This window comes from Ambystoma mexicanum, chromosome 14, assembly GCF_040938575.1.
Source record: "Ambystoma mexicanum isolate Mex_15411 chromosome 14, UKY_AmexF1_1, whole genome shotgun sequence".
In the NCBI taxonomy this organism is placed as follows: Eukaryota; Metazoa; Chordata; class Amphibia; order Caudata; family Ambystomatidae; genus Ambystoma; species Ambystoma mexicanum.
In genome coordinates, this window is record NC_090940.1 from 488,349,400 (window position 1) to 488,421,488 (window position 72,089).

Below are 72,089 nucleotides of genomic sequence, written 5' to 3' on the forward strand. Positions count from 1 at the left end.
CAAACATTATGCCCCATGGCCACAACCCCACAAGCAAATATTGTGCCACATATCCAGCGCCCCCAAACTTTGCCCCATGGCCATCACCCCCAACCCAACACTATGCCCTGCACACCCCTAATCAGAGTGATAAATGGACTGCATCCGCGCAACTGCCTTTTCACAAAAACAGTGAGCTAAATGGCACTGGCATCAACAAATTAAATTGTCTGCATCCCGGTTTCACTACTAACTAAAGTGTGTGATCGCAGGTAAATCATTTAATCGCACTGTGCCTTATCTGCAACTCTGTAAGTGATTCACTTCATAGCTTATGTTACCATATCATGCTTTTATTAAAAAAAAAATCCTAATCACTATAGAGTTGCTGCATGTGTTATAATAGAGCAATTAATTGATTTATTGATTGATATTTTATTTCTATTGCGCTCAAACACAAGTGTTTCATTAAGGTATTTTTCACAAGAAAGTTATTTGGCACTTGGCTTACCTACGGTGACCTATTCTAAAGTTACTTCCATTGTACCTCCAAGTACCAAAAAACTGATGATGCTTCTTGCAACATCCTTTCCTGTGAAGTCTCTTCTTTTGGTGGAATCCACTGGCTTGTGTAAAGTGCCATCTGTCACTAATGTTACCAAAAGAAGTTGATGGTGGAGTAGAGGGGGGGGGGGGTTGCGTGCGAAAGAGGCCGCATTAATGGAATCTCACAAAATGCATTGAGGGACGGGGTAGCAGGACTTTTTTTGCGCCTCGCCCCAACCCACTCTTGCAATGCTGGATGCTCCCCTACACACCCCTCAAAACCCAAGCATACAAACAATGAAAAAGAATGCAAGGGCGCCCCCACTTACTGACGCTGGGGATGCCATCACAGGTACTGGAAGATGTGCTTGTGCCTGCTCAACATGCTGCAGCTGGCATGGCAAAGCTGAAATGCCTTTCCGGCAACAAGCCATGCAACGCCAACTGCAGTGCTTGCCTCATAACGGTCATAAAGTAAATGTAGTCCACCATTAGAGGGACAATGTTTTCCTGGCTCGGCAAGTCGAAAAAGACTTTCCTAATGGCCGTTACTGCTTGTGGGCCGCTATCCATTAGGAAAGTCTCTCATCCTGGCAGGCCGGGAAAAGCAACCGATCGGGCCGCACGTGTCCCACGGGCAGTATGTTGTGCACCCCTGGTGTAGATAATTTCTTGCACCATTTTGAATAGCCTTTCTTCAAGTTGGAGTGAATTGTTACCTTTAAGGACTTGTAATACTGTCCAAGTGAACTCTTCGTGCCTATGATTCATCATAGTGAAATGCTTCACCAGTGGTGCTTTCTCTGTTTTGTTGAGCAAACAACTACGGTGTTTAATGATCCGTGTTTTTATTTTTCTGTTGGTTTTGCCCACGTATGGTAGGCCGCATGGACATCTGATGAGGTAAATGACGTGATCGGTGTTACAATTACAGACATTCGTCTGTTGCCATTTTTTGTTTGTCCCTATGTCTATCTCCTTGCTATTGCTGGTCAGTTTGCACACTCCACAGTTTCCACATGGATGGTGTCCAATGGTGGGTTCTGTAAGGATATTTGGCGTGTTACAGCACAGAGTACAGCACTACTGCACAGGTAGCATTTTTTTTTTGATGCAGCACCACCACATGGGTGTGGTGCATTGCTATATGTGTTGCCAGAGTAACATGGACATATAAGTAAAGACAGGCTATTCAGTCAAAAACGATTTTTACATATAAGATGCAAATCTATTTTTACAGTTAAAAGCACACATGTGCACATTCGAAAATGCACACTATTTTTCACCTGAAATGCCTGTTGCAAGAGACAGATTTGAAAATTAATAACTAACCTTATTAATAGCTAACCTGACTAATAAAACTTCATTTAACATAACCCACTAATAAAAATGTGTCTCCACTGCAGAATTAGGCCTACTCTGAAAGTGAACTTTTAAACGCACATTCATTTTTTTTCTCTGCTGCCCTGTCCACATAACTACAGGAAGCAAAGAGCTCGAAGGAACAGGAAATCAGTTTGTTACAATTTTTACTGTAGAAATGAGCCATTGTGTAGTGAGGGAGGAGATGACATGATTGATTCTGATTGGAGCAGCGTCATAGCAAGTATCATGCTAGAGGCTGTGATTAGAGTTTTGCTGGGGAAGCTTGAAGTGAGGGGGAGAACAATCGAGATCTTGCAGAGCTGGGAGAAGGACCTGTTTCCTGGCTGAAGCATTCCTGCTGCAAAAGCTGAGAATTCCAGGCAATAACCCCGGTTTGAGAACGGCAGACGCTTGTTTTCACTGGGGTTAATCTTCAAGGGAGCCAAATTCAGAAAGAGAATAGCCGGAGAAAACTCATGCTGAACAGATAAGGTAATTACAGAAGTGTGGGAGCTGTGCGAAAGTGTGCGAAACTGTTCAGTCAGTGTATTCGAGGGAGTCCCAGTCCCTTATCAGCATATTTAATGTTACCAATTGAATATATTCTCGCAGTTCTCTGTTCATTTTATCACAAATAATGTTGTACCATTTCATTTATTTCTGTAAAAAAGGGTTAAACTGTGTTTAAAGGAAATTTCTATAATACAAAAATATCTGAAAACAGATAGCTAGTGTGTATTATTTCTCTCTTTCATTTTGCATGGGAAAAGGTTTAAACGTGGGTAGATTTTTAAACAGTGCAATTGTCATTTTAAAACAGATGTGTGCATGATTATATTCAGTATGGACAGTTGTGAGTGACTGTTTGTAGCATAGCTTGTTGGAGGTACATGAGCCAACGGGAAGAGAGACTCTCTGGACATAGTCCCATACCGTATATAAGGTAGTGGAAATTACCACAAAAATACCACAATAGCCCATGGTGGCACACAACACTAACACTGAAAATGTGGTATCCCTAAAATGTAGGCCTGAGGTCTCTCTAGTGATCAAGAACAATCTAGATAAAAAACAAGGGATGTTGGATATTGGGGCCACAAATCAACCACTATACCAACCAACCACGCAAATTATCGCGCACATTATCTAAATAGGTCTGAATTCTGAAATAATGCAATGTATTATTGTTATGTGTGATCCAATATGAATACAGAGAGTGATTATTGCTAAAGGTATTTTGGCGGTAAGAAAATACAGCAAAGCCCCAAATATCCACAAAATACCCTACATATTTATGGTGCGTTGCAGGCCGGGAAAGTGATCATAGAGTACCTACTGGGCGTGGCAAGCGTGTCTCACACTGCCATTTGCACATTAAAGGGAGCCCATTTTATAATAGCAGTGTGCCACTAAAAACGAATTTCAGAATGTCACAAAGGGAAACCACATTTTCAAACCTGGTGCAATATTTAGAGGCAAAGTTGTTTGCACATGGGACGTGGTCGTCGAACAGCACCTTAGAATGGCGTGACCGCATTCAGGGTGAGGTGCAGAAAGAAAAACTAGACAATATTTTTGCAGAAGGCAGCATAATTCAGGTCTGCCTTACAAGATTATTGAATGCAGCCGATAAAAGTGCAGAGAAAGACTGTTTAATACGGCTATGCGGCAAGATATGGTTTATTTTGAATAAGTCCTTGCGAATGCAGGAGAATGATACCCAGCTAATTAACAGGTTAAAGACTGAATTAGATGGGGCAAGTAAAAATCGGGAAATGTTAAGAGCAGAATTGGATGTATGTCAAAAAGACATGCAATTAAAATGCAGAGACTTTGATGCTCAGTTATCCAAAAGCAAGAAACAATTTGAGGATAGTGAGCAAGAATTGGTACACTTAAAAGCCTTAGTGGACCACATTAGACAGGATAAAGATGAGGTTGTTTCAGAAATGCAGATTTTACAAAAAGAACATTGTGAAAAAGAATGTGATCTCCAGAGTGCAGAACAAGAAATGATTAAAATGATTCAAGAAAGAGACAAGAGAAATAAAGAGTTCAATGAATGCCAAATGCAAATGTGCGACATGCAGGAGGTGATTAATAAGATGAGTGATTAAAACAGCTATTTGCAAAATGAAGCAAACAGACTCCTTAAAAAGTGTAAGGACTTAGAACAGCAAATGTGCATTCCCAGGTCCCAGGAGAGGCGGCAGGGTACCACATTCAATGGAGTGGAGGTGAATTCTAGCTCTGCCCAAAGAGCTAGTGCTCCAGTGACTGGGCCGGTGACTGAACTTGGTTGCAGCGCCCTTGGGGGATTTGATACTCCCATTGGGGGCAGCCACCAATCTCATACACCTGAAAACAGGATTGAATCACAAAATAGTGCAATTCCATGCATTGCAACAAGTAGTCCCATAAAAATAAGGAAATCCATTAAAGCCCTGATCAAACCATTTAAAAAAGGAGGTGAATGCTGCATTGAGGATCACTTAGAAGCTGTGCATGACATTTTTAAAGCACTCCAGATACCTAAGGAACAGTACAGACAATATTTTCATTTAACTTTAGATGCCCCCACGGCCAGCATCATAAGGGGATTAAATGAATAGCAGAATATGACCTGGTTGGAGTTTGAAAAAGAAATTAGGCGTCATTTTTCTCCTTTTCAGTCATTGCAGGAGGCAAAGAAAGTTGATTACACAATTACTGCTGGACCTAAAACATCCCCTCGCCAATTTTTACAAGACTTAAAAAGAGCATTTTCTCGCTTTGATGTATCTTTTGACCCAAATTCCAATGAGTTGAAAACTGCATACTTCTATGGGCTACAGAAAGACATCATATCCCAATTGGTCCGTGAATTTGACCGTGACAAGTCCCTTGAATGGATTGTACATCAAAGCACAAAACTATATGAGGTACTCTATTGTCAGGGTAGAGAAAGTGATAAAATGAAAGATACTAGACCTAAATCTAAAGAACCCTCAGCCACAGTAATGGAAATCAGGTCAGCCAAAATGTCCCTTGAGTCTGCTCAAAGCCAAGGTAAAAATAATGTGACACCTGAACAAAGGGGTAATCAACAAAGATCGCCATTTCCTGTACCAATGTTCCAATCACATGATCCTAGTAAAAGAGAGAGCTACATCAGCCCTAGGTATTTAGGGGACAGACCCCGGGTAGGATATAGGCCTGATATGGCAGGTATGAACAATAACCAGAGACAAAATCAAGATCAAAGAAATGATGGTCCCTACCAGTCATTGGGGACACAGAGCAGATTTGATCCCAACACCATGATATATGGTAATCAGGATAGACCCCGATATGTGGATCGATTTACTGATAATGGAAATCAACATAGGGGCCAGTACCCACAATCTGAGAGACAGGACATGAGGCAAAACGTGAACTACAATCCACGTCAGTACAATGATTCCCCACAAGGGGACTATAATCAAAGAATGGGTGCAACCCGCTCCCCACCACAAATGAATCAAGAGTTCAGAAACCATCCCAACCGACATCAATCACCTGAGAGGTATCAGAATAGATCCAATCAGGGGGAAAACAACCAATATCGACCTAGGCCACAGAAAGAGGATCCTAGAGAGATGGAAAGGTTCCAGTGCCTTGAAGCCCAAGTGAAAATGTTAGCTGAGCAAATAGGAAAGCTCTATACAGCGCAAAAACAACCTTCCAAAGAGGGGGCTGATGGCCATAGCAATGACCGGGGGGCTTCCGAAAAGTGACTAAGTACTTATGACACCTGCAGTGCCAAAAAGACAGATTGCTCTGACATAATTTTGCATAACGACTCTGAGATGCCTAATGGATTAAAAATGAAAGTGCCAGTAAATGAACTTGTGACAGAAAGTGCAAATACTTCTAAAAAAGAGGTAAGGTTTAACCTAGAGCTAAATAAAACAGTAAAGATTTGCACAAATGAAAAAGAAACATTAGGAATTCCAAAAGAACAAAGGGACATATTTAAGAAAAATGACTCATGCATGGGGAATACCAGTGAACAGGGAGTAAGTGGGGATGCTATAGCTCCTTACCTGGGCAAGCAAAACAATGACCAAACACAGACAGAAAAAGGAAATACTCAAAAGGAGGGTACAAGTCAATCACCTGAAGAATTCTTTGAGCCACATATTTTTGAAGAGGCTGAAAGGGCTGGTATCACACTAAATGATCACAAATGCACAGAATTAAAAAATGACAAATTGCTGAATGGTGTTGTTACACATGTTCATTTGGAAGGTTGTAATGTGGTCTCTGATGTTACCCAGATGGATGGGCGAACAGTGGCCACACTCCAAAAAACCTCTGATTATGGAGAAATGAATAAAGTCTCTCGCGCAGAAATGGGTAAAAAGGAGAGAAAAATGTCTTTCCATTTACCAATGTGCTTAGCCAAAAGTGAAAAAGTCCTGACAAAGGTGAGCCCTGAAATCAGTAAGAATTCACACTTCTTATGTGTATTAGAGGAAGTTGAGGACAGATATTATGCACCCATCTCTGTAGAAGAAAAATGCCACACCTTTGCTATGATTGACACTGGCGCACAGGCCACAATTATGTCCAAGGAGCTGGTAAAGAGTATCAATGAAGGGAGACCCCCACAGAGTCAGATCACAGTGAAGGAAAATCAAGGTCCAGTGCATAACTTTAATGGGGAGGAAGTGCCCATCATAGGTGTAACTGAGGTTGACATAAAAATAGGAAAGCACAGAATGAAACAAGAGGTATTGATCACATCTATTTGTGAAATTCCATTTCTGATGGGGACAGATTGCCTGACAATATTGTCTCCTCTCATAGATGGGGTGAATAGAGTGGTGTGGTCCTTAACCAAAAAACCATTGAGGCCTAAGAAACTAAAATTACAAAACAGCAATATTAATGAATATCACACCGTTGCCAAAACAAATGATGCTGTGGAGGTATATCTCCAGAATAGCTGCATACCTAGTGTCACTGTTATATTTATGTGTCAAGACAAAATGCAGAGCGACAATGAAAAACTACCTGTACAAATATACTTGGACCCAAGGAAAAATTGGCAGACTGCCATAGATGAGCACACATTACATTTTTATTTAAAAGAGAAAACATGCAAACAGAATATTGCTCTTAAAACAGATTCAGAAAAACACATTACCACTCTGGCAGAAATACACATGGAAGATGAGCAACCATGGGTTCATGTTGGTATAAATGACTATTTTAAAACAATAAAAGCCACTTTAGCGCTTGGACATGAAAGGAGTTTCATTAATGAGAAATTGTTGCAAAAAATAATGGAGAGGGAAGAAATCCTGAAATTTAGGATTAAAAACCAATATGTTTCTGGGTTGGACAGTCCAGACTTTGAAAACCGAATTGCAGGCAGATGCATGCTTAAAATTAGCATTGGGCAGACAACAATTTACCATAATGTATGGATAGTGAGTGGAGCACAAAATGAATTTTACATGGGCAATGACATCATGCACAGAATGTGTATGGTGTTAGATTTCCTTAATCAAAAAATATGGTCACGCCTAGGTGGTCCGGCACCTGAATTTGAAGACAAAAGAAGGGCTTTTCATTGTGCACAACTGGTTCCTTATGCAATCGAATTACAAATGAGGAAAGATACTATTATTCCTGCATTTACAAAACAGTTTGCAATAACACTGAAATGCAAAAATGGACAGCAGATGAAAGGCTCTGATGCATTTGTATGCCTGAATGAATCCATAAAACAGCAATGCCTGAATTATGATTACATTCCATTGGTAGACATTGGTGAAGGATCTGTAAAAATTATGGTAAATAATAAAGGTTGTCAGGATATTCAATTAGAGGAAAACTCCCCATTAGGAATGGCCATACAAAAATCACATTATACGGCAGATTTAAATAACATGGTGATTGGAAATATCCCTGAAAAGTATGTAGATGCCAAGGGTGAGTTGCCAGAACACCTGGACTCTCAGTCCAATGGAATATTTAAAATTCATTCTGTGTATCCTTATGATTCAAATGAGACAGTGTGTTGCCATCAAGAGGATTGCATAATATTTAATTTAAATGAAAATGAAACAGAAAATCAGCCCATTGAAGTGGAAGCTGATATGCCAAAATATTTAAAAGTGGCAGCTTTACAAAAAGACACAGCCACACAGTTAGAGGAAAGCACTGAGATTCCCTTACCAGAAGATTTTCCAGAATTTTCCAAAATGATAGAAGAGCAGATCTCCTTAACGGATGCGTGTGAAAGCAATGAGCATAGGGACAATCTGAGGGAGATATTTATGGAGTTTAAGGATGTATTTGCAAAAAATGCTTATGATTGTGGTTTAACTGATTTACATGTGGCCACACTACCAGAAGGGTGTAGCAGAAATCCAGTGTTTGTATGCCAGTATAGACTACCGCTGGCATGTTTAGAATCATTGGCAGAGATTATAAAAAATTTGGAATCGCGGGGAATCATCAGGCCCATTCATAGCACATCCAATACACCTATTTTAGGTGTGTTAAAGCCAAATGGTCAATGGCGGCTATGTGCAGACTTGAGAGAGTTAAATAAAAGAGTACCAGTATCTATATGGCCACTGCCATTCATTGATCAGGGCCTAGCTCAGGTACATGGTTCAAATGTATTTACCACATTAGATCTCACCTCTGGATATTGGTGCGTGCCATTGGCAGAGGAGATACAACATTTATTTTCCTTTACATTTGACAGGACTCAATACGCCTGGCTTAGAGCTCCGTTCGGGTACATCAATAGTGGGAGTGAATTTGGCATATTTTTGAGAAAGGCCATGCCGGATGCAGCGGAAAGAGGAACAATAGTTTACGTGGACGATGTCCTGATAAAAAATGAAAGCCTGAAAAGCCATTTTGATGAAATAAGACATGTACTTGGCCAATTGCAGAAAGCAGGCGCCAAAGTATCTTTGCAAAAAGCACAATGGTGCAAGAAAAAAGTGAACTTTCTATGGCATGAAGTGACTGAACATGGGCTAAATCCACAAAAGAAGAAAATAGAGGCCATACAAAGATTAAAAGATCCTAAAAATGTGAAAGGAGTAAAAGGTTTATTAGGGATGACAGGCTATAACAGAAAGTTCATTTAAAATTATGCAGAAATCACTCAACCATTGACTAAACTGCTTAAACTGAATACTCCCTGGAAATGTGAAAAAGAGCAGTCTGATGCAGTGGCTAAATTAAAGGAATGTCTTGTAAAGGCACCATGTTTAGCTTACCCCATAAAGGACAGGGATTTCTTTATAGAAATGGGTTTTTCTGAACATTGTATGTCAGCAGTGTTATCACAAAAACACGATTTGAATCACAAAACCATTGCCTATGCAAGTAAGGCATTTTCCCAAGTTGAAATGAAATTTAATGAATGTGAAAAGGCCCTATTAACCACTGTGTGGGCGCTACAACATTTCCGCCCCATTGTTTAGGGAGAAAAGGTGATTATTGAAATAAATCATCAACCTTTGCAATTTTTAGAGAGTAAAAGAATTAGATCAGGTAATCTAGCGCAGTCCAGAATCACGTCATGGACGCTGGCATTACAAGGTTTTCTTGTAGAAGTGAGATATGGACAAAATAAAAAGAACCCAATTGCTCAAGGGTTAGCTGACTTACATGACTGCGCAGCTGAACAAATACCAAATGAAATGGAAGTGGAAACTAGTTTGCAGGAATTTGAACAATCACCACACAAAGCTTTTGATGAAAAAACATGCAAGGATTTGCCAACTGTATATGTGGATGGTTGTGCTTTTCACATTGAAAATGACAGTAATAAACAATTAGTGGCAGGAATAGGAAATGTCAGGTTGAAATGTGAAGGCGCCCCCAGTATAGGGATGAGGATTGGAGCTAGGAGCAGTCAGGCGGCGCAATTGGCAGCCATTTATAAAGCAATTGCTATTGCAGTTGATAAAAAGTTCAGTGAAATTGTCCTTGTGACTGATTCTGACTATGCACGGAATAGCTTTGTGGAGTATTTGCCTGGTTGGAAAGCAAGAGGCATGGTTACATACAACAAAAAGCCACTTAAACATGGAAAAATGATACAAGCCATAGACAAATTGGTGTCAGAGAATAATTTAACAATATACTGGAGAAAAATTTGTGGGCATTTAAAAACACCAGGAGAGGATAAGGAGGGAAATGATAAGGCAGACCACCTGGCTAAGATTGTGGCTGTGATGGGAGAATTGCTACCTATTGATTATTTAATAGGTGAAATACAAATTGATGCAGCGACACGTTCTAAAGCACCAAACGAGGTAGATCAACCGGTGGTCTAGTGGAGTCATGACACGCCAGACCAAGATTTGATTGAGGCACAAAAGAATGATCGAATTTTGGGAATCTATTATAATCATTTGATAGATCCTGAACAAAATTCTTTAACAGAAAATGATTGTATGGGAAAAGAAGAGTTGAGGGTGCTATTAAAGAACAAAACACAAATTAGATTACAGGATGGATTCATGATTAGAGAGTCCATAACAGGACAAATACAGTGGGTAGTACCCCTTTCATTCAGAGGGCTAATGCTACACCATGCACATGATGCCATAACTGCAGGCCATAGAGGTTCACAAAAAACATTAGAAATACTAAATGATTATGCTTACTGGCCACATATGTCCCAAGATGTGGAATTATATACTAGAGGATGTCTAGTATGCGCCCAATTTAAACCTGCTTCACCAATGCATAGAGCACCATTGATGAAAAGAGGCCTAACTCTCCCATGGTCAGATTTGCAAATAGACTATGTAGGTCCTTTAAAAAGGTCGAGCAGGGGAAACCGTTATATTTAAAGTGTGGTATGTTTGATGTCGAAGTGGATTGAATGCATTCCTGCACCAGATTGTAGTGCGCAAACAGCAGCCACATTGCTGGTGAACCACGTGTTCTCAAGGTTTGGGTTGCCACAAAGAATTGAGTCAGACAGAGGAAGTCATTTCACAAGTACTCTAATGAGTAAGGTATGGCAAATACTAGGTGTGAAAAGGAAACTACATATCGCATATCTGGCAGCTCCTTCAGGTACAGTTGAAAGGAGCAATAGGTCTGTTGTGGATATTTTAAAGAAATTTGTGGCAGAAGCAGGTTCCAGCTGGGATTTACGTTTACCGTTGGTTGTGATGGCAATCAGATCAACTCCTGCCAAAGCAACAGGTGTTAGCCCCCATGAGGTCTTGACAGGTAGGAAAATGGTGTTACCACAACACCTACTATACAGAAGTCATGAGCAGACACTTGTGAGTGCATCCACCGTTCATGAATATATTGATGAACTGAGGAGGCATTTGCAACATGCATTTGCTTTTGTGCAGAGAAATCTGGAAAGAGCTGCTGACAGTGCAAAGTCTTATTATGACAAAAAGACATCAGTAAAGGAATACAGTGTAGGGGATCAGGTGTACAAGTTTCATTTTGGAAAAAGTAAACAGAAAAATTCTAAATTTCTAGCAGCCTGACAGGGGCCATTTCGAATTATAGATAAGGTCTCTCCTGTAGTTTATAAAATTTTGAAAAATGAAGGTGAAACCACAATAGAGCAGTTTGTCCATGTAAAACAAATCAAACCATGCCATCCCAGACATGAGATCAGGCAGCTTGAGCATGTAGAAACAGATAAAGTCCCTTGAACACAAAAAGAGAAAATAAATGGGTACAATCAGGAGGCAGTGACAGAGAAGTTAAAAAGTTGATTGTTATAATTGCACATAAACACTGTAATATATGTAAAAATGTATAGTATAAAATAAGTAAATAAATAAATATATATAATGGAAGCTCATGGTTGGTGTGCAGAGAGAAAATGTATTAAATATTGAATGCTGTTTTATATGTGCTTGTTTTCTTTTTAACTTGTGTTTAATTTCAGGAAAAAAAAAAAAAAATGAAATGTTTTTACCAAGCATGTTTTATTTTTGTCAAAAGGGTGAAGTTAGTTTTGTGCTATGTACTTAATTTGTTTCTTTTCTATTTGATTTAGAAAATTAACATTATTTGGTCGGAGGTTCCGGGATCAGAGGCCACGGGAGACGATGGAGTCCTGGAGTCCCCTGGATGAAGACCAAAAGATGCCTGCCTCCAGGTGGAGGTGAAGACAAGATAATCAGAATGCCAGAAAAGATGACTCCTATGGATCCAAGATTGCCAAGATAAAAGTGTACTCGAATGAACCAAATGACATCGCTGGTCGGGACATATCAGAGGTGGACAAGATTCCTGACATATGGAGTTCCACGTATTTATTATTTTAATTATTTATTTTAATTTGTTATATTAATTATTTGTTTTAGTTAGTTGTTTTATTTTATTGTTTTTAATTGTCTTGTAAAATCGAAATTTAGAGTAATGCCACTTCCACTGAGAAGGCAAATGTAGAACATTTTGTAAACTAATGAACTCAGATGAATACTGTGTTGATTGCAACTTTTTCATTGATGCACATGAATATTCATTTTGTTGGATTGCTATATTGTGAAAAGAAGAAAATGAACAAGTTGTTTTTAGGAATCGGCTTGGATCGTAGCCAAGTTCTAAAAAGAAAAGGAGGGTATGTAAGGATATTTGGCGTGTTACAGCACCGAGTACAGCACTACTGGGTGTGGTGCATTGCTATATGTGTTGCCAGAGTAACGTGGACATATAAGTAAAGACAGTCTATTCAGTCAAAAACGATTTTTACATATAAGATGCAAATCTATTTTTACAGTTAAAAGCACACATGTGCACATTCAAAAATGCACACTATTTTTCCCCTGAAATGCCTATGTTGCAAGAGACACATTTGAAAATTAATAACGAACCTTATTAATAGCTAACCTGACTAATAAAACTTAATTTAACATAACCCACTAATAAAAATGTGTCTCCACTGCAGAATTAGGCCTACTCTGAAAGTGAACTTTTAAACGCACATTCATTTTTTTTTCTCTGCTGCCCTGTCCACATAACTACAGGAAGCAAAGAGCTCGAAGGAACAGGAAATCAGTTTGTTACAATTTTTACTGTAGAAATGAGCCATTGTGTAGTGAGGGAGGAGATGACATGATTGATTCTGATTGGAGCAGCGTCATAGCAAGTATCATGCTAGAGGCTGTGATTAGAGTTTTGCTGGGGAAGCTTGAAGTGAGGGGGAGAACAATCGAGATCTTGCAGAGCTGGGAGAAGGACCTGTTTCCTGGCTGAAGCATGCCTGCTGCAAAAGCTGAGAATTCCAGGCAATAACCCCGGTTTGAGCACGGCAGACGCTTGTTTTCACTGGGGTTATTCTTCAAGGGAGCCAAATTCAGAAAGAGAATAGCCGGAGAAAACTCATGCTGAACGGATAAGGTAATTACAGAAGTGTGGGAGCTGTGCGAAAGTGTGCGAAACTGTTCAGTCAGTGTATTCGAGGGAGTCCCAGTCCCTTATCAGCATATTTAATGTTACCAATTGAATATATTCTCGTAGTTCTCTGTTCATTTTATCACAAATAATGTTGTACCATTTCATTGATTTCTGTAAAAAAGGGCTAAACTGTGTTTAAAGGAAATTTCTATAATACAAAAATATCTGAAAACAGATAGCTAGTGTGTATTATTTCTCTCTTTCATTTTGCATGGGAAAAGGTTTAAACGTGGGTAGATTTTTAAACAGTGCAATTGTCATTTTAAAACAGATGTGTGCATGATTATATTCAGTATGGACAGTTGTGAGTGACTGTTTGTAGCATAGCTTGTTGGAGGTACATGAGCCAACGGGAAGAGAGACTCTCTGGACATAGTTCCATACCGTATATAAGGTAGTGGAAATTACCACAAAAATACCACAATAGCCCATGGTGGCACACAACACTAACACTGAAAATGTGGTATCCCTAAAATGTAGGCCTGAGGTCTCTCTAGTGATCAAGAACAATCTAGATAAAAAACAAGGGATGTTGGATATTGGGGCCACAAATCAACCACTATACCAACCAACCCCGCAAATTATCGCGCACATTATCTAAATAGGTCTGAATTCTGAAATAATGCAATGTATTATTGTTATGTGTGATCCAATATGAAAACAGAGAGTGATTATTGCTAAAGGTATTTTGGCGGTAAGAAAATACCGCAAAGCCCCAAATATCCACAAAATACCCTACAGTTCCATACCCCATAGTGTTGTGATACTCTATGTGGGGGTGATGTTAGTTCTTAAATTGCTGCTACTCACCCTGTGTCCAATGAATATGCTTTTTTTTTGCACAAAAATTGGAGGTTGGATAGGACTCTTAGTGGTTTCAAAAAATTTCAAATTTTTTAGGATGATGTTTCTTATTTTGAGACTCTGATTTGTGAATGTGTTGACACACACTAATCTGTCTTCCTTGGGTTTCTCATTTTTCGTTTCCAGGATTGCTTCACTGTTGTTATTGTAGGTGCGTTTTACAGCCTTCTTCACCATTTTTTTTGGGTGCCCTCTTTTTCTTAGTTTGGTGGAGAGAGTCTGTGCTTCTTCCTCGTATGTTGTAGTTTCTGAGCTATTTTTTTTAATCTAAGAAATTGTCCAAATGGGAGGTTATCCCGTAGATGTTTCACATGGTGACTTGAATAGTCTAGAAGTGCATTTTGTCTGTAGGCTTATGGTATGGTTTGACCTTCAGGTTCCCATTTTGGTGACAAATGGTGAGGTCTAAAATGTTGGTAGTCTGTTTGCTCTGGGTCATGGTGAATTGGAGATGTTGATTAAGCACATTTAACATTTGCTCTCTCTTTGGGCCCCTCCCAGATAATCTGTATATCGTCAATGTACCTCGTCCAAACTTTTATATTCTCTTTGAAGGGGTTGGTGTCATTATAGATGTTCCTTTTCTAAAATGTTTAAACATAAACATTTGCTAGGCTTTGGGCCATGGTGGCGCCCATGGTGGTGCCTTCGACTTGTTGGTAGAATACTCCTTCGAATTCAAAATAGTTTATTTTTAGTACCAGTTCAATGCACCACATGAGATTGATAGCACTAAAAAAGCCACATGCACCACAGGACCACAAAGAAGTCCTTCCACAACCAACTCCAGAGGTGTGCGCCCCCACAGAACTAGCACAGGTAATCAACTTTTTACTAAAGTTCAGCATTCAATGTTAGAACCCAAATACAATATGAGCCATTATAGTTTACACTATTTCATTTGCTCTCATTTTTGACAGGCCAAGAGTATTTTGAAGACACGTGCAAGCCGAGCATTTAAAACCAATGCAGCGATAGGAAGCTAATCTGGTGAAATCTCCTGAAGAATGTTCCATATTTGTTATAATAGAACAGAAACATGTTGAGACTGTAACTTGTGTATTGTTGCATAGGCTTTAAACAAAAAACATTGATTTGATCTTTGTGTTCTTACATGCCTATGGAAAAGATACCTACTATGTTTTGAAAAAACGACAATCTTATGTCCGCGTGATATTTAATTTTACCTATGCAAATCGCAGCACTATAGTGAATGATTAACAGTATTTTGTGAATGTTATACTTATATGTTTTAAAGGTTGTTTTTGTATTTTGTTACATTATAAATATATTTTTATACTTTGTTGGTGAATATAAAGGTTATCCTTCAGTACCTAGACCTGTCAAGAACATTTCTCTAACTCAAAGTTAATAGTTATGTTTGGAAGCCAATAACTGTACCAATTGCTGCATTGACTAAACCCTGTTCTACGTCAAGATTAGATTTTAGAATTACTCTGCAGTTTAGACACAAAATCAGTATTTTCTCCAATCTGGCTGTGTTCGAGATACCATTTTCTAAGCTATTTAGTCATGATGTTGCTTGTTGACACATAAGAAGGTCATGTTGTGCACTTCTAGTTTGTCTGTGGAGCTGATATGCAGTATGAGTTGCATTTCTTGTTTCAACATGTTCTCATTGAATTGACTATAGCTTGTACAGGTTAGCATTAAGAACATACATTTTAGATTTTGGTGAGTTCATTGTTCCATAACATCAGGAGCAGATGTGTTTCGTCCATATAGCTCATGGATTAGTCTACTATTTAAGATGGATTTTGCATCTTTAGTAAGCAGACCAGTTATAATGCTTTTTTAAATGTTAGCATATGTGAGGTCTGCATACTGGGAAATGTAATTCTAGTACTACTTTGTCTAAAAAGGTCTAGTAGAAAAAAAATGAGTGCTTATTTCTAAGTCTTAAAGTATCTAAATATAAATGTACTACAAGTAGAGCTTAGCCACTGACTTTTTGGCATCGTAATTTCAAAGTTACAAAGGTTTTAAGGACGACTGTGAGAGAATGATATATGAGACATTGAATTCTAGGAATTGTAGCCCAAGTACTGGGAGACAAAGGGCCTCATTACGACCCAGGTGGTAGAGGGTTAACGGCGCCGGTAGAGCTGCCACCGCCGTTAACCCTCTACCGCCTCATTACGAGGTCTGCTAGCAGACCAGGATGCTAACTACGGGCCTGTCATTAACAGGCCCGTTGTTAGCATCCTCCCCATTCCCATTGAGCCCTTTGGGGGCTCAAATGGGAATGTGGATGTACCGGGTCCGGGTCCCAGGAGATGGAATTACCGGGCCCACCAAGGTTGGAATGGCCCAGTAATTCCCCCATTCCAGGAACCCGGACCCGGTACCCGGTATGGGGCTAGTCATGCTGCGAAAAGTGGCATGGCTACCTCCATACTCGTAATGATGCCCACAGTCCCAAAGTGCGAGAACTCAAGCCTCATCCTGTTACTATGCAAATTCAGCATTCCAGGCGCATGCAAGGATACAAGTTGAGAAAACCCCCACGTACCAGTTAGTAGGCCTTTTTTAATGGCCATGTGGTTATTAAATGGACACTTGCATGTTTAAATGATTGAGGCAGCATAGATATATATTAGCCTCATTATATTAGAGCTTAAGAATCATAGTCAGATATACATGCAACAAAAATGCACATGCAGTAATGTGTGAAAACATTAGTGCAGCAATGTGATCCAATATATACACATTAGGGTATAATGCTAGGTTAGGTTGTAGAGTGGAGAAATGCCCTCATTATGAAGTCTGTCTTCATACAGTATCAGCCGCCATCAACTATTCTGAGCAAATAGAACAGTCATTGTTTAGTATAACATCAGGGTTACAGATAGCTAACTTCATCATGTTATTTTATTGAGATGCTTCTTGGAACTGAGGCCCCTTTTCATTGCATTTTATTATGTGGGGAGTGCAAGAGCCTAAATGTCTGGATGTTTCGGTAGGAAATGCAGACATTGATTATTTGTTGCAAAAGAAGAGACACCAATAACTTTAAAGATCATCCCAGACAGGCAGGTGCAGTCCAAGGCTAGAGGTGAATAAATACACAAGGGACACAATATTGGATTAGCGGCAATTTACAAAATTAGAAAGCAAACAAAGTGCCACCAGTACAGGCCCTATTTTCATGAAGTAACTGCATTGATAATTTGAAGAAAATAGACAAAATTGATTTCGAACAGTGGTGCCTCAGCTTGGCTGTTCATCAAAAAGATAGTGAAAAGGTCATGATGTACTGGTTTACAGCTCATGTTGAGACCCAAGTCACATAGCATGCAGGAGCAGGGCTGGGAGAACAGAGAAGCCCAATTATAATGTTTAAGGAGTTTGCAACATATCCCTATTGTTTCCCACTTCCCCATTGGTCAGATCTCAGTGGGATGTGAAGGGTCAAAGTTATCTAACAAGGTTTATGGGCCAATTAGTACAGATGGTCTTTGTCTGGAATACCTTCTATGTATCAGCCGATAAGACATCGGTTTGAACATAAATGAGGTCATGGTTTGTGGGTGGGGATCTTTTGGGGTGGCAAGGGACAATTGGCCAATAAGCAAATATAATGTATAGTGTTCTACAGGGGTCTTTGTGATGTGTAATCAATGATATTCTTAGATTTTGAATGATTGTAATCTTAATCGAATATGCAAAATGTATGATTTGCAGCTATAAATGGTTTGTCTCTCAATTGGCATATTGAGATAGTGTTCTGTTTTTATGCTGGGTGCTCTCTTCCGGATTTCCGGAAATAAAGCTGTGTTCTTTCTGCAGTTTGTGTACTCCATATTTGAGAAATATTTTGTCTCATAATTTTGGGTTGTTTTGGGACAGCTCCACCTTTACAATCCAGACAAAATCAGTACAAATTACATGTTTTGGAAAATGAAACAAAGGGCATCATTCTGAGTATGGCGGTCTGGAAATAAGGGTGCTGGTAGCAACGTACCGACACCCTTTTCAGACCGCCATACCACAATCATACAGGTAGGGGCCACGGATCCCCCAGCAGTCCTGACCTCCCAGGTTTTCAGGCCCTTACCGGCATCGTTGTCATGGAAACACTGTTAGCAACGGTGCCAGTGCTTCCGTGTCCCTATTCCCATGAAGTGCTATGGGGCTCCATGTACATGGGGGTAACTGTTACCGCCGCCCTTGCGATATCTCCGTGGCACCGGGTGGCGGTACAGCTGTTATGGGGTTGCCGGAAACCTGCCACCTATCATCTGGTTTTTCAGCAACCCTGTAATGAGAGTCAAAGCATTTGTATAAAGGAATCTCAACAGTTTATGCAACCTTCTGTTGCCGGTTTTGCTATAGTACACAAGACATATAAATAAAGCGACGCCACACAGCCTTGTCATCCAATCAGTCTGCCAGCTGGACCAAGGGTACTAAATATTTGCAGTACATATGTAATATAATCTTACCTACTCTAGGTTGGTCATACATCCTGCCACCCCATCAGCACTACATTTTTGAATTAACAAATTTACAATTTACAAACTGAGAATGAACATAGTTCAAATAGCCTGTTCAAAATGGAATCCATTCCACTTAGGAGGGTCTAAAACCATGTTTTAGCTCATCACACCCTGAGTGAAGAACAGGCAACCCATAGAACAGGTTACTTGAAGAATTCCCACTAAAGGGGATCCCACACTGTTTTAAAATTGTATAGATGTTTTACTTTAAATTATTAAGGATAATCCAAATGTGGACACTTTGCTCACTGTGCCATAGAGAGGTTCAGCTTCACCTTACTGATGAGAACCAAATACGCTGAAACAATAGTTGGGGTTGCGGATGGTACCCTTGTTGAGAGGAAAATTACCTAGCATTTTGGTGATGTAGCATATTAGGGTGGGGCCAGACTGAAAAGAAAATGGATAGATCCCCTATGTGAAGGCGGCAGTGACCTAAAACATGGCTGTAGACCCTCCTGAGTGGAATACATTCCACAGAACAAGGATTTTTTTGTATAATATTCAGTAGAGGGGTGCCCACATTCTTTTTAAACGTCATTTTTGACGCCTTATCCAGTGTTGTCTGATATTATAGGATCAACTCTGATGGTGAAAGTTTCTTGGATATTGTCAAAGTAGTCAACTTTGCTGATACTGAGGCCTGCAATTCTGATGCAGGAATGACCATTGGCGAAGGTCCATTCTTTGCAGTTAATGGATAAAAGTCACTGCATAGGGAAAAAAGACGAGAGTGGCCCCATGGATAAAGTCATACCAGAGAATTGATTTGTCAGAGGTTAATGTCTTTCAAGAGCCTCAAACCTGGCTGAAGATGAATGTGTATTTAGGATTTGTAGTGTGGTAAGGATTGGAGCATTGAGTATATATGGATTTTCTGTTTGCTGTTGGTAGTGTGGAGAGAATTTTCATGTGCACGGGGGATTCATATAAAATGGCCACTCCTGCCATCATCAGTACTGCCTCATCTGCCAGGAAGATAGGATAGTAAGGTGAGGCCATTCAGTTAAGAGTTAAGGTGTTGTCATCATCTAACCAGGTGTCTGTGAGGAGTAAATAGTTACCTCTCTCTGCCTCTGCTCTGATCAGTGGTTATTGTTATACGGCTTACCTTTAGTAGATTTCGGGAATAAAGGGGCTTACAAATGCTCACTAGTCACAGGAGGCTTGTGGAGGGTGATAATTTTCTTTGAATGGCACTCTAGATGTGTGAATGAAGATGGAGAGTTGATCAGAGATTCAGAGAATATCTGTACATGACATTGGCCCCGCAGAACGATAGGGTTTAATGTGGCATGGCTCCTGGACACTCACTAGACGTGAATGTGAACCCTGCGTTTGTCAGGCTGAGTAGACTTAACTAGTAGTCTTTGGAATCTTGTGGTTCATCTAACTGCACAATAAATGTCAAAAGGTGTACACGTATGTAGAATATGTTGAAAATATTATTGCATGTAGATTTTTGCAGACTGTGCATTAAAACGGATTTCACAGTAGTTTTGCAATTTAAAAAGGTGTAAAAATCACCAGGAAAACATGTCTGAGAATCAGACTGTTACCAAGACATATACGAAATTCATGCAGTGATACTATTTATCGATGAACACTTTGCTACTCAGTGGGAGCAAATCAGAGACAACAAAATGTGGGCTTTAACTATTGGTAAAAACCCAATGTCAGTGCTGCTTAAGTTATGTTATATGGCATTTGTATAGTGCCTACTGCCATTGTTACAGCCTCAAAGTGCTGTGGGGTTGAACGCCCTTCGGAAGACTGTTGTTAGAGATGTGAGAGGTGAAGAAAGTATTTCTAAAATGCGTGTGTACATTTTTAGCCAGCACGAAGGTGGGTAGGCAGTGGCTAGATCTCTAGCAGCAACCCATAGTTATCAGGTGAGAGAATGGGTGCCTTGTCAAATTTTCAGTGGAGTGGGATAGTCAGAAGGATCAGATTATGTGAACGCTTGGTCTGAATTTTTCATGGATCTCAGCTGACTTCTTTTGGATGAGGTGATGCATGCTTTGGGTTTGTGTAATCGAGCAGTGTTTATTGAGAGGTGTGTGTTATACCCTGCTTCCCTTTCCTGCATGCTCGTATGTTTGTTTGTTTGTTTGTTTATTTATTTGTAATGCGCGCCAGACCCAAGGGTAACCGGGCGCAGAGAAGAGAATATGCAAAGCTTACAATGTTACATAGAATTACAGTGTTACAAAGAATTACAATGTTACATAGAGTTACAGTGTTACATAATTTACAGTGATAAAGAGAAGGTATGCACAAACTTAGCAGGGAGGCGTTGCTATAAATCGAGGCAGTCAGTTGTATACAGTGTTACTAATATGATTTACAATTGTGATATATCTCTAATAATACATATATACATTCAGATAAAGTAGCATAACACAAGTGTCTATCAGTACCTTACATATTTTTTGTCATTGAGGTGTTTGGTAAGATTCATTCTAAAGTGTGAGAAAGGTTGGTCTGTTCTCAAGTTGTGTGGCAGGGCATTCCACCATTAACGGCTAGCACAGGGAAACTGGTGCCGCCAATTTTAACAAGTTTAAATCTAGGAATTACCAAGCAGTTGCAGTTGGGGGTTCTTGTCGGTCTACTGGAGATTTTTCTTTTTATTTTGTCCATCAGGTAGCTAGGAGCAGCGTTGTTGAGGGCTTTGTGCGTCAAGGAGAGCATTTTTAGATGGATTTTATTGTCGGTGGAGAGCCATTTGTATTGGTGTCTGATAGAAGAGATATGTTCCCTTTTATTTATGCCTAGAGCAGCTCTGAGGGCATTATTTTGTAAGATTTGTAGCCTTTTGGTGATAGTTTTGTTAGCACCACTTGTGGGATGTATTTACCCATGCATCCGAGCCCTACCTCAAAACTGTGCAGTATTGGAAAACATCATGATGGCCAGAGCTTCCCAGAAAATGCACAGGGAAATGCATGAAGAATAGGCTGCCACTCATTTTTGCCGATGTTATGGGCACAGAAGGACACTGCCTAAAACCACCATTGGACTACCCACACAGTAGTCTGAAACCATTGGGAGTGGCAATGCTGATTGCCAAAAGCAAACCCATAACTGTTGGGAATTCATTTTCTTAAATCCCAAAAAGGGGTGCAGTACCTGTACTCACCACTATCCAAAAGCCGTCGTTTTAAAACCACCAGATTTTGTAGAAAACTGAATAAATGAACCCAAACATGCCAAAGAAAGACATTTTAAGAGGTGGATCCAATGTAAAGTTATATTCTGAAGTGACTTGAAGGTTTATAACAAGACTGGCTGAGCTGTGGATTTCAGCAGTTTAAGTAAATTTGGACTGAAAGACACTAAAAAAATCTAAATGTTTAAATTGACAGAGTGACCTACTTTTGTGTGTCACATAGGTTTCAATTGCTTAAATGTCATAGTTTTGAACTTAGAATCAGCATTCTAGCTGCATATGTAAACATGTTTAGTTTTATTTGAATGCAGAAAACTGGGGAACAGAAATGACATGTAGCTAAAAACTGGCTTAAAGAGATTCCAATTTTGCCTGGCAACTACCCCCCATCAGAAGTGAAACTTGAGTCACAGCTGTGTTCCCAGGCCTATCTGCCTTTTGCTGGCCACACTAAGGATATGCCATCTCTCTGATAATTGAATTAAGGGGAGCCCCCACAGAATACAGGAGCTCTGAACAAAGCCCTGTCCTGACTCAGGCAAATGTTTTATTGGCGGGAGTCGTAAATGGAGCTTCCTCTTGGCAGAAGCTGGGAGGGGCAGGGTCTCTGAGCTTGGCAGAAACTGGAAAGACTGGTTTCTGTACCATGTGACATGAAAAGACACACCTCTATAGCCAGAATATGGTTTTAGAAAAAGATGAATAACTCATAGTACGGACTTGTGAAAATTATTTAAATGACACCATAATTCTTGTGATTTTTCTGCCCACATTTTAAGAGGTTTTTAGAACCGGTGGCATGTTCAGGGGGGTTTTAGCGGAAAAGAGGATATTACTCAAAATGTGTGCATGTGAAAAATCTGACACTTCATCAACTAATGTCCATACTCCTTGCGCACATGTGTGTAAATTTGGGTTAATGTCCGGTATTGCAAACCAGTTAAAAAGTGCAAAATATTGCCATTTCTGAATGCAAGCCCCCAGGAAGAGCAGCGTTGGAACAGGGGATACCTCCTGTGATATGTGATGGGTGCATGTAATTTCAAACCACTGTGTAGCTATGAAATATGTATTTGGTTCAAATCTAGATTTGTGTGCAAGTTGACAGGAGGAGTGGACTTTCTGCAGGCTGTAAAATGACATCACTCTGACACAACTTAGCTCCCCCAATCAGGGGAGAAATGAAAGCTTGGCCAATGATAAGTGGAGAGGGGCTGGCTAGTGATGCTGCTCACACACACCCATTTTAAAAACACATAAAAGCAGAGAGACAGGACAGATAGGGACCTTCAAATCCATTTGCAGCTGGAAGCTCTGCCGGGAAAATCCATACTTTACCTCCATCAACCTTCAGAGACCCAGACCAGACCAGCAGAGTAGAGCTGACCTGTTAGCAGAACCAGAGAGAGCTGACCCAGATAACTGTGAAGTGCAGAGACCAGAGTCCAGTCTACAACCTGACCAGATCCGTGGCGTGGCCCATTTAACTCAAGAATATAGTGTGAGTACATAGCAAGACTGTGCAGAACCAATCTCCTAGTTAAAATAATATAATTCAATCCTATTTTAATCTAAGTAGAACTGCCTCCTAACTGTCACCTGTCATTTGTAAAGCTGTCACTTTCTAGTTGCAAGCTGCACTTGTCTTTGTGAACTTTAAAATTTCAATCTGAAAAACGACCTTTATTTAATCGCTCATATCTCCGTGACCGTTTGTGCTAGAGACTTGCAGTAACTTTCATCTGGAAGCTGAGATCCTAGGCTTTCCTAGGACCCAAAAACGATATTGCTAGCCCATGTAGTTCCTCTGTAATCGCGCCAGACGCATTCGCGAATTTTGCCGCGATTTGCCAATTTCTTCACGTGTAAAAATCTGCTGCTGCTTGCCTTCCATTTGCCAAAAATTCGTTTAACCTACCAATTACTCCTAGATCCTTGCTAAGGTGAGCCTGGACTAATATTAACTTGATTTCACTCACCCTAAACCTCTAGAGGGAATTAAAAGCATTTTAGCATATTTTTCACTTTATTGCCAGCACATATAAAAGCATTTTGCCTGTGTTTTAAACTTCTGTAGTCTAAGTTGCTGGGTGAACTGAATTACATTTGAAATGCATTTCTGAGGATTGTGTGCCTTCCTTCTATTTCCTTGCATTGCATAAAAGGGGGGGTGAATTGTCCAAGAAAGTGATTACATTGTTTTTGCTGAAATCCTATCAAGTTATTTTCTGTACTGCATTTCATTCCACATTGCATCCATTTGAAACCATAAAAGTATTGTTGCTATCTTATCCATTTCATGTCAACTCCTTAGTGATTATAAAGAAGTGTGCTAGTGCCAGATTCTTCGTTGTTAATCTTTATCATATCAGATTAAGTGTGCTATTCAATTATTAATTTATTCTAAAGTGTGATATATATACCTATTGTTTAAACTATCAATTAAACCTTTTAACTTGCAAAACAGAACTACTTCTTGGCTCAGTGGGGTCAGGAGGATTCCAAGAGAGGGGTGTTATATAGGGGTAGTCATCCAGAACGCATGAACTGGACATAAAGATATATCAATAAGGGTTTTCATTCAGTATTATAGACTAGGCGTTGACTTAGCTGTAGTGTTGAATTGAATCCTCTTACAAATTGGGGGCTCGTGCCGGACGTTTGGATTAGATCTATCACTTGTGCAGATTAATACAGCGTGCCAGCTGACCAGATACACATATCCGGTCGGAGCACACGCTGTGTTACACTGTAAAGCACTTCTCAAAGGAACGCTCTAAGAAAAAGGTCTGTTTTGCAAAAATAAAATACAAACTTCTGTAAGTCAGGACAGAGACCAATCTCTAGAATGACGACCTTAGTAGACATGAAAATAGCCAGAGAGCACTTCTTACATAAGTTATTTGTGAGAGGTGAGTGGACTCACCAGGACCAAACAGTCTGGTTGCAGGCCATCACACCCCAGATCACGGAAACAGGGTCAGATATATGGAGAGACCAGGGTCCCTTACATGTGGCCCTGAGTGAACTATATATGTCCTCTAAGGCCAAGGATGAGCACAACAAGATTGCCAGGGTAGCGGCATATTTATATTTACATATGGGAGCCATGCAGGACAAATGTGCTGAAGGCCAAGATCTGGCGAGTAGGCAACTGCTGGCATTACAGAAGGCCCAATCTGAGCTGGACTCTTCTGAGCAGAGGCTGCTCAGGAGCCAGGAATCAGAAAATGACAGTAGGCAGTATATCAGTAAAATAAAGGAGGACATGGATATACTGCAACAGGAAAAGGCTGACCAGGATACTAGATTTCTGGCCCTGCAGAAGGAGCACCAAGACAGTTTGGACTCCTTACTGCAGAGCCAGAAAAAGCTGGAGCAACAATTAGACTTTAACAGGGCATGCACGGAGCAGGTAGCCACCCTGCAAAGTCATCTAGATAGAGTGAAGGTAGAGAGCAACAAACTGATTTTGAAAGACCTGGATACCCAGGCAGAGTTTGATGAAGAACGCCAGAAAGCTGGTGCCTTTCAAAGGCAGAGGGACGACCTGGCGGCACAAATGCAGGCTCTTAGTCAGGAAAGAGACGCCTTAGGCCAGGAAGTCTGCCATTTAAAAAGAAAAACAGAAGAAAATCACTTGGCCCTCCAGGGGCTGGGTGACCTCCAAAAAGAACGCCAGAACTTGTTAGAACACACCAGGAGGGTGGAGGATGCTCTGGCAAGAAAGGAGCAGGCCAATAGGGACACAGCTCAGGAGGTAACCCTCCTGCAGCAAAGACTGGCCCAGTGCTCCAGGAGCAATCAGGAAACACAGAGAGAGAATGAGGCTCTCTGCCAGCACAATGATAGGCTCCAGCAACAGGTAGCGATGCAGGAGAGACTGATAGAGTCTAGTAAGGCCTTAACTGAGGAACTGAAGACACAAATGCAGGCTCTTGCATTGCAACAGGGAGCAGGGGCGGATAGAGATGAGGTTCGCTGGGAAAGGGAAGCTCCGGAGCATAACCCCAGGAGCCCTAGTACCAGAGGCCCTCATACCTCTCAGTCACTGGACTCTGCCACCCCCATATTCCCTGGCGCACATGAGCACCGGGCCACAGGGATGGCAGACTACTATCCAGACAAAAGTATGGGGCTCATAGGCCAGTACCACCCAGGTATGGAGGGGCGGGCATCCGGGTATGGGCACCCCAGCACAGTGCAATTTAATGGGGAACCCCAGGAGAGTAGGCCCATTAAGGGCATCCTGAAAACCTCTGCCCAGTTAGGTCAGTGGGGGGGTACCCATCAAATCCTGGCAGCAAGGAGGAATCTGAAGACTCCTCTGAACTGCGCAGGACACAGGAGACCAGGTCCCCACATTCGGCCAGCCATTCCCAGGCTCGCAGAATCCGGGAAAACCTGGAAGAGCAGACAGAAACCTCTGGGAGCAGTGCCTCTGAGTCAGAGGATGAATGGACAAGGGTTACCCGAACCAAAAAGGCCAATAAGGCAAAAAGGGCTTTGCTTAAGGACCCCTTAAAGCAGATTAAGGCGATCAGGAGCGTCATCACGCCTTACCATAAGAACGCTAAGTATTCTGTTTGGGAGCACTTAGAGTTGTTTGAGCAAATGATGGAGACTTTCCATTTGAAGGACAGCCAAAGCTGTATTCAATATGTAAAGTGGACCTTCTCCCCGTAATACTCCAGTTTCTTTGCAGGGCTGGAGGACCAAAATCATTTAAGATGGTCCACCTATAAGGCGGCCATCTTGAAACATTTTTCTGTTCACAGAAATCCTCAAGAGGATCGCAAGGCAGCCTACAATTTGCAATGTGGGGAGGATCAGGCCCCACAAGAATTTGTGCAAGAACTGAAACGTGCTTTTGCGCAGACCACCAGAAGGGTGCGCACAGACAGTAGAGTATTCATTAATACATTTTTTCATGCCTTGCCCAAATACATAATGACCCAGCTCGTGAGGGATTTTCATGAGAAAAGATCTTTAGACTGGGTCATTGAACAGGCTACCCGGATCTATGAGGTGCAGAAACCAGTAGATAGCAAAAGTAATGCCCAGAAAAACCCCAAAGCCAACAGCACCCCTGCTGCTGCCAAGGTGGCAGAGGTAAAGGTCACCCCCGTTTTGGATTTGGAGATGGGGGGGCCTAAAAACCTACCTGCACCTAATAATGCTAGGCCCAGAAGGTCCTCGGGCCAGTCACAGACAGGGAGCCAGGGAGGCAGCCCCACAAATGGGGTCCCTCGCTCTCCTGATTATGTAAGTCCCCATTACAAGCGAAATCGACCCATCCTGGGTTATGTGTGGACTCCTCCAGCCCAAGGGGGGGGATCCAGCCAAGCACCTAACCCAGGGAACTTCCCTCCCAACTTCCCACAGGAGGGCAGAAATTCTCCAAATCCTGGGCAGAACTTTTTCCCCAGGTATCCACCCAATTTCCAACCCCAAAATCATCCATCCTTCTTTCCCCAATTCCCTGAGCCCAGACAACCTAATCCGGGAGAGGGGAGGCCAAGGGTGGAGGGGTACCCAAATCTTCCCAATCCGGGGTATTACCAGAGAAGGGACAGCTACCCTTCCCGGGATCAGCCCAGGGGAGAAAACAGGGCCCCGTATCAGCCTGAGCGGGTTTCCCAGTTAGAGCGCCAGGTTCAAAACATGGCGCGGGATCTGGGTCACATACTGAGGGCTCAGCAGAACCCTCAGATCGGCATGCTGGCGCAGAACGCACCCAACGCTGGACCTGGTGCCCCAGAACAATGACGGGGGCAGCACCCCGATAACTCACCGGTTCCCAGGGAGGAGGCACAAGGGGAAGGGGGGTGTAAAGCCTTGGAGGAAGCTTCCTTCCTCACTTGTAAACGGCCCCTGGAAACCCAGGAACCGGAAACAAAATCTCCTGCCCCTGAAAGTCTGCCTCCTAAGGAGCAGAGGGGGGGTAGGAGAAACAAAAGACCCAAACAGACCCAGTTTGAGGAGGAGGTACAGATCTTCCAATTTGAGGGAGAGGGATCCTCAGAGGATCCTGGGAAAAGGATCTTCTCCTTCAGAGAGGGGGGAACTCCTCCCAAAGAGAAATGGGTCCCTAGGGATGCAAATCCAGACTGGGGAGATGTGGAGACTGAGCTACCGCCGCCCACCATCTCATCCCAGAACCAACAGCATGAAAATCCCCTGGTTCAAACCCATCCTGATGACTGCCTCCAAAAAGGGGGGGGGTGGCCCGGAACCGGAGCCAGGGGAACCCACAATGGCTCTGATCTCCAGTTGCCAACTTTTTCTTTCAGATTCCCAAGGCTCTCCACAGAATTCTGCCCAAATCTCTTCGCTAGCGATGTCCAAAACCAGAAAGTTAGCCCACCAGTTGTCCAAAAATGTGCATTATCTGTGCCCCCTTGAGGAGAAGGAGGGAAGATACTATGCCCCGGTACAAGTACAGGGGCAGGGTACAATTTCAGCGCTGGTGGACACGGGATCTCAAGCTACCCTTCTGTCCAGAAGGGCCTTTGATGAACTGAATGCAGGAAGGGGAGGGAATTACCAAATTCCTCTCACCTCTCTTCCTGGACAACGGCAGAACTTTGACGGGAAGGAAATTCCCGTTGAGGGGACTGCAGACTTGGACATTAAGATCGGGCGACATAAGTTGAAACACCCGGTCATAGTTGTGACCCCAGAGGGCACCCCTTGTTTACTAGGGAATGACCTCCTGAGAAGGTTGTCACCCCTAATAGATTGCGTAAACAAGGTCCTCTGGACCCAGACTAGCCGACCAATAAAATTAAAACAGAGTGTCAACCATGTTAGTTTAAACGGCACCTGCCACATGGTTGAACAAAAGACTGACCAAGTAGAATTTCACTTCCAGAATAGCCAAATTCCAGACGTGACAGTAATAGCAGTAGGACAACAGACTGGTGATGGGGGGTCCTCTCTATTTCTGAAAATCAACCTTCCTTCCAGTTTAAGGTGGTATTCCACACTGGAAGGAAACACCCTGAAATTCTTTACTAATCCACAATCAGAAACTCCCACTCCTATAGTCCAGAAAGATGTGAAATCAGCTCAGAGCCTGGCTGATATTCAGCAAATTGGAGAGCAGTTGTTCATCCCTGTTCAGTTAAATAATGGGAAGGACTCTGTTCTCGCTCGAGTGTGTGTGAACAACGGTAAGAGCTTCATCAGCGAAGCCATGTTCCTCCAACTCCCAAAAGATCCAGCCATTCCCACATTCAAACTGATAGACAAATGGGAAATGGACCTGGAAGCACCTAATTCCAAACATCTCCTGCCAAGCAGGTGTATGCTCAAAATCTCCATTGGCAACAAGAGCATATTCCATAACTGTTGGGTCGTGCGAGACGTCACTGCCGCCTTTTACTTAGGCAGTTACATTCTCAATCGCTTTGCCATTAGTTTGGACCTAATAAACTTCAAAGCTTGGTCCCGATTAGCGGATAATCCCATGGGCTTTGATGATCCAGAAAAAGCATTTAGGTCAGCTCAATTGCTACCTTATGCAGTTGAAATTCAGATTAAAGAGGAAGTCACCATCCCAGAAAGGACCCGACAATTCTCCCTGGAAGTGAAAGTTAAAAGGGGACAAGAGTTGAAAAACCCTGATGCTTACATACATCTAAACGCTTCTCTCCAACAGCAAGGGTTGGGGGTAAACCCAACACCATTAGTCAACATAGAACATGACACCATTCCAATAGAGGTGGATAACAGCGACTTAAAGAGTATTACTCTAGCCGCAGGCACCATTATTGGAATGGCGGTTGATGACCGACATTTTTCCATCGACTTAGTAAATGAACTGTTAGGACCAATCCCCAAGGACTGTTTTGACAGTGACAGTGAGGACAATACAACACCAGACAGGATTTTTACCCGGCATGACTTCCTGCCCCTATGGTAAGGAAGATGTGACTTGTGACTTCAGGAGGGATGAGGTGATTTTCCAGGTCCATGAGGGCTGCCTTTCCCACCTGAAGCCTCCAGTCCAAATCAGCACTCTGACCAGGGACTTCTCCACCCAGCTGGAGGAGGCCGCTGAAATAGCCAAACCAGAAGTCTTTCCAGGCTTCAGGCAGATGGTGGAAGAGAGAGTCAACCTAGCTGATGCCTGTGTGACTCTGGAACAAAAGCAAAAGTTGAAACAAGTTTTCTTGGATTTCCAAGATCTCTTTGCGGTAGACTCATATGACTGTGGTCGCACCGACATCCACACAACAACAATCCCCACGGACCCTGGCATGACTCCTGTGTTTGTGAAGCAATATCGCTTGCCTCTCGCATCAATGGAGTCCCTTACTGAAATAATTAAGAACCTTGAGTCCCGGGGAATAATCCGTCCAGTCCACAGCACCTTCAATAATCCGGTGCTGGGAATATTGAAGCCAAACGGCCAGTGGAGACTCTGTGCTGACCTCAGGGAGCTCAACAAACGGGTCCATACTTCCCGATGGCCTCTGCCCTACATTGACCAAGGGCTGGCCCAGATCCAGGGGTCACAGGTATTCACTGCGATAGACCTGACCAATGGATACTGGACCGTGCCGGTCAGTAGGGAGGACCAATACAAGCTGGCTTTTACCTTTGGGGGCTAGCAGTACACATGGACCCGGACTCCCTTCGGATACCTTAACTCCGGCAATGAATTCAACATTTTCCTACATAAGGCCATGCCGACCTGGGTGCGAGGGGTAACCTGGCTTATGTAGATGATGTCCTCATCAAAAGCTCAACTGTGGAGGAACACATAGCGGAGATCCGTTATGTTCTGACACAGTTGAGGGCCGCCGGAGCAAAACTTTCCTTTCAGAAAGCACAGTGGTGTAGAACCCGTGTTAATTTCTTGGGGCATGAGATTACTCCTCAGGGTCTCTGTCCCCAGGAAAAGAAAGTGGAAGCACTTCAGAAACTGAAAGGCCCCACAACCCTGCGGGAACTAAGGAGCCTCCTTGGACTGACTAATTACAGCAGAAAGTTCATTGAGGGCTACGCAGAGATCACCAGACCCCTGATTCATCTCCTGAAGGGGGGGGTCAAGTGGGAATGGGGTCCAGAACAAGCCAAGGCAGTAAGACAACTCAAGAGAAGCCTCTCACAAGCGCCTTGCCTAGCTTACCCTGTCAGAATCAAGGAGTTCTTCCTGGAGACAGGGTTCTCTAATACGTGCTTGACGGCAGTATTATACCAAAAGCATGACAAGGTCAATAAAGTAATCTCCTATGCGAGCAAAACTTTATCCTCTGTGGAGGAAAAATTCAACGATTGTGAGAAGGCACTCCTGGCAACGGTGTGGGCATTGAAGAATTACCGCCCGTTTATCCAGGGGGAACACATCATAGTGGAGACTCCACACCAGCCTCTGCAATATCTCCAAAGTGACAGAATCCAGGCCGGAAATGTGAGTAATTCCCGAATTACTTCCTGGAGTCTGTCAATGCAAGGCTTTCCTGTGGAGGTCAGATATGGCCAAAACAAGAAGAGTCCCCTCGCGCAAGGTCTGGCTGACTTGCATGATTGTGCCAGAGAAAACTGTCTCGAGGACGAAAGTCTAAAAATAAAGGACAACACGGAGGCATACCTTAATTCCCCACACAAAGTCTTTGAAGAGGACAAGTGTGAGGGAATGCCCACTGTGTATGTGGATGGATGCTCTTACCATGTTGACAACAACGGGGAGAAAGAACTGGTGGCCGGCGTAGGGAATGCATGGGTGAATGAGTCCCCAGAACCCTCCGCTGGATACAAAATTGGTCCCCGAAGTAGTCAGGTGGCAGAATTGATGGCTGTGCATCAGGCCATCCTCACTGCTGTCCAGCATCAACTCCACGAACTGGTCATAATCACAGATTCGGATTATGTACGGAACGGGTTCGTGGAGCACCTGGTTAATTGGAAAACCAGAGGCATGTTATGTGCTAATAACAAACCCTTGAAACATGGGAAGTTGATCCAAAACATTGATGATCTGGTCACCTCGAATGAGATGACCATCTATTGGAAAAAGATCAAGGGTCATTCCAAAGTAGAACGACCAGACAAAACTGGAAATGACTTAGCTGATCAGCTGGCCAAAACCGGGGCCATCCAAGGGGATCTAATTGAGATTGAGTCCCTGTTGGGGGAGATCCAGGTCACTGCTATCACTAGGTCCCAGACAAATGCTCACAACGACCTTTCAATTGCACAATGGAGTAAGGAGACCCCTGATGCTGATTTGATTACCGCTCAGAAGGGGGATCCAGTTATTGGTAAGTTTTACCAACACCTTGAGGACCCTGAGAACTTTCCCCTGACGGATACCGATTACATTGGGAAAGAGGACCTAAGAGTGTTGATGAAATGTCCAAAAATGTTCCGAATCCAAGACGGTTTGTTGGTTAGGAAATCCAAAGCTGGCCATGACCAGTGGGTGGTTCCTACCTCATTCCGAAGCCTGATGTTAAGTCACGCCCATGATGCGGCCACCGCCGGTCATAGGGGGTTTCACACAACATTGGAAATCTTAAGGGAGGTTGCATACTGGCCACACATGGGGCAGGACCTCGACCAATATTTGAAGGGGTGTCTTGTGTGTGCACAATTTCAGCCATCATCCCTCACGCACCGTGCGCCTCTCCAAAAGAGGGGGATGACACTGCCATGGTCAGATTTACAAATCGACTTTGTAGGCCCTGTGATTCGCTCTGCTAGGGGGAATAAGTACATGTTGACTGTCACATGCTTGTTCACCAAGTGGGTGCAATGTCTCCCAGCCCCAAATTGCAAGGCAGAAACGGCAGCTGCCTTGATGATTAACCACATCTTTTCCCGTTTTGGTCTACCTCAAAGGATTGAGTCAGACAGAGGTAGCCACTTCACCAGTGAAGTAATGACAAAGATGTGGGAGATACTGGGGGTCAAAAGGAAGTTGCATATTGCTTACCGGCCAGCTTCTTCTGGGGCAGTAGAGAGATATAACCGGACAATTGTGAGCACCTTAAAGAAGTTTGTGGCAGATTCTGGGCCAAGTTGGGATATCCGATTACCTCTGGTCCTAATGGCCATCAGATCTACCCCTTCATCTGCAACCAAAATGTCACCATTTGAATTGATGACTGGGCGCAAGATGGTGCTTCCGCAGCATTTGCTCTATAGGACCCAAGAGCAGACACTAATAAATGCCTCCACAACTCATGAGTATGTGGAGAATTTAAGGAAACACCTCCAACATGCTTTTGCTTACGCTCAGCGGAATCTAGAAAGATCGGCTGATAGCATGAAGACCCACTATGACCTGAAGACTTCCAGGAAGGAATATCAGGTGGGGGACCGGGTCTATCTATACAATTTCCAAAGGAACCAGGCCAAACAGCGGAAATTCTTGCCTACATGGAAAGGACCCTTTGAGATCATCGACAAGATCTCCCCTGTGGCCTACAAAATCCACATCCCCAAAGGTCCTTTGGCAGCGGGGGAAGACAAGTGGGCCCACATAAATCAGTTGAAATGTTGCCATCCCAGGCACGCTCTGCAACAACTGGAGGAATCCTCTGGAATCCTAGCGGGTACTGTCTCAGACTAATTCAGTTCCAACCATAAAACATACCACATCTAGTCTCTAAAATATTGTGATTTGCATGAAACTGTCTCTTAGTTATACTGTTTTTTTTTCAAAATAAGAATGTAATGTTTCGTTATGATGAAATGCATATGCTGCCCCACTATCTCAACAGTGGTGGAAAATGTCTATGAATAGGTATTGCTGCTCTTCCTTTGTTGTCCTAGGAGAAAGAAAACCTGGAGACGGGACAAGGAGGACGATCCGGAGACCGGGAGCAGAGACGCAACGGGCCCGGGGTACCGCCCAATTTTCCCATTAGGACCGGCGAGGAGAACCGATCGACCAGCACCGGATGGAGGAAAAGATGCTGAACTGTGCCATCTATTGGAAGAAGATGAGGAAACATCCCAGGTCTTGCGAGTCCCATTCGTGAAATAGAATGGCCATCGCAAGAGGGGGGCTTGTGGGATGTATTTACCCATGCATCCGAGCCCTACCTCAAAACTGTGCAGTATTGGAAAACATCATGATGGCCAGAGCTTCCCAGAAAATGCACAGGGAAATGCATGAAGAATAGGCTGCCACTCATTTTTGCCGATGTTATGGGCACAGAAGGACACTGCCTAAAACCACCATTGGACTACCCACACAGTAGTCTGAAACCATTGGGAGTGGCAATGCTGATTGCCAAAAGCAAACCCATAACTGTTGGGAATTCATTTTCTTAAATCCCAAAAAGGGGTGCAGTACCTGTACTCACCACTATCCAAAAGCCGTCGTTTTAAAACCACCAGATTTTGTAGAAAACTGAATAAATGAACCCAAACATGCCAAAGAAAGACATTTTAAGAGGTGGATCCAATGTAAAGTTATATTCTGAAGTGACTTGAAGGTTTATAACAAGACTGGCTGAGCTGTGGATTTCAGCAGTTTAAGTAAATTTGGACTGAAAGACACTAAAAAAATCTAAATGTTTAAATTGACTGAGTGACCTACTTTTGTGTGTCACATAGGTTTCAATTGCTTAAATGTCATAGTTTTGAACTTAGAATCAGCATTCTAGCTGCATATGTAAAAATGTTTAGTTTTATTTGAATGCAGAAAACTGGGGAACAGAAATGACATGTAGCTAAAAACTGGCTTAAAGAGATTCCAATTTTGCCTGGCAACTACCCCCCATCAGAAGTGAAACTTGAGTCACAGCTGTGTTCCCAGGCCTATCTGCCTTTTGCTGGCCACACTAAGGATATGCCATCTCTCTGATAATTGAATTAAGGGGAGCCCCCACAGAATACAGGAGCTCTGAACAAAGCCCTGTCCTGACTCAGGCAAATGTTTTATTGGCGGGAGTCGTAAATGGAGCTTCCTCTTGGCAGAAGCTGGGAGGGGCAGGGTCTCTGAGCTTGGCAGAAACTGGATGACTGGTTTCTGTACCATGTGACATGAAAAGACACACCTCTATAGCCAGAATATGGTTTTAGAAAAAGATGAATAACTCATAGTACGGACTTGTGAAAATTATTTAAATGACACCATAATTCTTGTGATTTTTCTGCCCACATTTTAAGAGGTTTTTAGAACCGGTGGCATGTTCAGGGGGGTTTTAGCGGAAAAGAGGATATTACTCAAAATGTGTGCATGTGAAAAATCTGACACTTCATCAACTAATGTCCATACTCCTTGCGCACATGTGTGTAAATTTGGGTTAATGTCCGGTATTGCAAACCAGTTAAAAAGTGCAAAATATTGCCATTTCTGAATGCAAGCCCCCAGGAAGAGCAGCGTTGGAACAGGGGATACCTCCTGTGATATGTGATGGGTGCATGTAATTTCAAACCACTGTGTAGCTATGAAATATGTATTTGGTTCAAATCTAGATTTGTGTGCAAGTTGACAGGAGGAGTGGACTTTCTGCAGGCTGTAAAATGACATCACTCTGACACAACTTAGCTCCCCCAATCAGGGGAGAAATGAAAGCTTGGCCAATGATAAGTGGAGAGGGGCTGGCTAGTGATGCTGCTCACACACACCCATTTTAAAAACACATAAAAGCAGAGAGACAGGACAGATAGGGACCTTCAAATCCATTTGCAGCTGGAAGCTCTGCCGGGAAAATCCATACTTTACCTCCATCAACCTTCAGAGACCCAGACCAGACCAGCAGAGTAGAGCTGACCTGTTAGCAGAACCAGAGAGAGCTGACCCAGATCACTGTGAAGTGCAGAGACCAGAGTCCAGTCTACAACCTGACCAGATCCGTGGCGTGGCACATTTAACTCAAGAATATAGTGTGAGTACATAGCAAGACTGTGCAGAACCAATCTCCTAGTTAAAATAATATAATTCAATCCTATTTTAATCTAAGTAGAACTGCCTCCTAACTGTCACCTGTCATTTGTAAAGCTGTCACTTTCTAGTTGCAAGCTGCACTTGTCTTTGTGAACTTTAAAATTTCAATCTGAAAAACGACCTTTATTTAATCGCTCATATCTCCGTGACCGTTTGTGCTAGAGACTTGCAGTATTTTTTATCTGGAATCTGAGATCCTAGGCTTTCCGAGGACCCCAAAACGATATTGCTAGCCCATGTAGTTCCTCTGTAATCGCGCCAGACGCATTCGCGAATTTTGCCACGATTTGCCAATTTCTTCATGTGTAAAAATCTGCTGCTGCTTGCCTTCCATTTGCCAAAAATTCGTTTAACCTACCAATTACTCCTAGATCCTTGCTAAGGTGAGCCTGGACTAATATTAACTTGATTTCACTCACCCTAAACCTCTAGAGGGAATTAAAAGCATTTTAGCATATTTTTCACTTTATTGCCAGCACATATAAAAGCATTTTGCCTGTGTTTTAAACTTCTGTAGTCTAAGTTGCTGGGTGAACTGAATTACATTTGAATTGCATTTCTGAGAATTGTGTGCCTTCCTTCTATTTCCTTGCATTGCATAAAAGGGGGGGTGAATTGTCCAAGAAAGTGATTACATTGTTTTTGCTGAAATCCTATCAACTTTCATGTCAACTCCTTAGTGATTATAAAGAAGTGTGCTAGTGCCATATTCTCCGTTGTTAATCTTTATCATATCAGATTAAGTGTGCTATTCAATTATTAATTTATTCTAAAGTGTGATATATATACCTATTGTTTAAACTATCAATTAAACCTTTTAACTTGCAAAACAGAACTACTTCTTGGCTCAGTGGGGTCAGGAGGATTCCAAGAGAGGGGTGTTATATAGGGGTAGTCATCCAGAATGCATGAACTGGACATAAAGATATATCAATAAGGGTTTTCATTCAGTATTATAGACTAGGCGTTGACTTAGCTGTAGTGTTGAATTGAATCCTCTTACAAATTGGGGGCTCGTGCCGGACGTTTGGATTAGATCTATCACTTGTGCAGATTAATACAGCGTGCCAGCTGACCAGATACACATATCCGGTCGGAGCACACGCTGTGTTACGCTGTAAAGCACTTCTCAAAGGAACGCTCTAAGAAAAAGGTCTGTTTTGCAAAAATAAAATACAAACTTCTGTAAGTCAGGACAGAGACCAATCTCTAGAATGACGACCTTAGTAGACATGAAAATAGCCAGAGAGCACTTCTTACATAAGTTATTTGTGAGAGGTGAGTGGACTCACCAGGACCAAACAGTCTGGTTGCAGGCCATCACACCCCAGATCACGGAAACAGGGTCAGATAGATGGAGAGACCAGGGTCCCTTAAATGTGGCCCTGAGTGAACTATATATGTCCTCTAAGGCCAAGGATGAGCACAACAAGATTGCCAGGGTAGCGGCATATTTATATTTACATATGGGAGCCATGCAGGACAAATGTGCTGAAGGCCAAGATCTGGCGAGTAGGCAACTGCTGGCATTACAGAAGGCCCAATCTGAGCTGGACTCTTCTGAGCAGAGGCTGCTCAGGAGCCAGGAGTCAGAAAATGACAGTAGGCAGTATATCAGTAAAATAAAGGAGGACATGGATATACTGCAACAGGAAAAGGCTGACCAGGATACTAGATTTCTGGCCCTGCAGAAGGAGCACCAAGACAGTTTGGACTCCTTACTGCAGAGCCAGAAAAAGCTGGAGCAACAATTAGACTTTAACAGGGCATGCACGGAGCAGGTAGCCACCCTGCAAAGTCATCTAGATAGAGTGAAGGTAGAGAGCAACAAACTGATTTTGAAAGACCTGGATACCCAGGCAGAGTTTGATGAAGAACGCCAGAAAGCTGGTGCCTTTCAAAGGCAGAGGGACGACCTGGCGGCACAAATGCAGGCTCTTAGTCAGGAAAGAGACGCCTTAGGCCAGGAAGTCTGCCATTTAAAAAGAAAAACAGAAGAAAATCACTTGGCCCTCCAGGGGCTGGGTGACCTCCAAAAAGAACGCCAGAACTTGTTAGAACACACCAGGAGGGTGGAGGATGCTCTGGCAAGAAAGGAGCAGGCCAATAGGGACACAGCTCAGGAGGTAACCCTCCTGCAGCAAAGACTGGCCCAGTGCTCCAGGACCAATCAGGAAACACAGAGAGAGAATGAGGCTCTCTGCCAGCACAATGATAGGCTCCAGCAACAGGTAGCGATGCAGGAGAGACTGATAGAGTCTAGTAAGGCCTTAACTGAGGAACTGAAGACACAAATGCAGGCTCTTGCATTGCAACAGGGAGCAGGGGCGGATAGAGATGAGGTTCGCTGGGAAAGGGAAGCTCCGGAGCATAACCTCAGGAGCCCTAGTACCAGAGGCCCTCATACCTCTCAGTCACTGGACTCTGCCACCCCCATATTCCCTGGCGCGCATGAGCACCGGGCCACAGGGATGGCAGACTACTATCCAGACAAAAGTATGGGGCTCATAGGCCAGTACCACCCAGGTATGGAGGGGCGGGCATCCGGGTATGGGCACCCCAGCACAGTGCAATTTAATGGGGAACCCCAGGAGAGTAGGCCCATTAAGGGCATCCTGAAAACCTCTGCCCAGTTAGGTCAGTGGGGGGGGGGGTACCCATCAAATCCTGGCAGCAAGGAGGAATCTGAAGACTCCTCTGAACTGCGCAGGACACAGGAGACCAGGTCCCCACATTCGGCCAGCCATTCCCAGGCTCGCAGAATCCGGGAAAACCTGGAAGAGCAGACAGGAACCTCTGGGAGCAGTGCCTCTGAGTCAGAGGATGAATGGACAAGGGTTACCCGAACCAAAAAGGACAATAAGGCAAAAAGGGCCTTGCTTAAGGACCCCTTAAAGCAGATTAAGGCGATCAGGAGCGTCATCACGCCTTACCATAAGAACGCTAAGTATTCTGTTTGGGAGCACTTAGAGTTGTTTGAGCAAATGATGGAGACTTTCCATTTGAAGGACAGCCAAAGCTGTATTCAATATGTAAAGTGGACCTTCTCCCCGGAATACTCCAGTTTCTTTGCGGGGCTGGAGGACCAAAATCATTTAAGATGGTCCACCTATAAGGCGGCCATCTTGAAACATTTTTCTGTTCACAGAAATCCTCAAGAGGCTCGCAAGGCAGCCTACAATTTGCAATGTGGGGAGGATCAGGCCCCACAAGAATTTGTGCAAGAACTGAAACGTGCTTTTGCGCAGACCACCAGAAGGGTGCGCACAGACAGTAGAGAATTCATTAATACATTTTTTCATGCCTTGCCCAAATACATACATACATAATGACCCAGCTCGTGAGGGATTTTCATGAGAAAAGATCTTTAGACTGGGTCATTGAACAGGCTACCCGGATCTATGAGGTGCAGAAACCGGTAGATAGCAAAAGTAATGCCCAGAAAAACCCCAAAGCCAACAGCACCCCTGCTGCTGCCAAGGTGGCAGAGGTAAAGGTCACCCCCGTTTTGGATTTGGAGATGGGGGGGCCTAAAAACCTACCTGCACCTAATAATGCTAGGCCCAGAAGGTCCTCGGGCCAGTCACAGACAGGGAGCCAGGGAGGCAGCCCCACAAATGGGGTCCCTCGCTCTCCTGATTATATAAGTCCCCGTTACAAGGGAAATCGACCCATCCTGGGTTATGTGTGGACTCCTCCAGCCCAAGGGGGGGGATCCAGCCAAGCACCTAACCCAGGGAACTTCCCTCCCAACTTCCCACAGGAGGGCAGAAATTCTCCAAATCCTGGGCAGAACTTTTTCCCCAGGTATCCACCCAATTTCCAACCCCAAAATCATCCATCCTTCTTTCCCCAATCCCTGAGCCCAGACAACCTAATCCGGGAGAGGGGAGGCCAAGGGTGGAGGGGTACCCAAATCTTCCCAATCCGGGGTATTACCAGAGAAGGGACAGCTACCCTTCCCGGGATCAGCCCAGGGGAGAAAACAGGGCCCCGTATCAGCCTGAGCGGGTTTCCCAGTTAGAGCGCCAGGTTCAAAACATGGCGCGGGATCTGGGTCACATACTGAGGGCTCAGCAGAACCCTCAGATCGGCATGCCGGCGCAGAACGCACCCAACGCTGGACCTGGTGCCCCAGAACAATGACGGGGGCAGCACCCCGATAACTCACCGGTTCCCAGGGAGGAGGCACAAGGGGAAGGGGGGTGTAAAGCCTTGGAGGAAGCTTCCTTCCTCACTTGTAAACGGCCCCTGGAAACCCAGGAACCGGAAACAAAATCTCCTGCCCCTGAAAGTCTGCCTCCTAAGGAGCAGAGGGGGGGTAGGAGAAACAAAAGACCCAAACAGACCCAGTTTGAGGAGGAGGTACAGATCTTCCAATTTGAGGGAGAGGGATCCTCAGAGGATCCTGGGAAAAGGATCTTCTCCTTCAGAGAGGGGGGAACTCCTCCCAAAGAAAAATGGGTCCCTAGGGATGCAAATCCAGACTGGGGAGATGTGGAGACTGAGCTACCGCCGCCCACCATCTCATCCCAGAACCAACAGCATGAAAATCCCCTGGTTCAAACCCATCTTGATGACTGCCTCCAAAAAGGGGGGGGCGGCCCGGAACCGGAGCCAGGGGAACCCACAATGGCTCTGATCTCCAGTTGCCAACTTTTTCTTTCAGATTCCCAAGGCTCTCCACAGAATTCTGCCCAAATCTCTTCGCTAGCGATGTCCAAAACCAGAAAGTTAGCCCACCAGTTGTCCAAAAATGTGCATTATCTGTGCCCCCTTGAGGAGAAGGAGGGAAGATACTATGCCCCGGTACAAGTACAGGGGCAGGGTACAATTTCAGCGCTGGTGGACACGGGATCTCAAGCTACCCTTCTGTCCAGAAGGGCCTTTGATGAACTGAATGCAGGAAGGGGAGGGAATTACCAAATTCCTCTCACCTCTCTTCCTGGACAACTGCAGAACTTTGACGGGAAGGAAATTCCCGTTGAGGGGACTGCAGACTTGGACATTAAGATCGGGCGACATAAGTTGAAACACCCGGTCATAGTTGTGACCCCAGAGGGCACCCGTTGTTTACTAGGGAATGACCTCCTGAGAAGGTTGTCACCCCTAATAGATTGCGTAAACAAGGTCCTCTGGACCCAGACTAGCCGACCAATAAAATTAAAACAGAGTGTCAACCATGTTAGTTTAAACGGCACCTGCCACATGGTTGAACAAAAATCTGACCAAGTAGAATTTCACTTCCAGAATAGCCAAATTCCAGACGTGACAGTAATAGCAGTAGGACAACAGACTGGTGATGGGGGGTCCTCTCTATTTCTGAAAATCAACGTTCCTTCCAGTTTAAGGTGGTATTCCACACTGGAAGGAAACACCCTGAAATTCTTTACTAATCCACAATCAGAAACTCCCACTCCTATAGTCCAGAAAGATGTGAAATCAGCTCAGAGCCTGGCTGATATTCAGCAAATTGGAGAGCAGTTGTTCATCCCTGTTCAGTTAAATAATGGGAAGGACTCTGTTCTCGCTCGAGTGTGTGTGAACAATGGTAAGAGCTTCATCAGCGAAGCCATGTTCCGCCAACTCCCAAAAGATCCAGCCATTCCCATATTCAAACTGATAGACAAATGGGAAATGGACCTGGAAGCACCTAATTCCAAACATCTCCTGCCAAGCAGGTGTATGCTCAAAATCTCCATTGGCAACAAGAGCATAGACCATAACTGTTGGGTCGTGCGAGACGTCACTGCCGCCTTTTACTTAGGCAGTGACATTCTCAATCGCTTTGCCATTAGTTTGGACCTAATAAACTTCAAAGCTTGGTCCCGATTAGCGGATAATCCCATGGGCTTTGATGATCCAGAAAAAGCATTTAGGTCAGCTCAATTGCTACCTTATGCAGTTGAAATTCAGATTAAAGAGGAAGTCACCATCCCAGAAAGGACCCGACAATTCTCCCTGGAAGTGAAAGTTAAAAGGGGACAAGAGTTGAAAAACCCTGATGCTTACATACATCTAAACGCTTCTCTCCAACAGCAAGGGTTGGGGGTAAACCCAACACCATTAGTCAACATAGAACATGACACCATTCCAATAGAGGTGGATAACAGCGACTTAAAGAGTATTACTCTAGCCGCAGGCACCATTATTGGAATGGCGGTTGATGACCGACATTTTTCCATCGACTTAGTAAATGAACTGTTAGGACCAATCCCCAAGGACTGTTTTGACAGTGACAGTGAGGACAATACAACACCAGACAGGATTTTTACCCGGCATGGGGGGAACTTCCTGGTGTACACTTCCTGCCCCTATGGTAAGGAAGATGTGACTTGTGACTTCAGGAGGGATGAGGTGATTTTCCAGGTCCATGAGGGCTGCCTTTCCCACCTGAAGCCTCCAGTCCAAATCAGCACTCTGACCAGGGACTTCTCCACCCAGCTGGAGGAGGCCGCTGAAATAGCCAAACCAGAAGTCTTTCCAGGCTTCAGGCAGATGGTGGAAGAGAGAGTCAACCTAGCTGATGCCTGTGTGACTCTGGAACAAAAGCAAAAGTTGAAACAAGTTTTCTTGGATTTCCAAGATCGCTTTGCGGTAGACTCATATGACTGTGGTCGCACCGACATCCACACAACAACAATCCCCACGGACCCTGGCATGACTCCTGTGTTTGTGAAGCAATATCGCTTGCCTCTCGCATCAATGGAGTCCCTTACTGAAATAATTAAGAACCTTGAGTCCCGGGGAATAATCCGTCCAGTCCACAGCACCTTCAATAATCCGGTGCTGGGAATATTGAAGCCAAACGGCCAGTGGAGACTCTGTGCTGACCTCAGGGAGCTCAACAAACGGGTCCATACTTCCCGATGGCCTCTGCCCTACATTGACCAAGGGCTGGCCCAGATCCAGGGGTCACAGGTATTCACTGCGATAGACCTGACCAATGGATACTGGACCGTGCCGGTCAGTAGGGAGGACCAATACAAGCTGGCTTTTACCTTTGGGGGCCAGCAGTACACATGGACCCGGACTCCCTTCAGATACCTTAACTCCGGCAATGAATTCAACATTTTCCTACATAAGGCCATGCCCGACCTGGGTGCGAGGGGTAACCTGGCTTATGTAGATGATGTCCTCATCAAAAGCTCAACTGTGGAGGAACACATAGCGGAGATCCGTTATGTTGTGACACAGTTGAGGGCCGCCGTAGCAAAACTTTCCTTTAGAAAGCACAGTGGTGTAGAACCCGTGTTAATTTCTTGGGGCATGAGATTACTCCTCAGGGTCTCTGTCCCCAGGAAAAGAAAGTGGAAGCACTTCAGAAACTGAAAGGCCCCACAACCCTGCGGGAACTAAGGAGCCTCCTTGGACTGACTAATTACAGCAGAAAGTTCATTGAGGGCTACGCAGAGATCACCAGACCCCTGATTCATCTCCTGAAGGGGGGGGTCAAGAGGGAATGGGGTCCAGAACAAGCCGAGGCAGTAAGACAACTCAAGAGAAGCCTCTCACAAGCACCTTGCCTAGCTTACCCTGTCAGAAACAAGGAGTTCTTCCTGGAGACAGGGTTCTCTAATACGTGCTTGACGGCAGTATTATACCAAAAGCATGACAAGGTCAATAAAGTAATCTCCTATGCGAGCAAAACTTTATCCTCTGTGGAGGAAAAATTCAACGATTGTGAGAAGGCACTCCTGGCAACGGTGTGGGCATTGAAGAATTACCGCCCGTTTATCCAGGGGGAACACATCATAGTGGAGACTCCACACCAGCCTCTGCAATATCTCCAAAGTGACAGAATCCGGGCCGGAAATGTGAGTAATTCCCGAATTACTTCCTGGATTCTGTCAATGCAAGGCTTTCCTGTGGAGGTCAGATATGGCCAAAACAAGAAGAGTCCCCTCGCGCAAGGTCTGGCTGACTTGCATGATTGTGCCAGAGAAAACAGTCTCGAGGACGAAAGTCTAAAAATAAAGGACAACACGGAGGCATACCTTAATTCCCCACACAAAGTCTTTGAAGAGGACAAGTGTGAGGGAATGCCCACTGTGTATGTGGATGGATGCTCTTACCATGTTGACAACAACGGGGAGAAAGAACTGGTGGCCGGCGTAGGGAATGCATGGGTGAATGAGTCCCCAGAACCCTCCGCTGGATACAAAATTGGTCTCCGAAGTAGTCAGGTGGCAGAATTGATGGCTGTGCATCAGGCCATCCTCACTGCTGTCCAGCATCAACTCCACGAACTGGTCATAATCACAGATTCGGATTATGTACGGAACGGGTTCGTGGAGCACCTGGTTTATTGGAAAACCAGAGGCATGTTATGTGCTAATAACAAACCCTTAAAACATGGGAAGTTGATCCAAAACATTGATGATCTGGTCACCTCGAATGAGATGACCATCTATTGGAAAAAGATCAAGGGTCATTCCAAAGTAGAGTGACCAGACAAAACTAGAAATGACTTAGCTGATCAGCTGGCCAAAACCGGGGCCATCCAAGGGGATCTAATTGAGATTGAGTCCCTGTTGGGGGAGATCCAGGTCACTGCTATCACTAGGTCCCAGACAAATGCTCACAACGACCTTTCAATTGCACAATGGAGTAAGGAGACCCCTGATGCTGATTTGATTACCGCTCAGAAGGGGGATCCAGTTATTGGTAAGTTTTACCAACACCTTGAGGACCCTGAGAACTTTCCCCTGACGGATACCGATTACATTGGGAAAGAGGACCTAAGAGTGTTGATGAAATGTCCAAAAATGTTCCGAATCCAAGACGGTTTGTTGGTAAGGAAATCCAAAGCTGGCCATGACCAGTGGGTGGTTCCTAACTCATTCCGAAGCCTGATGTTAAGTCACGCCCATGATGCGGCCACCGCCGGTCATAGGGGGATTCACACAACATTGGAAATCTTAAGAGAGGTTGCATACTGGCCACACATGGGGCAGGACCTCGACCAATATTTTAAGGGGTGTCTTGTGTATGCACAATTTCAGCCATCATCCCTCACGCACCGTGCGCCTCTCCAAAAGAGGGGGATGACACTGCCATGGTCAGATTTACAAATCGACTTTGTAGGCCCTGTGATTCGCTCTGCTAGGGGGAATAAGTACATGTTGACTGTCACATGCTTGTTCACCAAGTGGGTGGAATGTCTCCCAGCCCCAAATTGCAAGGCAAAACGGCAGCTGCCTTGATGATTAACCACATCTTTTCCCGTTTTGGTCTACCTCAAAGGATTGAGTCAGACAGAGGTAGCCACTTCACCAGTGAAGTAATGACAAAGATGTGGGAGATACTGGGGGTCAAAAGGAAGTTGCATATTGCTTACCGGCCAGCTTCTTCTGGGGCAGTAGAGAGATATAACCGGACAATTGTGAGCATCTTAAAGAAGTTTGTGGCAGATTCTGGGCCAAGTTGGGATATCCGATTACCTCTGGTCCTAATGGCCATCAGATCTACCCCTTCATCTGCAACCAAAATGTCACCATTTGAATTGATGACTGGGCGCAAGATGGTGCTTCCGCAGCATTTGCTCTATAGGACCCAAGAGCAGACACTAATAAATGCCTCCACAACTCATGAGTATGTGGAGAATTTAAGGAAACACCTCCAACATGCTTTTGCTTACGCTCAGCGGAATCTAGAAAGATCGGCTGATAGCATGAAGACCCACTATGACCTGAAGACTTCCAGGAAGGAATATCAGGTGGGGGACCGGGTCTATCTATACAATTTCCAAAGGAACCAGGCCAAACAGCGGAAATTCTTGCCTACATGGAAAGGACCCTTTGAGATCATCGACAAGATCTCCCCTGTGGCCTACAAAATCCACATCCCCAAAGGTCCTTTGGCAGCGGGGGAAGACAAGTGGGTCCACATAAATCAGTTGAAATGTTGCCATCCCAGGCACGCTCTGCAACAACTGGAGGAATCCTCTGGAATCCTAGCGGGTACCGTCTCAGACTAATTCAGTTCCAACCATAAAACATACCACATCTAGTCTCTAAAATATTGTGATTTGCATGAAACTGTCTCTTAGTTATACTGTTTTTATTTTCAAAATAAGAATGTAATGTTTCGTTATGATGAAATGCATATGCTGCCCCACTATCTCAACAGTGGTGGAAAATGTCTATGAATAGGTATTGCCGCTCTTCCTTTGTCGTCCTAGGAGAAAGAAAACCTGGAGACGGGACAAGGAGGACGATCCGGAGACCGGGAGCAGAGACGCAACGGGCCCGGGGTACCGCCCAATTTTCCCATCAGGACCGGCGAGGAGAACCGATCGACCAGCACCGGATGGAGGAAAAGATGCTGAACTGTGCCATCTATTGGAAGAAGATGAGGAAACATCCCAGGTCTTGCGAGTCCCATTCGTGAAATAGAATGGCCATCGCAAGAGGGGGGCTTGTGGGATGTATTTACCCATGCATCCGAGCCCTACCTCAAAACTGTGCAGTATTGGAAAACATCATGATGGCCAGAGCTTCCCAGAAAATGCACAGGGAAATGCATGAAGAATAGGCTGCCACTCATTTTTGCCGATGTTATGGGCACAGAAGGACACTGCCTAAAACCACCATTGGACTACCCACACAGTAGTCTGAAACCATTGGGAGTGGCAATGCTGATTGCCAAAAGCAAACCCATAACTGTTGGGAATTCATTTTCTTAAATCCCAAAAAGGGATGCAGTACCTGTACTCACCACTATCCAAAAGCCGGCGTTTTAAAACCACCAGATTTTGTAGAAAACTGAATAAATGAACCCAAAACATGCCAAAGAAAGACATTTTAAGAGGTGGATCCAATGTAAAGTTATATTCTGAAGTGACTTGAAGGTTTATAACAAGACTGGCTGAGCTGTGGATTTCAGCAGTTTAAGTAAATTTGGACTGAAAGACACTAAAAAAATCTAAATGTTTAAATTGACTGAGTGACCTACTTTTGTGTGTCACATAGGTTTCAATTGCTTAAATGTCATAGTTTTGAACTTAGAATCAGCATTCTAGCTGCATATGTAAAAATGTTTAGTTTTATTTGAATGCAGAAAACTGGGGAACAGAAATGACATGTAGCTAAAAACTGGTTTAAAGAGATTCCAATTTTGCCTGGCAACTACCCCCCATCAGAAGTGAAACTTGAGTCACAGCTGTGTTCTCAGGCCTATCTGCCTTTTGCTGGCCACACTAAGGATATGCCATCTCTCTGATAATTGAATTAAGGGGAGCCCCCACAGAATACAGGAGCTCTGAACAAAGCCCTGTCCTGACTCAGGCAAATGTTTTATTGGCGGTAGTCGTAAATGGAGCTTCCTCTTGGCAGAAGCTGGGAGGGGCAGGGTCTCTGAGCTTGGCAGAAACTGGAAAGACTGGTTTCTGTACCATGTGACATGAAAAGACACACCTCTATAGCCAGAATATGGTTTTAGAAAAAGATGAATAACTCATAGTACGGACTTGTGAAAATTATTTAAATGACACCATAATTCTTGTGATTTTTCTGCCCACATTTTAAGAGGTTTTTAGAACCGGTGGCATGTTCAGGGGGGTTTTAGCGGAAAAGAGGATATTACTCAAAATGTGTGCATGTGAAAAATCTGACACTTCATCAACTAATGTCCATACTCCTTGCGCACATGTGTGTAAATTTGGGTTAATGTCCGGTATTGCAAACCAGTTAAAAAGTGCAAAATATTGCCATTTCTGAATGCAAGCCCCCAGGAAGAGCAGCGTTGGAACAGGGGATACCTCCTGTGATATGTGATGGGTGCATGTAATTTCAAACCACTGTGTAGCTATGAAATATGTATTTGGTTCAAATCTAGATTTGTGTGCAAGTTGACAGGAGGAGTGGACTTTCTGCAGGCTGTAAAATGACATCACTCTGACACAACTTAGCTCCCCCAATCAGGGGAGAAATGAAAGCTTGGCCAATGATAAGTGGAGAGGGGCTGGCTAGTGATGCTGCTCACACACACCCATTTTAAAAACACATAAAAGCAGAGAGACAGGACAGATAGGGACCTTCAAATCCATTTGCAGCTGGAAGCTCTGCCGGGAAAATCCATACTTTACCTCCATCAACCTTCAGAGACCCAGACCAGACCAGCAGAGTAGAGCTGACCTGTTAGCAGAACCAGAGAGAGCTGACCCAGATCACTGTGAAGTGCAGAGACCAGAGTCCAGTCTAAAACCTGACCAGATCCGTGGCGTGGCCCATTTAACTCAAGAATATAGTGTGAGTACATAGCAAGACTGTGCAGAACCAATCTCCTAGTTAAAATAATATAATTCAATCCTATTTTAATCTAAGTAGAACTGCCTCCTAACTGTCACCTGTCATTTGTAAAGCTGTCACTTTCTAGTTGCAAGCTGCACTTGTCTTTGTGAACTTTAAAATTTCAATCTGAAAAACGACCTTTATTTAATCGCTCATATCTCCGTGACCGTTTGTGCTAGAGACTTGCAGTAACTTTCATCTGGAAGCTGAGATCCTAGGCTTTCCTAGGACCCCAAAACGATATTGCTAGCCCTTGTAGTTCCTCTGTAATCGCGCCAGACGCATTCGCGAATTTTGCCGTGATTTGCCAATTTCTTCACGTGTAAAAATCTGCTGCTGCTTGCCTTCCATTTGCCAAAAATTCGTTTAACCTACCAATTACTCCTAGATCCTTGCTAAGGTGAGCCTGGACTAATATTAACTTGATTTCACTCACCCTAAACCTCTAGAGGGAATTAAAAGCATTTTAGCATATTTTTCACTTTATTGCCAGCACATTTAAAAGCATTTTGTCTGTGTTTTAAACTTCTGCAGTCTAAGTTGCTGGGTGAACTGAATTACATTTGAATTGTATTACTGAGAATTGTGTGCCTTCCTTCTATTTCCTTGCATTGCATAAAAGGGGGGGTGAATTGTCCAAGAAAGTGATTACATTGTTTTTGCTGAAATCCTATCAAGTTATTTTCTGTACTGCATTTCATTCCACATTGCATCCATTTGAAACCATAAAAGTATTGTTGCTATCTTATCCATTTCATGTCAACTCCTTAGTGATTATAAAGAAGTGTGCTAGTGCCAGATTCTCCGTTGTTAATCTTTATCATATCAGATTAAGTGTGCTATTCAATTATTAATTTATTCTAAAGTGTGATATATATACCTATTGTTTAAACTATCAATTAAACCTTTTAACTTGCAAAACAGAACTACTTCTTGGCTCAGTGGGGTCAGGAGGATTCCAAGAGAGGGGTGTTATATAGGGGTAGTCATCCAGAACGCATGAACTGGACATAAAGATATATCAATAAGGGTTTTCATTCAGTATTATAGACTAGGCGTTGACTTAGCTGTAGTGTTGAATTGAATCCTCTTACACACTGTAAAGGGCATTACAGTAATCAAGTCGGGATAATATTAAGGCTCTCGCTAGGATCATACAACTATCGTTAGATAAGAAGGGTTTGCCTGCTCTTATTAATTTACAGGTATAAGCTGTAGTGGAAGCTAAGGAGTTAACTTGTTTGGTGAAAGACATGGTGGAATCGCGATAGAAACCTAGTGTTTTTACTTCTCTCGAAACCTTAATGCTATTGCCATCTATATTAAACAAGGAGTAGTCCTTGACTAACTTGTTGATATTGGCCTATGTGCCCAGGATGATCAGCTCGGTCTTATCATCATTCAGGCATAGGCCATGGGATGCCATCCATGCCTGAATAATGAGGTACACCCTATTCACCAACTCCCTGTCCTTGCTGTGATCCCCAGAAAGCGGGAGGAGAATCTGTGTATCATCTGCATAGTTAGTGTAGGTGATACCTAGAAGGTCCAGATCATCGAAGAGGGGTTTGGTGAATATGTTGTGTAGGGTCGGTGAGACACAAGAGCCTTGAGGGACTCCGCACATTATTGGTGAAGGGTCGGCAGCTGCCAAAGGGGAGAAGACTCTCATTGTTATCTCGCTCAAAAAGGATTCAATCCATTTAGTGGCACGGGTGGAGAAGTGTGCAGCAGTGTCCAAGTGTTTGCAAAGGACCTTCTGGTCCACTAGATCGAAAGCAGCTGAGAGATCAAGTAGAAGGAGGAGTGCTGTCTTACCTTGATCTCTCAGTTCATCTATTTGGGTCTTTAAATCAATGAGGGCAGTTTCAGTTCCATGGAGTGGACGGAAACCAGATTGTCTAGCCCCCAATAGATTGTGTAGTTCAAGGTGTCTTTAGGGATTTGTGTATAGGCAACCTTGTCTAGTATTTTCAGCAAGAAAGGTACTGTAGTAATGGGCCGATAGTTGGTGGGGATGAGGGGGTCTAGATAGAGTTTGCTTCTTGAGAAACGGGAGCACCCATGATTGTTTTAGGTTGGCCGGGATGTTACCTGTGACGAAGGAGGCGTTTATCAGTTTGGAAATGAACAGTGAGAGGTCTCTGGCGGCGTCTTTTATTAGTTGTGCTGGGCTGATGTCACCTTTGCAATTCGAGGGTTTGAGGGAAAGGATGGTTTTCTCCACCTCTTAGGTGGTAGTTTTAGTGAAAGAGAATTTGTTGGTAGGGTCGTTGGTGGTGTCGTTGAGTGGCGGCTTATTTGGGAGGTTTAAGGATTCTTTTTTTTTATAAATTTTTGTTTTTATTGACAACATACACGACAGGGTGGGCCAACTGGCCTATCCCACCCGCAATAAATGCAGGAGAAATCACATTGTCAGGAACATTTTCTGATTAACTCCCAGACCCTATTCCCCCCTCCCAGTCCCTCCCCCCAAACAATTGTCACGCCAACTTTAGGGATAATGCATATACATTGAGCATAGGGAAGAACACTTGCTTAGCATTCGACAGAAAAACGTGAACCTTGAAACAGCGGGGTAATACCATGAAGCGATTAGGCCGGGGCAAGTCCAACCCCCCAAGGAGTGTGGGGACTCGCGCAATTTAACCTTTGGCTTAAACATTTGGTCGATCGCCCCTCTACAATCGCATAGTAATACAGTCATCGTGCAGCAGCACTGCTGTCCATTCTCGGACAAAATCAGACATGGTATCGTTCGCTATTGCCGAGAGTTTTTCGTAGCTGAAAATCACCCTAAGTTTGCAGAGCCATTCCTCTTTGGAGGGGGCCAGGACACTCTTCCATTTTTGCGCAAGCGCCAGTCTCCCTGAACGCAACATAGCGCTGATGACCTTGGGGAAGGCATTCCCCTCCGACTCAGGCGTGGGGGAGCCCAGTAGGATTTCCAGCGGGTGCAAAGATGGACCATAACCCTCGATATCTTTGATCCAGCTAAGAAGCTCCGTCCAGTATACCTGTATGGACGGGCAACTCCACCACATGTGAAACCAGGTTCCCCATTGGTGGCAACCTCTGGGGCATAGGGGGGAAACACCCCGGTACATTCTAGACAACAGAGCCGGGGGGCGATGCCATGAATGGAGGATTTTAAAGTTGTGTTCCATAGCTGCTGTGTATAGGGAGCCCGTGAAAATGCACTTAAAAACCGCACTCCAGGTGTGATCATCTATTGACATTCCCATCCTCTCTTCCCATATGCGCTTGAAGGGTTGTCTGCCTTCTAGGTCCGCTGTAATCAGCGCACTATAGAACTTAGATAGCGAACCTTTGCGAGATCTACTTTTGGCCAGAATAAGTTCGAATGGGGTGAGGGGGCGACTAAGCTGTTCGGACCACCTTGGTTGGGTAAGTATCCCCTTCAACCGCAGGAATTCAAAAACCGTGGGGGGCCTATCCACCAGAGCCTCCGTCAAACTGTCGTATTCGATGAAGCCCTCTTCTCGTATAAACTGGGAGACTCTTTCCAGTCCCATGTCAGACCATGCCTGAGTGTCCCGAAAGCCCCTCATGTCCAGATCGATGGGGGGCCCCCAGAGTGATGTCAGAGGAGAAGGCATGTAGATATCAAATTATTGGCTTTGTTGGGTTTCCACAGCGTCCAAAGGACTGCTAAGGTAGGATGTGTCTTGAGTTGTGTGGGGAGTGACCTGGGAGAGGCCCAGAGATAGTCCCTGACCTTCCTCGGATGTGCGTGGGTGTCTTCGACATACGTCCAAAATGTACGCATATCGTGCCGCATGTGCTCCAACATCACCCTAAGCTGGGCTGCTTTATAGTAAAGTCTAAAATCGGGGAGTCCAAAGCCACCAAGGGATTTAGGGAGGGTCAGAGTGGAGGTTTTAACCCTGGGTCTTTTGCCATTCCAAATGAAGTGGAGGACACGGGACTGGAGCACCTCGAAAAAGGCTTCGGGAATCACGACAGGGAGAGCGGAGAAGAGATAGAGAAGGCGTGGTAGAATGTTCATCTTAACCGAAACCATGCGTCCCAGCCAGGAGAGTGTGAGGGGGGCCCATCTTTTGAGATCGCTACTGACCCGGGCGAGGATTTCAGGGAAATTCCATTGGTATAGCTGTGACAGATCTCTGGGGATGATGGTGCCCAGATATCTTGTGGATTCTCGCTCGATTCTAACCCCCTGAATGTCGGTTTTATTCTCAATATCTTGTTCCCCTGGGCCCATTGGCATGATGCTTGATTTGGATGTGTTTATTCTCAGCCCCGAAAAGGAGCCAAAAAAGCGTATGAGATCAAACAGCCTCGGTAGGGATTTTTGGATGCTGGTCAGGTAGCCTAGTATGTCGTCTGCGAATAGGGAGAGCTTAAACTCGCACTCACCACATCGTATACCCATGATTTCGGGGTCATTCCTAACCGCTATAGCCAGGGGTTCCATGGCCAGGGCATATAGGAGAGGTGACAGGGGACAGCCTTGCCGGGTGCCTCGGGAAAGGGAAAAGGGCTCAGATGTACCCCCATTAACTAATACTCTCGCCGTGGGCGAGTTGTATAGTGCTGCGACCCACCTACAAAAATTATCTCCCATTCCCATTTTCCTAAGAACCTTGATCATGTAAGGCCATTCGACCCGGTCGAAGGCTTTTTCTGAGTCGAGTGAAAGGAGGTACCCCTCCACTCCCTGCTCGGTTGCCTCATGCATAAGGTCAAGGGTTTTTCTGATGTTGTCTGACCCCTGGCGCCCCGGGATAAAGCCCACTTGATCTCCATGCACCAGGGTAGGGAGGAATTTTGCCAATCTGTTCGCCAGAAGTTTCGCCAGTATTTTGACGTCAGTGTTTAGGAGCGATATGGGCCGATATGACTGGCATAAGGCTGGGTCCTTGCCCTCTTTAGGTAAGACCACTATTAAGGCTGACATCATTGTGGGTGGGAGGGACCCTTGGCTAAGTGCACAGTTGAACAGCTTGGCCAGAAAGGGGGCGAGTGTGGATCTATAGGTCTTATAGAATTTGACTGAGAAGCCGTCGTCCCCCGGGGCCGTACCACTTTTCAAGGAGGAGATAGTGTCAATTACTTCTTCCGATGAAATGGGGATTTCCAAGGTGTCGGCTTTGTCTGGTAGCAGGCCCGGGACAGGGAGGGAATCCAGGAACCTATCGACGTCTATCCCATCCCCCTTGTATTCTGAGCAGTATAATTTTTCATAATATAGCCTGAATTGTTCAGCTATTTTGGAGTCCCTTGCAGTCGAGTTACCGTCCGCAGAGCGGATTGAATTCACTCTCCTGCTATTCCTAAATTCGCGGAGTCTCCAGGCGAGTATCTTGTCGGCCTTTTCCCCTTTCTCCATATATTTTTGTTTCAGAAAAGAGAGCTTCCTTTCCATTTGCCCTACTTGAAGGTGAGCCGATCTAGTGCGCAGCTTCTGCAATTCCTCCCACTGCCCAGGAAACATCTGTGTTTTCAGTTTACCACCTGGTTGTATGGCCTCTATCTTGGTTTTCAGGTCTTTCTCTTCCCGGTCCCTCTCCCTTTTTTTCCCCGCCCCGATGCCAATCAGGGTACCTCTGATAGTTGCCTTAAATGCCTCCCATACTCCCATAGTGCCTACCTCCCCGTTGTCGTTCAGGGAGAAATAATCTTCTATAGCTGTCAGAAGGGTTTGGCGCGTCTCCTTGTCGTGAAGAAGGAGGTCGTTACAACTCCAACGGGAGCTGGCTGCAGGGGTAGGGGGGAGGCCTATCCTAATCTTGACCATGTCATGGTCCGTCCAGGGGACGGTTTCCACACCAGCGCTGGCGATCTCTCCCTGCATAGTTGCATCTACCAGAATGTAGTCTATGCGTGAGAAAACATCATGAGGCTTAGAGTAGAAAGTGTAGTCGGGGTTCAGACCTTGCTTGGGTATACTCGTGTCACACAACCCCAATTCCCCATTTACTTCCTGGAAGGCTGATGCCAGTTTTTTGTGGAGCCGGATATTGGGGCAAGGGTTCACAGATTTTCTATCCCTTTCGGGACACAGCACCATATTAAAGTCCCCTCCCACCAGGAGGGTGCCCTCCGCGAATGCCATTATTGTCTCCTTCATGCTTTTCCAGAAGACGTCCTGCGACTCATTTGGGGCGTATATGCAGACCAAGGTGAACAAACGTCCCCGCACATCCCCTTTAACCATGAGATACCGACCCTCGGGGTCGGTCTGTGCAACCTTAAACCCAATGTGAGCCTCGGGGGACACCAGCAAAGCTACTCCCCTCTTCTTGAACTGGGTTGAGGCCGAGAATACCTGATCTATGTTTTTAGCCTTGAGCTTGGGCTCCCTCCCCCGAACCCAGTGGGTCTCTTGCACAAAGAGGAACTGCAGTTTCGTCCTCGTGAATTCCCGCATGAGCAGCGACCTCTTGGTGGGTGAGTTGAGCCCCCGAACGTTTAGTGACCCCACTGACAAGGATTGGAGTGAATCATCCATTAGGACACGTTTTGAAGCACATAACTCCGAATTCAAAGATGCAAGCGTCGTTACTCCCTAAATGTTTCCGCACCCTGCAGAGGGCTAGTAACTGCCCCCAGGGTGTGATCAAATCCCCAAACTTTGGCGTACTATAACAAAACCCCAACCGTCCCAACTTCCCCTCATCTCTCCCCCCAACCCCCTCCCCCCAGATCGCCTGGTTGTGTTGAGGCATCGTCCCAAGGTCACACAACCGGCCAACCATGTCCCCCCCCTCCGGGCTCGGTACCTCTTTATAAACACCCATTCGAGCCCCCCCCCTCTTCGGGATTAATGCAAGAACGTAAAATTTAGCAACATCCCCCCTTTGCAACGTCAAGTGGATAAAATTTTCATCGGATTCCAGTAGTTTGTTTCAGCCATTATGAGGGTCCGGCGACGCAGGTGCCACTCTCCAGAATTTCCTTTGGCCTCGTACTCTGCGCCTCTCCTTTGGAGCGTTGTTCTTTTTTGGGCCCATCGGGGGGCGCTCCCGGTCGCGGTCTCCCCGTTCCAAACCCGAACTATCTAGGAGTTCGCCCGTCACTCTTTGGATGTCATCCTCGGTGATCAGGGTATACTTATATCCTTCGAACTCGAAAGAAAGGGAAAAAGGATACCCCCACCTGTATCGGACTCCCTTGGCTTGGAGCATTTTCGTCAGGGGGGAACAGAGGCGGCGTCTCGCCAGAGTGAAGGCTGACAAATCCTGGTATACCGAGATCCGGGCCCCCTCCCATTCCACCGGGCCCTTCTTGCGAGTCAGTTCGAGGATCCTGCTTTTCTCTGAAAAGTAGTGGAAGCGGACTAAGACGGATCTGGGGCCTCTGGAGGCTGCCCCTGCTCTATGGGCCCTGTCAATAGTGGGTTCGTTAGTATTAGCTCCGTCAAAAAGCACTCCCACCACCGCGTTGACTGCCTTGACAATGTCTGCCTGGGTTTCACCATCTTGTTCCGGGAAGCCTAGGAAACGTAGGTTGCAGCGCCTTTCCCTGTTTTCCAAGTCGTCCATTTTTAGTGAGCATTTCTCTTCTCTTCTCTCAAGCTCCGACAGGCGCATGTCAAATTGGGACTCGTAAATGTCACTCGAGGTTGTATTGTTCTCCAGTGCCTGCGCCCTGTCTTCTATATTGTCCACCTTTTTGTCTAGGGTGTCCAGCCTAAGGGTGATATCTGCGCAGAATCCTCTAATTTCATCAAGCAGGGCCGCCATACCCCTGGAGACCGAGTTTGCATCTGAAGCTTCTTGTTGCGTTTGGGCGGCCATTTCAGGGGCAGTAGGGGGCTCGAGGGACGGGCGCCGAAACCTCTGCAGTGTTTCCCTCCAGGTCATAGGCCCTCCCTGGGCACTCCCGCTCCCCGGTGTCTGCCACCGAGTGGTTGTGGCCTACGGAGCCTGCTTGTCTCCTTTGCTTCCTGGGGGGGGCGGGGGCCCCTGGCAGCTCTGCGGCCGAGGGTTGGGACACGGTTGTGGGGGGGCTGGAGCCCAAGGCAATTCCTCCGTCGTGGGCGGGGGTTTTCCTTTCCCAGATTTTCCCCGCTTTTTTTTTTTTTTCCCCCCCCGTAGTTGGGGGCCGTGACCTGTTGTGTTTCAGCGGTCTGTCCTCCTGCGGCGTTTGCGGGGGGTAGGTGCCCTCGATTGAGCCCCGTGCACCTCTCAGGCTCGGGGTGCTTCCGGGGCTAGTATGGGCTTTCCCTGGCTTCTCTCCTCCTACCCCCTTTTGGGTTTTTATTACCCCCGGTGGGTGCCCAGCCCCGGGGTGGGTCTCCTTACCTCGGGGGTGCCACACCCACGCCACTCGTGTTCGCCCCACGCGGGCTCGCCAGACTGCGCACTCCTGGGGTGCTGATCCGTTGCTGACTCCCCGCTGGGGGGGTTCCTTGACCTGTTGCGGCGCCTCCTTCTCCCGCTCCGTGGTCCACCTCTTGGACCGTTTCGTCGCCGCGAACAGCCGTCCGGTCAAGGCAGGAGTCCTAGGCCTCGGTCGCCTGGGTCTTTGCAAGCCTTCTCTGGGCCCGGGCTCACCGCTGCTTTCCGCGGAGCCGCAGAGCCGCAGGGGGGAGGGGCCTCGCGCCCTCGAAGTTCGCTGGGTCAGAACTCCGGCTCTGTTCCACCCTCGGGTTCCAAATTTGGCACCTTCTTACGGGGGGGGTGTCGATGTCTCGTTCCGGGGGTGTCGGGGGGGGGCTCAGGTCCCTCGATCAGCGCCCTGTTGGGGAGACGAGCGGAGATGCTTCAACACATCTCAGCGCCCCCTGGTGGATCCCAAGGATTCTTTTTTTAGTCGAATTTTGTTTTGCAGCGTGGTAATTTTATTTGCTAGGGCAGTTTGGATATCTGTCCACCGGGTCTGGTCCTTAATACAGGTATCTGGTGTGGCAATGGGAGACTCAAGTTCTTTCAGGATGGAGAAGAGTTCCTTCATGCTTGAGTTAGAGTTGGCAATACGAAAATTGTAAGAGTTACGCTTTGCTAGGCAGATTTCATTTTTGTAGTGCCGGGAGATGTTAGTTAGGTTAACTTTGTTCTCCTCGGTTGGACATAGTTTCCAGTCTGTTTCGTATTTTCTTTTGGTTAAACGCAGGGCCTTAAGTTCTGGCGTGAACCACTTGTTTAAATGTGCCTTGGGTTTGCTTGTTCGCATTTTGAGTGGGGCGACTTTGTCCATAGTGGTACGCATAATGTTGTTGTATTCGTTGACCAATGTACTAGGGTCAAGGTTGTCTGGCAGTGCATTTAAGGTTGGAAGGAGCAAGGGAATAATAATATCCACTGTAATATTTTTTTTGTTTCTTGTGGGGCAGGGTGGAGCCACCTGTAGGACTGGAATGGGTGGTTTCGTAGTTAGTAGCTTAAAGGACACCAGGGAGTGGTCGGTCCAGGATAGGGGCGTAATAGAGGAGACTATGGCTGAGCAGTTGGAATCAGCGATCCAGTCAAGTATTCTACCCTTCACATGGGTAGGGGTGTTAACTTTTTGGGTTAGTCCTAAGGTGTTAAGAGTATTGGCTATAGTTGATGCATGAGCATCTGCTTGGTCTGTATGTGTGAGTGGAGCTAAGACATAATGGAATGTCTTGCAGGTGCAGCTTGGGTGGTGGGAGCCAGTAGGCTCTCCTGGAGATATTAAGATCCTGCTCCCAATCTCTAATGCGGTACATCATGAATGTAACAACTATGCGTCATAATAAAGAGACTAAGGACTTACCATGCTACCTACCAAAATACTTCATTACACTGGTGATGAGCTGGTCTTGATGCGCACCTCAGTAGATGATCAAGTACCTGTGAAAAGAGATGGAGGTGTGAGATGTGACTGCTGCAGGCGGTGCAGAGTGCAGTATCAAGGAACTGAGGAGAAGGAGACCCACTGCCCCCATGTGCCACTACCCAAGGTATGTTAATGTGCCCAGGAGAAGGAGGTACACCCTGGGGAAGAGGATTGTGATGAGGGAGATGGAGGATGCCTCCGTGGATCAAAGAAGGGAGAAAGATGATGTTTTCCTAGAAGTAGTGAAGGAGAGGAGAGCCTTCATGGTGCTAAGGAGGGATGTCTCACTTGATATCAAAAGGAGAGAAAGAAGGTGTGAGGTCCCTGCATGAGTCCAAGGAAAAGAGCGATACGAGAATTCAGAGCTCCTGTGAGCAAAGAGCCCCTGTGAGCAAAGTAAATTGGGAGAGTGCCGTGAAGTTAAGGAGGGAAAGTGAAAAGTAAGTGCACTCACTGGGCATCTTCCAGAGAAGACAGTTTAGTAAAGTGAATGCCAACAAAAGACGTTAAATGGAAGAGCGCACCTCTGCCCCTGCACAGAGTGTCTCCATGTGAAGGCCTGTGGGGACTGCAAACAAACAAACTGGTGCAAGGGAGAGCTTGTCACACGAGGGAAGTGTTTGAGTCCCCTACCGGTATGTGAGGCTGGACCGGGTAGTGGCTCCTGGATGTCCAGAGACTATGCTACTAAGTGAAGAGTACATGGGGCCTGCTTTCAGTCGTTGTGATGGTTGGTTCTTGGGTGATTCTCACCATCCTGCAATGGAACTCTTACTGGTGAAGTCATTCACCCTTTGAAGGAGTTGGTGATCAGAGAATCCCACGAACACTTAGATTATTTTGCGTTCACACATGACGAGGGACTACAAGGCTGCTGGAAAGGTTAAAGAAAAGAACTTCCCTGTGTTGGCTTCCCCTTTAAGGTCATACACACGCAGCAGAGTGACGACACTCTGCCGTGTGTGCTATAAATAAAAGGGGTGTTCCCAGATTGCACCAGAGCGACCGTGGATTCCGAACCATACGCATGTGTTAAGTGTGTGTCTGTGTGCGGTCAGAGGCTCACAGGGGCACCACATGATACCGGAGCCTTACACCAGTGGTGACGAGGTGGGACACACACCTGGGCAGAGGCAGTGATTTCTTTTGTTTGTTCCCGCATTTCCAAAAGCCGTGGAGCCGGCGTTGTACATGCAGCTTGGCCGCCATTTTACATGCGTGCTAGTGAGGGTCGCAGTTCTGTTTCAGAGTGCTTGTGCACCCATCCACACGTAATTTGTGGATTCCCTTCTGAGGGCACAGCTGATACTGCCTATTTATTACCTTTGAAGTGTTTTGGACACTTTCATCATGTCGAGTGTGAGGTGAGGAGTTGAGGGAGGCCTACCATCTTTATTCTGATCCCTTGGGCCCACCCCCACTCAATTTTTGGAGCCACTAGCGTTGCATTGAAGTTCCTTCTTTGTTATTCCTGGCTGTTTTGAGACATTGGTGAAGGAGGGCTACTGTGCTGTGTGCCCTAGGGTGGTGAAGTGCCAGGTGGCCCCATGCTTCAATATCTGGACTCTGAAGAAGGTCCCTGGGAAGGCATTTGGCTGGCTGTGCAGTAGTGGAGGAAAGTCATCAGAAGCAATTGTGAAGGGGTGCCTGACCAACAGCATCACACTCAAAATCTGAGTGCAGCTGTGCCTGAAAAGGCAATCTGTGAGTTGCGGCCCCAGTCTTTTGTGGAGTGCCTTTGCGTGTGCTGCCATGGATGCTGCCACCCAGGCTGCTGTAGGGCCCGCTGCTCCCCAAGCACCACAGGTGCCGAGACAGCAAGGGGAACTTACACCAATGCCTGAGTTCAACATCTCGGAGGCCCCACCCAGGCTGGGAATGAGATGGAGGATGTGGATAGGCAGGCTTGATATGTACTTCAGGGCCACTGGGAGACAGAAGAGGACAGCCAGGTGGCTACACTCCTGTACTCGGGAGGACCAGCAATTCATGAGGAGTACTTTAAGCAACTTGCCAATGCTGACTATGAGCGTTTTGTTATGTGTAGTGCCCACCAAAAGAATGACGAGTCCCTGGACAACTTCTACAACAGGCTGCGCCGCATGTCCCTGCCGTGTGCCTGGGATAATGCAGACACAATGATAAGGAACCAGCTATTACAGGGATGTTCATCCACCAAGCTGCGCTGGCAGGTTCTGCGAGAGCCTGGAATTACACTGCCTCACATATTTTGGAGCTTGGACGCTGCCAAGAGGTGTGGGCTTCAAGAATGGAGGCAGCTGTGCCCCCAAGCAAAGTGGAAGATGTGTGTGCGGTGGGCCGTGGTAGAGGTGGTAGAGGAGCAAGGCGTCCAGGCGGAAGTCAGCAGGACTGGGGTGCAAGAGCCATGGACTTGTGTACGAAATGTGGTACGATCTCCCACACCCTACTGAATGCCCAGCGCAAGGAAAGTCATGTGGATGCTGCAGGGTGCTGGACCACTACGCACAAATGTGCAGAGCTCTGCTGGCTGAGGTAATCCCAAGGGGGCTAGTAATAGTGGGATTCCTCTGGTCACAGCACCCACCCAATGTCACCCAGATTGACCAAGGTGAAGGCAGTGTCCCTCACGAGGACAATGATGAAGAGTAGGAAGAGAACATTTTCTTCATCTCAAGTGTCAGTGCTCTGTGGTCGACCAAAAGGAGACAGCCACTGTGCTTGGTGAAGGTAAATGAGTCAACAGTGCCACTGCTGGTGGATACAGGGGTGTCTGTCAATTTTATGGCAAGGGTGCATTATGATGCCATGGTGGTTGTTAGGAAAGATTTCGTAATTGTAGGTAATTTTCCTTCCATGTGGCAACCCCTAAACTTTTTGCTGTTGTTTTTCACCTTGTTCTTGACTTTGCCAGAGAAGTGCAGCCTTCTGCCGCACTCCTCTGGGCTTTTGCTCCTTTCTTACGGGGAAACGGACATGCCCTTAAGACAGTCAGTACCGGGAAACGCTGTTTTCCTTAGTTTCTTTTATCATGTTGCGGCTTTCGTGCAACATGACACAAGAGGGCACTGTAAGCTAAGTTACAGCTCGCTTGGGTCTCTAGCCTTCTACGGGCTCTAGATACTCGTTTAGGATTGTAACTGATCGGTGCAAGTGATTCATGGACGGGAATGGTGGCAGCAATCGTTTCTTGTGTTTTGAGCTCCTTTTGGCATTCTAAGCGCGTTTCTCGCACTTAACCCAAAATGGTGGCCTGGCTCCCAAAATGGCCAGACAACGAGGCTCCTTTGTCCTGTCTGCTGACCGTCTTGCTCTCTTCACCTTCCCCAGGTCGAGCCGACCCGGGGCCTTCCTTATTTGGGCATGTACTTTCCCGCGAAACACGAATGCTTTTGCGGGCTTCTACATGTCGTATGAGTGCCTCCAGGATGTGGGCTGGGATGTCTGGTCCCAATACACATCCTGGGTGCCAGAGAGTCTAGGGTGGTGTGAATGCCTGGGACCACCGTGGTCCGTGATTGGTCCACGAATGGTGTGAGTGTTGATGAGCAGATCTCACATTGGGTCCCCTCCGTTTTGCGCGAAGGGAACCGTGGATAAGAGGGGGCTGGAAACACCACTACCATGTCGATCTCCTGAGTTCTCACGAACGAAGGAATACAGGAGCCAAGTATCCTGCAACCAAGAGGCTGAACCGAGGAATCACTGGTGACCCGCTGAAGGACTGCTCCTCTGCACTTCTGTCGCCTTGTGAAACCCTTTTCACCTTTGATCGAACCAGAAGGCCTGTACTGGTACTTCGACCCTTGGAATAGCGGGAACAGCTATTCTCGGCATCTTCACCATCTCCTGCTAGTAAGCCTTCGGAAGCGTCTCTGGGCCATCCAGCTGACTGACCAGCCTACACAGGAGTCTTGCTCTGTAACCGCCGCCAGGTTTTGTAGTGTTTCAAGTCCTTGTCACTCTCACACGCTTCGTACACTTGGCGTTCCCAGGTCTGAAGTGAGTAGTGTACATTTGGCTCAGATACACACGGCCGCTCTGTTGCCCTGCTGTGGTAACAAACTGTGCGGGTTTCTTCGATTGGGACGTCTTTTACTCAACTCTGCTGCTGCAGACTCAACATGACGACGAGACGTTCCCTGCTCTTCTGAACCTGCCAGCGACTGAAACTGACGCGGAGAAACCTGGGTCTGCTTGCATCGGGGACCGGTGAGTAGCATAGCTAGGAACTGGTCGCCCTCCTGCAGGAGCCCATAGCTTTTCCCCGCTGTGTCAAAACAGCACCCTTTTCCGTACTTGCGCTCTGCTTCTGCCCACAGTGGAGGCTGCGCTTGATTCGCGGAACTTGTTCTTCTTCATTTGTGCACTAAACTGAACTGCCTGAGTTCCTTCGAAGAGACTCCCCCTTTTGCCCGTTGGCACCAGCGTGTGCAGGTACTTTTGAGCACAAGGCTCCACTCTTCGCAGGGCTCGGACTTCCTTTTAGTTAGGTGCCTCTGAAGGCGGACTGGGTCTAAGCATTATTTCGCACTGCCTGTTTTCCTTCCATTTTAGGTGGACTACACATTTCGTGCATATAACGCTTGAGACTTGTTGTATTTGTATATATATTGTATTGGTATGGTATGTGTTGGTTTACTAGAGTTGTATTGTGATTTCTCGCTACGGTCATTGTTTTAAAGTCCTTGGAATAAATGTGTATATATTTTTAATATAGCACCTGTTTGGAGTAGTTTTTAAGTGCCCTTGCTTTGTGTGCTCATTGCGGGCTTTCAGTCACCCTCACCCCTCTTGAGACCTAGTCTTGACCGCCACGAGCGCTACCTTGATTGGTCTGGCTCGTCCAGAGGTTACCCTGTTCCTAGTAATTAGGTTGGCCTTCTGAACTTCTGCGCCACCAGGACAGAGTTCAGAAATCCGTCTTAACAGTGGTGCCGCCCAAGCTACAGAAGCCAAAAGCATGCATCTTCACATTTGGCAGTGAACAACCTATCCTGCTGGCTGGGGCATTTGTAGACAATGTGGAGCACTGAGGGTCGTCCATCAAGGCCCGGTTCTATGTCACAACAGTCAGCAGCAACACCCTGATGAGTTGCGCGGCAGCGGAGGCACTTGGCATTGTGAGCTTCGCATATGCCGCTTACGTTGAGGATGTTCAGGGGCTCCTAGAAGTACAGCAAGCCGTTTGAAGGCATTGGTCGCATGGGAGGTTATCCGGTGAGACTCCACATCGACGGGTCAATCCAACCCGTTGCCCTGAAGCACGGCTGAGTCCCATTTTATCTGCGGGACCTAGTGGACAAGGAGCTGGACTGTCTGTTAGAGTTGGACATTATCGAGAAGGTTGATGGCCCGGCCCCCTCGGGGTCTCCGATCGTCATTGCCAGAAAGCCTAAACAACCAGACTCTGTGTGATCTGTGTGGACATGAGTATACCGAATAAGGCGATCAAGCACAAACGTCACATCACCCCCACAGTTGATGATATTATCACCGAACTGCAAGGGGCGCGCTTCTTCTCCAATCTCGACCTTCTGGCCGGATATCATCAGGTGGTGCTAAACCCGGATATATAACAACTTTCACCACGCACCGTGTCCTCTACAGGTACAAGTGCCTGAGCTTTGGTGTGTCGTCGGTGGCAGAGGTCTTTCAAAACACCATCCCTGCGGCCCTCGCTGACTTGGATGGCATCTTGAATATCAGCGACGACATCCTGGTGTTTGCAAGGACAGAGGCGGAGCACCTAGACAGGCTGGTCAAGACATTGGAACGGCTCAAGACTCTTGGACTAATGCTGCACAGGGACAAGTGTGAGTTCCTTAAGAAGACTATTGAGTTCTTTGGGTTTATGTTCAAGGAAGGGGGGCATGTCGCTGGATCCTCGGAAGGTAAAGGGCATTATTGAGGCTTGGCCCCCGGAGAATGTATCAGAGGTCCGAAGCTTCTTAGGACTGGTCACATATTGTGGCCGGTTCATCAGGAACCTCGTGTCCCGGTCAGAACCATTGCATGCGTTGACCAAGAAGGATGTCGCGTGACAGTGGGGAACCCTTGAGCAGGCTGCGTTTGAGGATGTGAAGGGGGCACTGACAGCAGATGATACAATGACCTTCTTCGACCTGGCCCTATCATCAGAAATTGTGGTGTGCCAGCCCGTTTGGTCTCGGGCGGTTCTCACCCAGACAGATGTCAATGTTGAGTTCCGGCCGGTGGCCTATGCCAGCAAGGCTCTATCAGAGACAGAACAGCAGTATTCCCAGATTGAAAGAGAGACCCTGGCAGTCCTGTGGGGATGTCACCACTTCCACCTGTACATGCTGGGATGGCCGGTGACCGTGATCACGGACCACAAGCTCCTATTGCTTATCTTGGCTGGGTCATTGTCTAAGCCTCCGGCCTGCATCAAAAGGTGGATGTTGGCGCTGTTTGAATATGGGGTCTCGCTGGTGTACCGGCCTGGCAGCAACAATGCGGCTGACTACTTGTATAGACAACCGCGGTGTGAGCCGGGGGGACAAGGTTACATCAGTGCGGAGGAGGCTGATGAGAATGTGAGATTTGTGGTGGAAGCGGCCACTCCTAACTCAGTACCGTTCCACAAACTTGAACAGGCGGCGGTCGACGATGAATGCTTCAACATCCTGAAGGCAGCCCTTCAACAGGGCTCATGGAAGTCAGTTGTGGACACGCTGGCTCTGAGGACCCAGGAAGCGAGATTGCGCTGGAACAGCTATGGAGGATGAAGGACCAGCTGGCATTTGTGGAGTCGGGGCTATTGCTCCGAGGGGACCAAATAGTGATACCGCAGGGTAAGTTCCTCCAGTTCATTGAGTTGGCACAAGACTGGCACGAGGGGATGGCCAAGACCAAGGCTCACCTGTGACAGAAGGTGTGGTTCCCAGACCTTGAGAAGTGGGTTGAGGAGTTTGTTGCTGCCTGTGTTTGGTGCCAAGCAGCGTCCCCAGCCCAGAGGGAGCCCCTGATTGAAACTATACCAAGATGGACCAAACCCTGGGAGATTGTCCACAATAACTTCACGTCCATGGGCTGGGACACACACTTCCTGGTGGTTGTGGACGAATGGTCCTAGTATCCTGAGGTGATGTTCATTTAGTCTGTGTCATTGGATAAGTTGGCTGTGGCACTGGAGAAAATCTTTACTACCCACGGCCTGCCTCAGACTTTGTGTTCTGACAATGGACCACTGTTCCAGGGGGACAGCTTCGCCCAACTGATGGGGGAGTTTGGTATCCACCACTGTAAGATCACTCCTTTGTGGCCTCGAGCAAACGGCGAAGCAGAACGATTTATGAGGCTGCTAAATAAGGTCTTCTGCATCGCTTATGGCCAAGGACACGGTTTGCAGAGGGTATTATATCTGTTCCTGAGGGAGTACAGGGCCACCCTGAATGTGTCTAAAGGATCAGCCCCGGTTGAAACCATGTTCAAGCCATGTCCCAGGGCGCTTATCCCAGAAGTGGGAGAGAGAGAGCCGCCCGTCATTGACAATGCGCAGGTGAAATGGGAGAGGGGCCTCAGGATTGAACAGGAGGATATCAGGAGAGGACTCCGGCTTCAGCAGCTTGCACCAGGAGATGAGGTGCTGGTGAAAAACCAGCACCCCCAGTGCAGGCTGTCGTTAACATGAGCTTGGTCCGATGGATGTGGTGGTGGTGCGTGGCTCAATGGTGACTGCTTCAGATGGGATTACATCTATCCCCCACAATGCCAGCTTCTTTAAGAAAGTCGGAGAAACCAGGCCAGAGGTGTTGCAGAGAAGAGATTTTGGGGATGCGCCGGATGAGGCCGGTGGCATGGCCCAGCCGCCGACTTCCCCAGGTCCCGATCCGGGAGGCAGGCATGAGGTATCCCCAAATGGTCGGGGGGGCGGGAAGCCACCCTCATGAGTGACTATGTTTTGGACCCCTGAACTGATGAGCCCAGCCCATGGACTGGAGAGTGACTGATGGGTCGGGTGGTGGCTGTGATTAGAGGGGTTTGTTTATTTTGTGTGCAATGTTGTTATGTTTTGTGTGTACTTTACCTCCTTGCTATGTTTGTTATGGAAAAAGAGGAGTGTGGTAGCTGCCCCTTTAAGGACGTAAACACGCGGCGGGGTGATGACACTCTACCCCGTGTGCTGTAAATAAAAGGAGTATTCCCGGATCACGTCAGAGCGACTGTGGAACCCGAACAGTATGCACGCATCCAGTGTGTCTGTGTGCGGTGGGGTCTCACGTGGGCACCGGATGATACCGGAGCCTTTTAACAGTCCCAGGGTACGTGGCAATGTGACAAGGTCACGTTGTAGATGATGCTGGTGAATGTTAATGCAAAGGACCTGTGGCGTATAAAATGTCAGATTGTGACTCCCCTGTCATGGAGAGAGTTGCCTGGGAAGCTGCGGTGACCCAGCAGTTCTTGTCCATGTAAACTGACAATGAACCCGACTTTCTCATTATTATGGATGGAGTTGCAATCCATGGGTGATCTTTACTGCCGTGGCCTATTCTGCCATTCAAGTACTGTCTATTTAATACTGTCCCTGAGTGTCTTTCTAAGTTGGTGGTCTGCTTTTAAAAGTTGGTGCTTGTGTTTAACATTAGAGTCACAGTGACTCTGCCTTGTATTCCTTTCGGTACTCATATGTCATCTGGCTTTGATGCAGTGGTTCGATGATACCATTCGGTTTGAGGTTTGTTAACTGCTGGAAGTATGGAGGAAGTGCACAGTTTTAGATGTATGCATGAACATATTGATACATAGGGTGTCTCTTGGAGTGAGAATGCATACTGCATGATTTATATATACTGGCACATGTAGAGCTTTAATTTGTATGTGGTAGTGGAACCATGATTGAGGATTTAAAGCTTTATTCTGCAAATAAAGGAAGTAGCCAGGACTTTCAGTGTTCACCCATTTTCCAATTTCAATGCAAACGAGTGCATGGTTGTGTGCAAGAGAGTGTGATGTAAATGCAGAATTGAGTGTAAGGTTGTGTGCAAGGTAGTGGGATGTAAATGCAGAATTGAGTGCAGCTTTGTGTGCAAGGTAGTGTGATGTAAATGCAGAATTTAGTGCAAAGTTGTGTGCAAGGTAGTGTGATGTAAATGCAGAATTGATTGCAGGGTTGTGTGCAAGGAGTGTGATGTAAATGCAGTATAGAGCGCAAGCGAGTGTGCAAGGTAGTGGGATGTAAATGCAGAATTTACTGTCATTAACTGTCCTTTAGGAAGTATGTCCATGGTGTGTGATATAGTGGCATGTGCGTGATCATATATGCATAGGGAGTGAGGAACTATTTGAGAATTGTGGAATGGGGTTACTGCTGCTTTTTATTAGGATGACACCCCAGCAACGGACATGTGAATTGAGTGGGTGGGGGTCATTATGAGGTTGGAGGTAATAGAAAAACGATGCTGGTAAAGGATTACCGGCATCACATACTGCTCTGGGCTATTCCGACCTAAGAACCCGGTATTAGAGGCACTGCTAATAACGGTGCTGCTAATAGCTGCAAGGGCGCGGGCACACGGCCCTTCAGGCAGGCAATACTGGGATGCTGCTAACAGGAGGACATCACAAGTCAGGCGGACATGCAAATACTGGCATCATAAAGGTGGTAATACGGGAGACCGGCATGCCGGCAATACCGGCTTCGCGAAGCACCCTAAACTGCTATGTGCAGTGTTCCCAACTGCCACAGGTGCACACAATCAGCACAGGTGGAGGCAATGGAGTCTGGGCCAGCACAAAAGGAGCACACCCACACCCCTTCCCACACCAACATGATACCACTAGTAGTAGCAATACTGGGGATGGAGGACATGCTTGCATTGCTACACCAGCAACAACAACAACAACAGCAGGCACCACAGAGGAGACGCAGGAGGAGAAGGAGGGTCAGACAGGCCCAGCAAGTCCCACCAGTGCAGGCAGGGGCACCACGTAGGCACCCACCAATCTCTCACATCAGAGCAAGTCCATACAACCTAACCCCTGAGCAGATCCACACCCTGTACCGGCTGGACCAGGACACCATCACCACGATAGTGGACATGATAAACGTCGACAGTGTCAGCATGATTGAAATCCGCACTGCCATCCCCCTCTACTGAAGGTAGCTCGGATCTGGTTGAATTTCCACTGCCATTGCTGCTGGAACCGAATACACAGGGAGAGAAACACCAGATTGTATGTGTTTCTTTTAAGCTGGCCAAGAGCTCCAGGAAGCAGGACTGACTGGACCTGAGACGCCTCAACAGGGTGCAGGACCCCAGATGCAACGAAAGCCCATCTCGACAGACAGGAACCTCAGTGTTGCTATTTGCGGTAGATGCGAGGAGCTGAAACACTGAAGTGCCACTTGTTTGAAGATTGCCGGTTGCGGTCGGTGACCGTTCCATTGCAGTGTAGGAGTCCCCAGAATTCCTCCCTCTTGTCCCCACGAGTGAGGACCAGGAACACCAGGATCGGCAGAGCTGCACAGGAACAGGAGTCATCTGCTGCACTTTTCTTCAACCTAAAGGTACTGTAAAGTCTGAGAGAACTTACCTCTTGTTGTACCACCTTGCTATTCCTCGTTGGAGACTTGTCTCGGTTGCATCTGTAGAGTTGCTGACAGCTTCTTTACCTCACAAGCCTAATCAGCTTGTGGCTGTACTTTGATTTCTTCTATTCCACAAATACTTTTTAAACATTGTGAAATACTTTCTACTTACCTGCAAGAAGTGCTTCAGCTCACCTTGACTTTTGCTAACTTAACATTGGCTGGCTTGGCTCCTTGAATGACTCTTGTCTCCTCTTTTTAGGTGTTGTGTCTTCCTACCAGGAAAGGGTTAACTGACTTTGCGTCAGGGGGTTACTTTGAAAGTACTTACCTGCTTAAGAACAATTGTGTGAATACTTGCTCTGTTCTGAAACCTCTTTTCTTTGACACAGCTGCAGAGTTTTCTAAATGCAACAGTGATATATTAATGTCCCAGCACCCTAACTATTGAAGTCACTTGAGGGTGTAGGTAGTGTCTGTGGGTCATCCCAAAAGGGTACTTACTGATTTAGAAATATTAAGAGCGAATATTAAGAGCGTGTATTTTGGAGTGTATTTGTGTGTTACTATTATATGGCCCCCTTCTGAAAAAGGCTTACTCTAACTGACTGTTACATGAATTACTAATTGTTTAATTAAGAAACCTTGTGTGTAAGAGTGTATTTGAACACTTGTCACAGTTAATCGATGTGTGACTCCCCTACAGCTCAATTGACCCATTTTGAGATAAGCCTGGCTACTCAACCACACTACCAACCTGTGCAGTACAGACTGTTAGGGAGAATTCTCATAAATGGCTAATTTCCCTTACCTAATGAGTCCCTCAGCAGCTTTGCTGGATTTCTAGGATTTGTTTTTCACCTGGTAAGAGTGTGAGCCTTTTTGTTTTGCTGTGTGTGTTTTTACTATTTGTGTGATCTTGGTCTCTGGAGCCTCACCTACTCCATAAGCACCATTTGTGTGTATGTTACACAGCACCTTCAGTGCAGTGACACAGGGTTGTCTTTTAGACTTCCCACTGACTCAATTTTTCTGGGACTGACTACTGTCTCCCAGAAACATGTAAAGTTGCCATTAACTTTATGTAGTCTCTTTAAACTACACACCCAGACACCCCATCTTACATGGAGTATTGGAAAGGTTAATTCCTATCCCTTTTTGTCTGTTCCTCTTGGAGCACTGTTTCCCTCCCTTTACATCAAATTTGGCTGGTGGCAGTGGTAACTACCCTAACTTTTCTACTGCAGTTATCTTATATAACCATGGTATTGTTTTAGGCTATTATATTAGCCTCGAACATAAACCTGCTTGACCATATACATTTTATTTTGGCTCCGGCTGGGTTTATTCGCCATTTCTTTTTGTTAAAGTCTTTCTCGTGATTTTCTCTTTGCGCCAAACCGGGGTGGATTCCTTTGTTCGCCGTCTTTTTGCAGGCTTCTACACAGAAGCCCTTCTTAAGGCGCTGAGAGTCTGGGTAGGCAGTATGTGAGGGAGGGGTCTTAGGGTCCCTGCCATGGGTTCCCTTGGTAACCCAAGTCGCACTCCTGTTTGATTGGCTGGGTGACTGTCCTTGGCAGGACAGCCACCCTGCTGTGTGATTGACAGCCTGGCTGAATGAATTGGGGAAAACTGCATAAAATGCAGGTCTTTGGGACCTGCAGGCCCGAATCTTCAGAATCCGATGACAGAGAAGATCCTTCAGGAAACTTCTTCCCTTGAGCTGGTGGGACCAACCAGCTCACCCAAACTGCAAGCCAGGACACCTCCTCTGGTTGAATTCGCTGTACAGAGCTATAGTGGCCCAGATAGCCAGGAAGGTCGGACCCTGCTTGGGTTTTAAGGAGCGCACCTTTTATGTGTTGCTTTGCTCTGCTGTTGGTTTCTTCCCTGGGTAGTGCAGGACCCTTCAGTCTTCCTACTTCGTGTCAGTCCGATTGTCGCTTCAGGAACTGTGACCCTTCTGGAACTACCAGGAACATCCGCATCAGCTACAGCTTCCTCTCCGTTTTAAGGTACTGTGCAAACCCGGTTGCTCGTTTCGTTCAGCCGCGGGGAAAGTGTGTGAAATCTTTCTCCAATTCGAGGGCTTGTCCTTCTCTTCTCTTGGAACTAACTTTTCTACCAACCAACCTCGTCTGAAATCCGTGGCACGAACTTTACCGCAAACTACCATGTACCATGTGATCTTGAGCAAAAGACTTTTGTCCTATTGACTTTGGCCCTATACCTTTTCTACCTGATTCTATCACTGTACTTCCTCTTGCTCTATTCCTCTGAGTACTTACCTGTTGGTATGGTTCAATTTCTATGAACTTTGTCTTTCCAACCCTTTTAAATTGCTGGAGTGTCATTTTGCTCCCACTTCATTTTGTGAGCTTAACTTGTCTGGGATTTAAGGGAAGTGGTGTGGAGTATTAAAAGTGTGATCTTTTAACTGCTTATAATAGTGTAACGTTATACAACTGAAGAGTAAAATAAATGTATATTCTTTTACTTGAAAACCTTGAGTCAATGTTTGCCTGAATCATAGTAATTGCTGTCCTTTGTGTAACTATTTGATACTGCTCACTTACTCTTGCGATAAGTCTGGCTGCTCAGCCATTGCTACCACTTTACTCTGTAGTACAGGCTTGTACCAAAGGTGAGTTTGTACTGTCACTTGTAGTCTCAATTGTGTGTGGTGTTCCCAAAGGGTACTGCATATAATTCTGCCTAATACAGTTATACCTCAGGTTGGGATCCTATTGCCAGGAGATCGTGGTTGTTGTAGTGCACCCAAAGGGTACTGCATACAATGTTGCCTAACAGGGAGTGTGGGCGTTCTCCGCCCCGAAAAGTTAAGACCAAGACCGGACTGCTGTCTCCTGGATGAAATGGATATTGCTCCAATGTATGCAGGGGGAATCCAGGTTTAAATTGAACTTTTCAAGAATAGGGCGTGTTACTCGTGTTACTGTTAATTGCTTAACTAGTGTCACCTTTAAGGTTTTAGACCAACTGCATTCTTGCCTGCCGATGCAGCTGCCATGATCTCATTGGAATGTAGCCAATTAGGCTCCTAATCAGCCATAGCTCAAGTTTATTCCATGTATTAAGAATCGCTCCCATTAAATGTTTATTTCGATGTTCCCGCTGTGTCCCTGGCCAATTTATTTCATTGATGCTGCTTCTGATTTGGCATGCCCACGGGAACAGTTGTTCAATTCGTTTTTATATAAATGCAGTTAGCTCCTATCCCTGTGAATGGATTTAATACTTTGCGCTCAGGTTCTGCTTCTCAGTGATTACTCCAAAGCCTAGTTTGGGATGCAGGAGAATCGACGGCATATGTGGCGGGTATGTTTCCGGTGAATTTTTCTCTTAATGAGAACTTAATGTGAATGGATATCGTGCTTTCGTTCACTTAAGTATCGCAGACTGCCCTCCGCAGTGCCTGAAATCACGGTTTCTTTTTGCCAGTAGGCAACCATGTACTTATGCAGGCTATAGTTTAGATGGTCACTGTTATGGGGCCTGGTGATCACGGGCCCCTATGGTGAAGGGCTATGTGGGGAAGGCACACTGCATGTTGCTCAGCGCCAGGGCACACTGCAATGAGACATAGCAGTCGGAGTTGCAGTGGCAACCCGGGAAGTCGCTCGGCCCTTTATTAGTTTGCTGACAC